The sequence below is a fragment of the Acanthochromis polyacanthus genome, chromosome 9 (assembly GCF_021347895.1).
Source record: "Acanthochromis polyacanthus isolate Apoly-LR-REF ecotype Palm Island chromosome 9, KAUST_Apoly_ChrSc, whole genome shotgun sequence".
Classification (NCBI taxonomy): domain Eukaryota; kingdom Metazoa; phylum Chordata; class Actinopteri; family Pomacentridae; genus Acanthochromis; species Acanthochromis polyacanthus.
In genome coordinates this window covers 20,602,424-20,662,987 of record NC_067121.1, presented here as the reverse complement: position 1 = coordinate 20,662,987, position 60,564 = coordinate 20,602,424, and the positions used below count along the sequence as shown (strand labels likewise).

Genomic DNA, 60,564 nt, shown 5'->3' with positions numbered 1-60,564 from the left:
ATGTCAATCAGTGCTGAGCCAGTGCTGCTGCTGACTGCACTTTATTCGTGAAAATGAGTGGAGAGAGAGGGAGAAGATTTCCCATTCCTCTCTGCCTGCCAGAGACTGATAACGACTGCCGTGTTAAAAGTTCAGTGAAAGCTGCTGGGCTTGAAATAGTTGTGTCAAGTGCAACTTTTTTTTTTTTTTTTTTTTTTTTAACTGTCTCCTCATTCTGAGAAGGCAAAATGTTCACTCAGAATTAATGTGATAACAAGGCAAGGGGCTAATGCAGGATGTATTTTATTTCTACTTTTGAATATTTTCTTCCGTGTAGTTTCTGCGGACGTATCATCACTGCACCGTTTACATTCTTTTACTATGACAAACCCTTTATGTAAGTGACATCTTGTGGAGCATTTTTAGCCTGACAGCCTCTCAGCAGCTCGTTCCATAGGCTTACTTGTTCTTCCTCCCGCAGCATAAAAAATGTCACGCCAAAGGTGGGCGCCCGGGAGACCCATGATGCCATCCGGCGGGCGTTTGACGTGTGGCAGGGTGTGACTCCCCTTCGCTTTGAGGCCGTTCCATACAGCGCCCTGGAGACTGGCAGGCGTGACGTGGACATCACCATCATCTTCGCTTCAGGTTTTCACGGTGACAGCTCACCCTTCGATGGGGAGGGAGGATTCCTCGCCCACGCCTATTTTCCGGGCCCAGGAATAGGAGGGGACACACACTTTGACTCGGATGAGCCTTGGACCCTGGGGAACCCCAACCATGATGGTAAGTGAAAGAGAAAGTCGGTGTAAACCTAAATTGTGAGCGACAGAAAGCATAAGGAGGAAGACAGGGTGACAAAGGACCATCAACATCGGAGCAAGCACGAGAAAAGTAAGGAGGGAAGAGATGAATGTTAGCAGGATGGTAGTGGGAAAAGGGTAGAGCGACAGAATGAAAAGAGCAGTCATCACGAGAGACAGATAAGGGCCGATGGAAAGCAAATCATGGAAATACAGATGACTGGGCAGGAGGGCAATGTGACAGAGATGGTATCACAGGGCAGGGAATGAGGGATGCTTAACCAAAGACAAAGAATGCAGAGATGTCTTTGATCCGGCTGTGCTCTGTAAAGACGCATCAACCCATCTGTCAGGATTTTGTTGTTTTTTTCTGAATAATAAGCTCTTCAGATGACAGGATAGAAAGCCCTGCTATTTTAAGACACTGGTTGCTGGCACATGATTACGGCTATTCAGTTCTTATTGAATCTGATGTAGCTCAGTGGTATGCTTCCAAAGAGGTCTTCTTAGAAGTATCAGATAAACTACATTTTCATGCCATTATAGAATTTAAAAATTATGTTATGCTATTTTACCCAGAGAGGAAAATAAGACGCTTTTCCTTGCCATGAAGCACACTTTAATTACCCTACCTACAGGGTGCCAGGCTTGTCAGTGCACCACCGGGCAGCTTCTAATGTCCACGCACCATACGCTTACACTCTATCCTCCCATTACTGGGGGAGGGAGGACGGATACAGCTCATATTGTGTTTGTTCTGGGAAAGTGCTGCCACCCATCAGCTCCTCTCTCCCTCTCTCTCTCCCTTTGTCTGTCTCTCTTTTGTTCTCCGAGTCTAATGGTAATTGTCTCAGACTCCTAAGTCAAATTCGCGTCCACCCTTGCGCAGTGTCCCATGGTTATCCATTTGGAGTGCTGAGGCCGATTTTTGAAAAGCTCCCGTCTCCGCCTATGTGTCTGGAAAGCCGTGCAGCCTTTAATGGGCTTTCACAGCGGTGTAATTGTAAATGTTGCATGTTGACATGTGCGCTAATGGTAGCTCCAGCTCGTCTCCTGGGAGTCCTTATGGGACATTTTTGGTCAGGTGGAAGAGGCTGGTTGTGTGAGATAAATGGGGGGAAGGGGAAGGGGGGGGGTTAACCTTTTAGCTGCTGGCTGAGGGTCAGTAACTGTTCTGTGCAGCGCTGCTGGCAGGAGTGGATATCATGTTGTAAAGGGCAGCAATCTCCTGGGGACAGCTTCAGTCACAAGCTGTACGTAAATTGTGTACTTCTTTCTAAATCAGGTTGACACTATGAGCTGAATGCTGACTGTATACACTGGCTGTGACATTTTGGGGTTCTTTTTTCCATTACTGCGTGTGTGTGTCTGTGTGTGTTATTGGATGTAATATGAATCAGAATCACAGTTTTTGCTCGGGCCAGGCCAACATTTGTGCGTGTTCAGGTGCAGTATGCGAATCTGTGTTTGTCTCCTCGCTGTTTTCTGATGCCCTGGGCAGCAACGTGAGTGTGTCCCTCTGCTCTCTGTGAGCTCTGGCTCACATGTGGCTTATCTTCTTTTATAGAGCAAAGGAGAAAAAAAATACTCCCGGTTGACAATTTACCTCCTGTAATCTCTACTTGCAAGATTTTGCACCGCAGTGGCTCCTTGGCTGTAACCTCTGCACCACAGGGCAGCAAGTAATGACTATTTTCACTGCTGATTAATTAAGTGGCTATTTGAAACTTTGGAATTTAATGGTTTCTCTTTAAAAGGCTATAAAATATTTTAAAATGCTTTACAGAATGCAAGTGCTATTAACTTACAAGGACAAATCAAAGAAAAAATGTGGATTCTCAAATGTGAGACCCTGAAAATCGTAAGAATTTGTCATTTTCTGCTTGACAAATGTTTACCTGATGATCAAAATTGCTACTGATTTGTTTTCTGATTGACTAATCAAGGAATCACTGCAAGACCTGAAATAAAGTTGATTTTAATTTGACTTGATATCCCCCACAGCTTCCTTCTCCATAACTTGGACTGTCACATATTTCAGCTTCAGCGGCACTGCAGTATGTCCTGTGAAGCCCTTTTGTGGAAAATACAGTAGTATAGCAATATAAAGGGGGCTATGCAGTAGCTTTAGAGATGCCTGATATTGATAAAAAATATACACTACCATTCTAGTTTGGACACACCTTCTCATTTAATGTTTTTTCCTTGTTTTCATGACAGTCTACATTGTAGATTTTCACTGAAGGTATGGAAACTATGAATGAACACATATGGAATTATGGAGTAAATAAAATAATGTGAAATAAGTCAAAACATGTTTTATATTTAGATTCTTTAAAGTAGCCATCCTGTGCTTTGATTACTACCTCGCAAACCCTTGGCCTTCTCTCACTAACCTTCATGAGGCAGTCACCTGAAATGTTTTTCACTTCACAGGTGTGCCTTGTCAAGGTTCATTTGTGGAATTTCTTGCCTTCTTAATGGGGTTGGGACCATCAATTTTGTTGTACAGAAGTTAGGGTAGTTCACAGTTGACAGCCCTATTTGACAATTGTTAGAATCCAAATTATGGTACGACCCAATCAGCTAAGTAAAGAGAAACAACAGTCAATCATTAATTCAGGAACTGAAGGTCAGTCAGTCCGGAAAATTGCAAAACTTTTGAGAGTATCCCTAAGTGCAGTTGCAGAAACCATCAAGTGCTACGACTAAACTGGCTCACATGAGGAAAAGAAGACCAAGAGTCACCTCTGCTGCTGAGGATAAGTTCATTCAGTCACCAACCTCAGAAATCGCAAGTTAACAGCACCTCAGATTAGAGAACAGATAAATATGTGTTCATTCATAGTTTAGATGCTTTCAGTGAGAATCTACAATACAAATAGTCATGAAAAAAAAACATTCAATGAGAAGGTGTGTCCAAACTTTTACCTGGTAGTCCACGTTTTAGTTTTTTTTTTTTTTAGTGTGGTTTTCTGGGTTTTCTGTGCTTTTCACTTTCTACTTCTTGATTTAATGACTGTTGCATCCATTCTTCTCCACCTCCTGTACATCCCATATGTGATGGAGCGTTCTCAGTGCAGTTTTCCTCCTCTTCTCTCCAGGTAATGACCTGTTCTTGGTTGCGGTTCATGAGCTGGGCCATGCCCTTGGTTTGGAGCACTCCAACGACCCCACTGCTATCATGGCTCCTTTCTACCAGTACATGGACACAGAGAACTTCAAACTACCTCATGATGACCTGCAGGGCATCCAGAAAATCTATGGTAACTTCCCACAAAAGAAACTCTCTTCAGATAATGAAGCATTTAGAAAGTCTACAGGAAGAGCACTTTTTCAAGAAAGAGTCCCTTTATCTTATAATGGCCCAATACTTTGTTGAAGAAGTCTGACAAAACAATATCAATACTGGGGCTCTGAAGAGACTTACTCACTGTCGCAAATGCCACTGCATCAGTCATATTGGGTTGAATGCCAGTAAGCAGCATTTGTCAGCTGTTAAAGAGGGCAGTCAATCAGTCTATTCAAAGCAATATGAGTCAACCAACAAGGCAGCAAAGAGGCTAAATAATCTGTGCAAAAATAAAAGGTGCATTGGACAAAAACTGTGAATTGATTTAAATTCTCAATCTCGTAAACAAAGAAAAAAAAGTATTGACAAAGAGGAGGAAGGAGGATGAAATAGTCTTCTTTTGTGCATTCAGGCCCTCCAGACAGAGCTCCACAACCTACCAGGCCCCCACCCACAGTCCCTCCTCCTCGCTTCCACCCTCCTTCAGACCCACGAAAGCACGATCGCCATGCCAGACCCCATCGGCCTCCACAGGGGGCCAAACCCTCCAACCCCAACTCCAAACCGAACATCTGCGACGGAGGCTTCAACACTCTGGCCATCCTCCGACAGGAGCTTTTTGTGTTTAAGGTAAAGTAGATTGTCAGTGTGAGTGAACATGGCTGCTGGTTTCAAAGCATATGATGAAACTGATGATGATCATTCTGTCTTGACCGGTTCTTTAGGACCAGTGGTTCTGGAGGGTACGAGACAACTCAGTGGTCCCTGGCTACCCCATGCAGATCAACTACTTCTGGAAAGGCTTGCCTCCCAAAATTGACGCTGTGTATGAAAATAGCGAAGGGAGGTTTGTCTTTTTCAAAGGTAATAGCAGAAACCGACTTTTTTCTGTATTTGGGTTATGTTTATGCTTGACAGCTGTAGCTGGAGGCACTGTGTTGTTTGTTGGTATGTATGTACTGTACAGCAGAAACATTCTCATGGATGAGATGTATCAGGAACATCTGTAGAGAATTTCATTGCATTTCAACATCGTCTTGGATTGGATGAGAATTTATTAGTCAAAGGTCAAAGCTCACTGTGATCTCTTTTTTTTGGCCGTAACTCAATAATTCATAAAAACATTCTGACAAACTTTAACACAAATGTCTGTTAGGATAAAAAGATGAAATGATGACATTTTATATTCAAAAGGTCAAAAGTCAGCCTCACTGTAACATCATAACGTTGTCCAAAAGCTATTCTCTGACCATTATCTTACACCATAACTTGGGAAGAGAAGAACAGATTGTGACCATCTTCTACAGTAGGTAGGATGTCGAATTAGTGGCGCTAATCTTGAGTGCTCATCTTTAGAGCATAGTGATTGTGCAGATCTTTTATTCATGTGGTAACATAATTGCACAAGGCTTTTCAAATCATCAATTAGCCTTCCAACACCATTAGCTAACACAATGTAGCATTAGAACACAGGAGTGATGGTTCCTGGAAATGTTCCTCTGTACCCCTATGGAGATATTCCATTAAAAATCAGCTGTTTCCATCTAGAATAGTCATTTAACATTAACAATGTCTAGACTGTATTTCTAATTCATTTAATATTATCTTCATTGAAAGAAAAACTGCTATTCTTTCGAAAGTAAAGACATTTCTGAGCGACCCCAAACTTTTGAACGGTAGTATCTATTTAAAATACACAGCAAATAAGAACAATTGATTGGTTGGTTTGTATTTACTCTCTGAAATTATAACCACAAGTTGTGCTATGGAGCAGTGGTTTTTATGAATGGATGACCTTTTTGTACCTCATGAAGGCCCAAATACACACACAAGATGTGATGCACATTTGTACCCCCAGTGTTCGCTGCTTGTCTAAATAATTGCTTGGTGGCATCATTGCACACATAAACTTAACAATATGCCAATAAGAAAAATAATTCTGGCTAGCAAACATGGATTTTAACAATTTGGGATTTAAAATATTTAAAATTGGTTTTGCGAGTGTTTTGTGAGCAAGAAAATGCATTCATTTTCCGACTATAGGCACACAGTGCTAAAAATGTGTAAAAATAAGTAAATAAAATAGACAAAAAATGTTTACAAGAATACTTTGCAGGTCATCTTGTATTTCTTTTTAACTGTTATCCAATTCAATGAAATACACAAAGTAAATTTAGATTATGCAAATATCGTTCACTGATAGACATGACTCGCACTCATGATATTTTCATGCTAAACTACAACATTAAACTGTCTTTTAAAAAATGAATGATGAAGTAATATTTTATTGCATACATGACTAAATGCATGTCAAAATGTGTGCTCTTCTATCACATAGTATTAGATCTGGTGGCTGTGAGGTTGTTTTGTGTTCTGTATGGTAGGAGAGCTGGTGTAGGTCCGGTAGAGCCATCCGTCCATCAGGCAGATTAACATGACATCTGTCACCCAGTGGGATCAGAGTGCCTCATGCTTTATTTATTCACTCAGGGGGACTTAACTGTGTGTGTATTTATGGGCGTATGCATGTGAGAGTCGAGCTACTTATTACAGGCACACCAGCACATGCAACTCTCCTCACTCTGCCTGAGGCACTTGTGATCAAACTGAATTAAATGCAACAATAGCTTCAATAAAACTCAAAACACCAAGTCTCAATGGACCTGCCTTCAGAGCACCATCTTTCTGTTTATTCTATTATAGATGACACTGCATAGTTTTTCTGCGTTCAAACATTCTTTAAACACGTGGAACTTTTGAAATCAAGTGGAGAGAAATAAATAGACTGACTCGCAAAACCTCATGAATGAGCTGAAACCCCCCCCAGTGTTTGGTCGAGTGTGATTTTTGAGGTCATATGTATGAAAATGTCTTTGTCCCAGAGCATTCCAACTTTGTCTGTGTATTTTAGGAAACCGTTTCTGGGTCTTCAAGGACACAACTCTCCAGCCTTCGTACCCTCAGGACATCTCGCTGTTCGGGAACGGCATGCCCACACAGAGCATCGAAACAGCTGTCTGGTGGGAGGATGTCGCCAAAACCTACTTCTTCAAAGGAGACAGGTCTGTTTGGACTATTAGTTCTGTTATGATGTAGAGCAGCTGGACAAAACTGAAATCTCTGAGTAAAAACAAGTTCTACTATGAGGACCATCGATGGCTGAAGCCTTGTTAAGATCATTTACTACTGAAACAACTTTATTACGGTAGTGAAATGGCAGCGTGTTACCAAATGATACAGTAATCACATATTTTAATTCATTATTCATTGAAGATTGGCCTATATAGACAATCTCTCTGGGAGATTAATATTTGTAAATGCCTATTTAATTTTGGCATAGATTAGTTGGGATCATTTTTAAGCTAGCACATGCCTACTGATATTCAACTCATTATGTTTCCATGTTAAAGCAACTTTGTAGTGGTTACTTCAGAAGTGTACATTTTTTTCTGTTAAAGAAACTGTATTTATTATCCAGTGTAAATGTATGGATTTACTGAATCCAGACTGGAGTACGTCACCTGTAGTTGAAACCAGGGAATCTTTCCAAAACAACCACATCAGAGAATCTGTTGTATATGTGCGTCGCGAGGGTCATATTATTTGAGAGTATGCCAGTGTGACTCACATGTTCAGCTGTCACGATAAATCATATCCTTCGAGGTCTTTGGACCCTGTGGTGGGAGCTGACAAAATGCTGACAAAATGCTTTGTCATGATACTGTCATCCTGAACCTCCTGATGTCTCGTCTTGACAAACGGGACATTCTGTCCATCGTCTCAAACGTGATTTCATTTCTCTCTCTCTGTGATGAGCTAGTGTTTGCTCTGATTCAAAGAAACGACACTGCGGAGCAAGATTTATGTGTGTGAGCAGCAGTGTATGAGAAAATCATCAATCACAACTACTTGTGAAGCAAACCTGCGTAGCAGATAAACACAGTATGAATGATTGATTGATTGCATCTTCTGGTCACGTGAAATCAGTCAGTTGATGATCACTAAATGGTCTGACTGAAAGTGACATTGGGCTGTAAGTTATAGATAGCAGACTGTCGCAGTAAAACACAGTCCACCATGTCCAACCCAAATAGAAAGCCCACATTAAGAGAACAAATAACTCAGCTGCTAGTTGTCCTACTGGAGGAGTAGTCTTTAAGTAAACGACACGTTGCAGCAGAGGACCTTCCTCAGCGTGTTATAAATAAATCAGTGTAGATGTTTTAGGTGCTGTCAATTTGTGTTTTCACATTTGTTCCTTTGCATTTTGAAAACTTAGTTGAGTGATGATGTGCATTTCAGGTTTCATCTCCACATACTGCACACATCGTTTATTTTCCTCTGTCTATTAGGGGGGTTAATGATTATCGGTCAGTTGATTATTTTCCATTATTATTTAATTGATTAAAAATATATTAACTGATAAGGCAGAAGACGAACAACAGTTGTAGTACCTGGTTGTGTAGCCTAGTACACTTTAACGCTGTAGTAACCTGAACAGGTGGTCACTTGGACTATGGGTAGTTTTCTGTTGGCAAGCAGAGAGTTTAGCTAGTAAAGGTCGCCATGAGAAAGTCTCTGGTCCTGCTTAATGCCTCCAAGCCAAGCTCTCATTTTATTGGTTTGATGAAGTGCACAGTGGTTGTGTCACTGTGGTACAGAGGCTGATTGTCTACGCCACGTCAGAGTTGTTGGACGGCTTTTGTTACATAGTTTAGTTCAAAGCAGTGTTACAGAAACCACAAGAAAAAGTTAATTTCTAGTTACTGATTGATTTATTATTGATTGGTAAGGCTGCTTCAGTGTCTGCGGCTTTAATTCCAACTACGTTGCTGTTGTCCACACTGCTGTCAGGATGACGGTGTCTGGCACTCCTCTCTCTACATCTGCTGCGATCCGTGAGTGGCAGAGAGGAGCTCAGAGAGGGACGATACTTATCCTGTTGTGACATCAAAACAGGACACGAATTTGGAGGGCTTGTTTGGAGACACACTTTCTAACTATTTGAGAAAAGAAAGAACTGAGGATGGTCCTTCGGCATATTTTGTAGTCCTCTAAACACAGTAGGGAAACGTATTTATGTTAAAAAAAAAACAGTGTTTTATGTAATTTGTCAACCTTAAAAAATGTAAACACAGTTCTCTTTAAACTAAATATTGAAATACTGTTGTCTCTCAGTATGATTTTGATGCCTGTAAATGCTAAAATGTCAAACACATGGTGTCAGATGTCATCTCTAAACGCCATATTGACTGTTGTGGCCTTTCTGCCCGTCCTGTTGTAGATACTGGAGGTACAATGAGGACATGAGGACCATGGACCCAGGTTACCCTAAACCCATCACCATCTGGAAGGGCATCCCTGATTCACCGCAGGGAGCTTTTGTGGATAAGGCCAATGGTACGTCTGCTTTAGTGACTACAAAACAGACATTTGTAAAAGATGGGAAAACAGAAAGCTGACTAAAGCTGAATAGTGTAAAGTCAAAGCTTCTTGTTGCTCACCAAGGTCAGTGGTTTGATCCCTCCATATGACCTCCACACCAAAGTTAGTGTGTGAGTATGTGTTTGAATGAGAAATGGCATAGTAAAGTGCTTTGCAACCCATGGCTAAAAAAGCACTTTAAAAGAGTGGCCCACGTAGCATTTTATCACAGCCTACACAGGGTGATTCTCAGCTTAGGATGTTTGTTGTATCTTTCTCTCCTTTAGTTTCCCATCAGTCTCTAAACTATTAACCTAAAAAAAAATTCAAAAAGCATGTTTGTGTTCCTCTATTCCCCCATCCAGGCTTTACCTACTTTTATAAAGGAAAGGAGTACTGGAAGTTCAACAACCAGCTGCTTCGTGTGGAGCCTGGCTACCCGAGATCCATTCTGAGGGACTTCATGGGCTGCGATGGCCTCCCCGCTGACCCCGACTGGGACTGGAGCCCCCCTGTGGCGGAGGAACGCCACTATGACAATGGTGACGTGGACGTTGTCATCAAACTGGACAGCGCAGGGGGTACAGAGAAAGCGGTGGCCATCGCCATCCCCTGTGTTCTGGCTCTGTGCATGATGGTCCTCCTCTACACCGTTTTCCAGTTCAGGAGGAAGAGCACGCAGCGCCACATACTGTACTGCAAGCGCTCCATGCAGGAGTGGGTCTGAGGACTGTTACTGCACTGTATAGAGAGGGGTGTGAAGCTCTGATAAAGGTCTAGTTATTGCTTGAAGCCCTTAGTACAGTAATTGGAAGCACTGTAAAGGGTCTGGTACATGAGGTTTGCTATGTTGGCAGATTTCAAAACTGCTCGAACTCATAACATGCAAGCTGCGAGGAAATGAACCGATCAGCAGAACTCCACTGAAGACAGTGACGGAGCCACATCTCCTATGTCCAACTAATATGTATGTATCTGCTTTGACTTTTTTCTCTATCTTGGAATGAACTCAATTAAGTGAGACAGAGTTAAGCTTCTGTAAGTGGGACCTTTGTCTATCCCCATCTCTGCACGCCGCTTAAAAAGCCCCTAGCACTAACTTCAGTGGACAAATTAGATATAGGCTTCTACTTTACTTTCATTTCTTAATTAAATTGCCCTGAGCTGTGCTTTTTTTTTTTCTTTTTTTTAAATTTCAAGTCCCTGTAAAAGATTATTCATTGTGTGGAGGACTGATACACAAACCAAATATGACCTTTTCTTCCAAAGAGGATTACTGCTCGATGTTGTTTTTGATGGGATATTTTTCCTCCATGGATCAAACATTGTGGATCATGCTCTGATTTTCTTTTGCCATTTCTATTCATATCCACCCGTCTGCTCTGTAATCTGTGGGGATAGGATGCAGCCGTTAGTAAGAGCTAGGAACTCAAGACTGTTGTGGCAGACAGTCTATCTCCAAAACAGGGGCCAAAAACCTCTCTGCAATATTTATGAGACTGCCTTAATCACAGATTGCTTAGATTACCTCCTCTTTCTCTCTCGATTCCTCTGGTCTGGAAGTGGAACACTGAGTGACACAGTCGGAACATAAACAGTGTATGAATGCATTGATTACTGCCCATAATGCAACTTTAAACCAATAGTTAAGGACAGTTTGATCCTCAACGAGTTCACTGTTCCTGAGAATGTGCTAAGCTGTACTAAATGCTCGATGGCAAGCAGGCTACCAGCTTTCATTTACTGCCTCACCGGAGGCTGTGAGAGAGAAAGTGAAGGTTAGTTGTGTGTGTGTGAAAGAGAGAATAATTACCAACATTATATATGTACTGTACTGTAGTGTCAGTTATTGAACAGCTAACATCCTGCTTCCCTTTTTTCCTGCCAAGTTTGGATACTAAAACTCCAAACGGTGTCAGCTGATACATTTTAAACAGCTTTACTATTCAAGTTTTTTCTTTTTTTGTCAATTTTTCTACAATGTTTGTAAGTTTACATAGTATTTCACATAGAAGGGGATGGGATGCAAAGATGGAAGGGAGAAAAGAGGGGAAAACTACATGCACCTGTTTTTTTTTGTTTTTTTTAAATACATATTTCCTGATTAAAGAAACTTTTGTCTGCATCTCTAGTTACAACAGGCACATCAGCCTTTTATCAGTGCTGTTGCCCAGATTGTTCCATCTTCTCAGTAAGTTCTTCAAATAATTTTCAATGGCTTGCATCGCTGTCATTAATAAAACATGTCTGAACAGTAACAGGATCGAATCAGTAGAAATAACAAAATGTTGTCTGAATTTTGGATGTTAGAAAAAAAACATGAAATCAGTTTTGCCTGTGTTCAATGATATAATGCCGCTGTTTTATGCACTATAAGTAACTCTAATTAACCATTATTCAAACACTATACAAATGTTACATTAACAAATTACTAACAAATTTATTGATCTACTCAAACATTTTTCAAATTAACAGGAGTATTGGAAAAACTAAATCAGCAAAAGTCAAGCCTATTGGCAAATATTTTACATATATTCTAATCTATGATGTTTCATATACACACATAGCATCATATATAAATCGTATCAGATATCTCAAACACTTTTATCAGCCACACATGGGAAACAAAACATACAAACGGAGACAGACTCTCTGTGAGGTGAGATGGAGCTAAACTGAGCAAGAGCTTTTTCTCTCGTCATGTATTGTGTTATAAATGCAATACACAGCCCGGATCCCAATGAAATATATTGTCTTGCAATTGCCTTTGGTCTGCCATACATGTAACAATGTGGTTGTGTGGTGTAGCATTTCTCAGAATTTGCCAGGTGATCTCTCTGTGAGCATTCATGATGTGATTTTTTTAATATTTGTGCTCCTTGTTTTTGTTAGTCTTTTACTTGAAATGATCATCATCAACTGTACAGGATATCGGACATACTCTTCCGTTGATATCGAGGCAATGCCATTTTATGACATATCAGAGAAGGAATTTGAGATTTCAAATGTTCTTGTCTTTCAATTAGCGATAGGAGGGTGAATTGAACTGTGACTGCTGGCTCGAACTTTTATTCATCTGTCACTTGTAAGAGATAAAAACTTAAAACTTGCATAAAGGCAATGCATGCCGTTGTTAAACTATGATGTCATTCTTTCATAGCTGTTAACCATGGATCACTCTTGTACCAGTCGTTCCCTTTAGGGTTAAATGAAGTGACCGATCAGCATTACAGGTTTCTACAGGATGCGTTGACAGATCAAAAGCTGTCGTGCTTTACAAACCATGTAAAATTACTAGCTTCCAGTCTGTCGTTGCTGTTCCAATCTTCACGTGATTGTCGAAATTATGAAAGAAAATGTAAAGAAAGGAGCATTGCTGCTTTCCTAAAGCAGTGCCGAATTGCCGTGCATATCAGTCCATGTTGATCCATGATCACTGTAATTTAAGGTGAAAGCAAAAAGCCTTTGGCTCAGTGTTGTGTGTGCTGTCTTATCAGTTTGTGTGTTTGTGATGAGGGTCTGATGGCTCCAGCAAGTGTGAATTAAACACGGCCAGCGAGGCAAGTCGGTACTGTATTTATTGCCGTATTTATTCCTGTGTGCTCAGCACCTCAAATCTTGCATTGCATTGTATTGAGGGCAAGAAGCTGTCAATAAAGTGGGTTTGAAATGCAGTTTTTTTTTCTAGTCTCACAGCTACCAAATAATCCTCCTCCTTCTGTTACTGCATCAACAACAAACAATTCATTCAGTGCAAATGTGTTTTCATCTTTGAGAGGTGAATCAAACTTTTAAGGTTACTCACACATACGGTTGTTTTCATGTGTAAATCACTTCAAATATCGGACTCTGTGAGAAGCCGGAGGTCTTGATGCTTTGTCATGCCGTGGTTGTCTTCAGACTGCTCAGTGCTTTTTATTTTTTTAAACCCTGCCTTGACACATGCTGCTAAGCATTAGGGCTAATTTGGAGTGTCATTAAAGGAAGTAGATGGAGCTGATTAGACAGCAGTCAATGCACCAGAGAGGCAAGGGTACAGAGGAGATGACGAGCATTTTCAAGCCACTGCAGTCAAGATGTTAGACACGGATACATGCATATATTCCGAGGCAAGTTGTTTGAGAAGAAAACATATTGCATAATATGTATATATATATGAGCCAGACTGTATACTGTCTGCTATGGACAATTTTGTTTTTAATCCATCCATTCCATGCATAAAGAAAGTGCTGTGTTGTAAATAAAACAAGTGCATACTGAGTGTGTCCTTATATCATGCTCTCACACAAACATTCAAATCCGACAGTGGTGAAGTTTTTCATTGCCATGAAAGAGCCTGAGAAGGCACAACAAGAAAGTTTAGATGCATTAAAGGACAATTTATTCAAAAAAGTGGAATGCATGTTTGTACAGTATTGGCATAAGACAAAGTAAACAACAATCGTGAAAATATTGTGTTAAAGGTAAATGTCCGAAGCAAAATTTCAATGAGCAGCAGTAAAGAAATCAGTAAGTTCAATATAATACTGTAGACTTTGAACTCAGAAAGACAGAAAACCACATCTTTATATAGTACAGAGAATCACTGATATTGAACGCAGCATGCAGGGCTTATTCTTTATTGTCTTATCAGCAATGTGCAGATCTCCCTGTAGCCTCTGGCGTGGCTCACTTCACTTTCTCTTTGAGTTACAATGGAAAAATGCAGAGAAAAGTGATCAGAAACACATCTCAGTTACTTTATTTCATTTAGATGTTCTGAAACACGACACACACAAAAATCCTAAACTCCCCATTAGAGAGTAGAGGAGGCAGTCGTCATTGGACATGCAGTATTCTGAGATATAGTAGAAACAGCCTGTACAAATTATAACACACTACGTTAAAGCAAACATACAGGAACATTCTAGCTTTTGCAAAATTAACCAAACTTTCCTAATGAAAGATGCTGCAGAAGAGTTGAACTGAGAGGTCAGCCAGTATGAAGTGTGTGTGTGCTGAATTCAAGTTATGTGGAGAACTAAAGGCAAAAACTAAACAACAACGACAAACACATGCGCACACACCTCGTTATTTTTGTGGGTCTTTTGTTCACAACAAAATTACCTTTCGCTTTTCTAAAGCTGCAAACACAGCTTATTTCAGAGATTGTATTCTAAGTTCTATGATTTGAAACTTTTCACAAAAAGACCGAGGACACTTAAACCTTTTAAGACACAAAAAGCAATATTGTAATATCAGTGAAAAGTGTATTATAATCACACTACAATACTTCACTGCTCATGTGGCAGGTTAGGAGCAGGTAAAATATCTTGAGAGGAAGAAGAAAATATATAACAAAGACGCTTTTGCACAGACAAACACTTCATAGCAAATAGCAAGTTTAAAAAAAATGTGATCCATAAATCTTTATGATGCAGTAGCATATTGTTCAGCATATTGATGGATCTGCATCGTAGGAGGCAGCCAGCACAAAGTCACACATCAATATGAACTCACAGATTAAACAATGCTACATCGTCTATTCAGTGTTCTGGTGTGTGAGTTTAAAATGGGAATAATTATTTTACGGCATAAAAAAAACAAAGGCAAACAAAGTTCTCACACAGTGCAATTATGAACTACTTTTTGAGTGACTAAATCTTTTCAGTTTAATCCTTCAGTTCATCTAAGAAAAAAAATCATGATAGATACACTACCAGTCAAAGGTTTGGACACTTCTCATTCAATGCTTTTTACACTCAACAAAAATATAAACGCAACACTTTTGTTTTTGCTCCCATTTTTTATGAGATGAACTCAAAGTTTTAAAACTTTTTCCACATACAGAATATCACCATTTCTCTCAAATATTGTTCACAAATCTGTGATAGTGAGCACTTCTCCTTTGCTGAGATAATCCATCCCACCTCACAGGTGTGCCATATCAAGATGCTGATTAGACACCATGATTAGTGCACAGGTGTGCCTTAGACTGCCCACAATCAAAGGCCATTATGAAATGTGCAGTTTTGTTTTATTGGGTGGGTCCACTCCTCTTCAATGGCTGTGCGAAGTTGCTGGATGTTGGCGGGAACTGGTACAAGCTGTCATATACGCCGATCCAGAGCATCCCAAACATGCTCAATGGGTGACATGTCCAGTGAGTATGCTGGCCATGCAAGAACTGGGATGTTTGCAGCTTCCAAGAAATGTGCACAGATGTGTACAGCGTATGTGGAAAAAGTTTTAGATCTTTGAGTTCATCTCATAAAAAATGGGAGCAAAAACAAAAGTGTTGCGTTTATATTTTTGTTGAGTGTATTTATGCAGATTTTTGTAGATTAATACTAAAGATTAACACCCATCTGTTTACAACATAACTCCAAATGTATTCTTTTCTAGTTTTGATGTCTTTAGTGTTAATCTACAATATAGAAAATAATAAAATAAAAACCACTGAATGAGAAGGTGTTTCCAAACTTTTGACTGGTAGTGTACACTGAAAAAAAACACTATGACCCCCTGCCTAATATTGTGTTGGTTTCCGTTTTGCGGCTAAAATTCCTCTGATCCATTGGGGCATGGACACAGGACCTCTGAAATGTTCTGTGACAGTGAATTCTGTGGGTTTCTGGGTGGGATCTACCTAGATCAGGCTCAAAAAGATTTGGATCTGTGGAATGTGGAACACCTTCGCTCTGTCGTGTTCCCTGGGCCACTCCTGAGCAGTTTTTGTGGTGTGTCGGGGTGCATTGACCTGCTGAGGGTGACAAGTGGCATCAAGGACTGCTGTTGCCATGAGTGGGTGGGGGGTTACCTGACTTGCAGTGTTTAGGTGGTGCTACATGTCAAACATCCACACGAATGTCAGGACTCGAGGTTTCCCAGCAGAACGTTGCATTATAACAAGATGATCGATGTTGTTCACTTCACCTGTCAGTGGTCATGATGTTGTCTGATCGGAGTATAAAGTGTTTTTGGACACTGATGATCTTCACAGACAAAATGCTGGACAGTCAGTACTGAACACAGGATTCAGGACAGGTATGATCCATTTACAATTCTCTGACCTGCAAAGAAGTGAAGTCCTCCTTACTCTGACATACCACCTCCAGCACAAAGTTAAAAAAAGGCCAGACATCTCATTTTGCACAGAGCAGACAGACTTTCTCCAAGTAACTCAGAGCTGCCGTGAGATGACCCTCTGCTGAACAGCCCAACACATCTGTGCTCACCTTTGGGCTCCTCTGTCAGAAGGATGCCCCAGTTTCCAGAAGACGCTCTGCACACTGCAAGCTGATTAATTAGCACTCCTCAATCTCTCTTAGTGGACTCAGGGACACTACAAGGACACACAAACGCCTCTAATGCAAAAAGACAGCTGCTGGAGCAAGTAAACATGTCAGGACCTAATGAAACTAGCACCCCTCAAGCCAATCAGCAAGACAGTGTCTCTGAAGGTTTTATTAATTTTGGGCCCGTCTTGTGTATCTCTTGCAAAGACGACAAACTAATACGTCCTGGTTTCATGTTTTGTGGTGTGTGGTGTATTTCTCTAAGGAGATGTGTGTGGTTTCTGTGCCCGTGGCTGGTAATATCTGTACTGTGTGAACTCATTCTAGTCCTTAATTTCATGGTAGGACAGCAGTGATTTGCAGATCAGAGGCGTTTTATTAGCTTTACATCTTGTGACTCAGCAGCCAGGACAGACACTTTTATGACTACAGCGTTCCAACAGTTTTGAGTGGTGGTTTTGAGCTTACCTCAGAGGAGAAGGAAATGATATTGCATATTTTAAAAACTGTGCAACAGATTCAAGCCTTCAGTCCTCTGATGAATGTCAGTACATGATAAGAACTGCTATTTCTTTCTTTTTTTTTTTTTTTTGCTAACTGCACTTGCATCGCTGGCCCTCAGGCTGAGAACAAACTGACAGCTACAGTGTGTCTGCATATATCATTGATGCACATTTTTAACAGTGAATGACACTGATAAAGCAATAAATGGAAAATACAGCCAAATACAGCAGCAATTTTTTTTAACTGTTACATCTGTAACTGTAGTTGTGCATTCAGAAAAGGAAGATGTTCTGTATGTATACTGTTACAAAGCTTTTTTATTATTATTGCTGGAACAGGGTGAAAGAAATCCTTTACAAAAAATCTATGTGTTTTTTCACTTTAAAGCTAAATCACTTCCACTTGCCTCACACTAACCTCAACAATAGCAACAAACGTGAATGAGGCACTACATTGCAACATTTATAACTGCAGGGCTAATAAGTAGGATCACCTGGAAGCCCAAAATTTTACAGTATTTAAACATTATGAGATTATATTTTACTGGTGAACTAAACTCCTACTGAGCTGCAGAGCTTGATGACGGGGATCCTGTGGAGTTTAGGAGCCACCATCACTTTTCTTTAACCCTTGTGTCATCTTGCGGGTCAAATTGACCAGCTTTAAAATTTGAAAATGTGGGAGAAAAAATATTTTCACAGTGAAACTTCTGATGTCTACGTTTTCAGCATTTTTGAGAAATCTTTCAACATTTTTTGGTGGAAAAAGGAAATATTGAAAATGTTTCTTTAAGAACATTCACATAAAAATCAATCAAAATCTAGTGAAGTATTACTGATATACATGTAATCACTTTAGAAATTTGTAGGATTTTTTTGGGAAGCTTTTTACTCATTTTTTGAAAACATTAACAGGAATTTTCTTGCCACGTTTGGGGGATTTTTTAAAAATAAAATCATTCAGGGAAACTTTCAAGGAATTATTGGAATTTTCTTTGTGAAGGTTTTGCAAATTTTTAAAAATCTGGGGAATTTTTTTTGCTGAATTTTTGGATTTTTTTCAGACTAGGAGATTATACTTTTTGGTGCCTGTAAATGAAGACAACAGGAGGCTTAATATAAACATGGATGCTGCTCAATGAGACAGTTTGAAAGCCTGGCGCTACTTAACTACTTACCAGACAGCTTTGCATTTTGTTCCTCTCTTTAGTAGCTTTATGGGTGTTAAAATCATCTTAATCTTCACTGTCTGACAGCATCAGCTTGTTCCAGCTCATCATTAAGCTGTGTAACTACACCGAGAAACGTTAGAAAGCAAGGTTTCTATGAAACTCCACCTGATTCTACTTTGATAGATGATTTCTTATGTCTGCACTTGAGTCTCATTTTCTTTGTCTGGAACACAACTGTCTTTTTAAATTCTAACTCAGGACACGGTGTAATTCATAAAACTGTCATCAAATGCAAATGTTGTACACGATCTTTTGAATCATTTCATATATATATTACAAAACAAAGCAAACAAACAAAAACACCAGCATCATTTATCTGAAAAACTTTGATAACTGCAAATTGATTTGTAGGTTTGAATTTTTTTTGGGCTGCACAACATAAGCTTCAGTGAACAAAAATAATATGAATAAAAACGAAACTAAAATAATAATAATAATTTCCACACTGATATCTACTGAAATACCAGCTAAGGGTTAACATTTCATTACGTTTTCTTTGTTTATAATATTGCCGACAGACATTTCTCACATATCTCCCATTAGCATTTCTTCACCCATTGCTTCCTCCTTTTCTTTTCCACAACACCCACTTCTTCTCCTTGGACTGCCGCAAAGAGCTGGTCGGAGCTGTTGATGTTCAAGAAATCTGACAGTTACAGAAATAATCATAACGACAGATAATTAAAACCATCACTTATTGTGGGGCTGATGTTGTTGCAGCATTTCAGCCACCACCTTTGTAAACTGCTAGAAGAGTTTAGATAGCGACACACAGTTGTGTCCATGTACATAATGATTTGCAATTTTTTTCACCTATGACTGAGCAATGTTTATTTAACTGAATAAATGATCGTCTTGTTATCCAGTTTATCTATGATAGAGCTCGTCAGTTGCACAATTATCAAAATTGTTGTTAACTGTGCAGCTAAAAAAAAAAATCCCCACAATAAAACACGCCAACACAAGATTTCAATAAAGAAAAAGAGGAATCAGGAATCGATCCCATTTTTTATGAGATGAACTCAAAGATCTAAAAATTTTTCCACATACACAATATCACCATTTCTCTCAAATATTGTTCACAAATCTGTCCAAATCTGTGATAGTGAGCACTTCTCCTTTGCTGAGATAATCCATCCCACCTCACAGGTGTGCCATATCAAGATGCTGATTAGACACCATGATTAGTGCACAGGTGCGCCTTAGACTGCCCACAATAAAAGGCCACTCTGATCTGCGTTTATATTTCTGTTGAGTGTACATGACATGAAAGTCTGACATGAAAAGTCTAAGAACCCAAACAAAGAGTTTAGCAATTTTTTAATAGTCTTGAAATATTTCATGTTTTCTGATAGAAGGAAACTCAAGAGAAGTCCCTGAACTTGATTCCTGGGCAGAAAGTTCAGGACTGTGCAGGACTTAAACTCCTTTGTCACATTTTGCAGTTTCCTTGGCGGGACACATGGCATTATTGCAGATCTCTTTGTAGCCCTCTGCCTCTGTCAGCCCACTTCCTGATTGTGTCAAACAAAAGTACAGAAAGAAGCACAAATGAGGAATAGGCACACACACTTTTGGAGTCTTTCTTAAACACTGCTGTGTGTAAAATGAATCTCACACCTTCAACTAGATTGTAGAGGAGGCAGAAGTCATTTGGACTGGTGGTATTTAGAGACGTGGTGGAGGCACGAGACTATGTAGATATAACAAACATGCTACTATATTAATATACCCAAACATGAGATACACATTAATACAGCATGCACTGTGACATAACGTTACCGTGCAGCACAAACAGTGACATTTGAGTGTCATAAAGGCAAATTTACCCTCATTCTGCAGAAGGACGGTGCTGCAGGAGGCGAGAAGTCGATGGTGAGTTCAGTGGTTTTGTAGGTGCTGGGTGACGTATGTTGGATTTCAAGGTGTGAAGGAGACTCGTTTATTAACTGAAACACAAAACGAACAGAATTTAACGTGACAAAAAGGTGCAGATAAAAGATAAAGAGGTTGTATTTTATAATTCTCCTCATCTGCACACCAATACAAAGATGCTCTAGCTACCTGATACATGCACTTTTCCTGGCCATCGAGACACTTCTTTGTGCTCCAAGCTTTCACCTCCTTCACCAGGACGTTGACAGGTTCAGAGCAGGGCAATTTAAAAATCCTTTGAAGAAGGAGAAGATGTATTACTTCTCTATGTTCTTGAGTGATGCTGAGCCATAAATATTTCACTCCGTGCCGACTGGTCTACAGCTGACGTGGCCGCAAGCAGGATCGGAATAAAGTTCACAAAATCTGATTTGCAGCACGTCAAATACCAACCGCCGGAGAATTTAACTCATAAATATGTTTGTAATACTTTACCATACTGCTCTGCATGTCGAAGGCTTGACAGCTGAGGACACAGCCAGGAGAAGCTGCAGGAAAAGAGCTGAGGCAGTCAGCAGAGCTCTGACACCCATCATGGTCTGGACTGGGGTGATGCTTTTCACACAGTAAACGCTACACTTACTGTGTTTTAGGATCCTCCCAGCAGCGGGCTCCTCACAGGACACCTTTAAATGAACAGAGAGAATTAACTGACCAAATACCAGAAAGAGACAACTAATGTCATGCATGAAATCTACTCATCTGTGGGTCAACCTGTGACCTGACAAGTCCTATTTTATCAAGAGAAGGGTCATGAAACATGGAGTTGATAAACTCTTTTTGACCACTCGTATTGTGATCATTTCTTACAGTTGCGGTTCTCTTTCCTCTGCCCACTTACAGTTTATCCCAAGTCAAAGTAGCACAGCCTGAACAAGCGCCTGCCCTCCTTTTCCAATAATCTGAAGGCTTGCTGAACCTCTTTGAAGCACACTGAAAGTCCTTCTTCAAAGCCTCCACAGATTCCTACTTTGCTTCCTCAGATTTTGGAGTCTTGTGGTTTTCTGATATCTGTTTGCTGATTCAGGAGTTCAGTTCAGGTTTCACGTCCTTGTGTGTGATTCTGCTCTTTATGTTTGTGGGTCTGTGTGTAAAACATGCAACAGATTCTGTCATTTGACCCCTTGTTAAATAAAAGGAAAATCTCCACATCTTTTTTTGGGTCTGTGAGTGACCATGACTGATTGTAACTGTTCTCCATGAAATCGATCAGAGTCTTGAGTTACGGTGTAGGATACACACTAGTCATTATAGTCATTCATGCATCAGAGTGCTGCTGTTAATTATACAGAATATGTATTGTTCTCAATGAATGCATGAACAACATAAGATGTGCATGAAAACAAGCGGTGTAAATCGGAAAGTGTAAAGACAAAGGGTTAGTTTGCTATTTCTGCATCTGTATTTTTGTACAACAAGAATGCAAATCAAAAATACCACTTGCAGTAAGACGGTGTGCAGATAGTTCTGCTGCAACTCTAAAACAATGAAGGTCAGTGGATCAAAAAAAATGTTTGGAGTGCAGTATGTAGCAGCCATCTGAGCAACCTATGCAGTTTAAGTCCATATTAAGTATTCATATTAAGTTAATATGATTTTGAATTAGAACTTGAATAATTTGCATTGTAAATAAGAGGATTTTGTTGTTTTCTGTGTTCCGATTAACAGACGCATAGGAACAATGATTACATGTGTCTGGTGGAACTAATATTCTTTTATTGCGGTAGCGTCAGGTTCATTTTAATTGAGGGACATTATGGTCGAAGCAGAAATGAATGACAGCATGGCCAGGTGTATGAATACTGAAGTTTCTTTTCTTTTAACTCCCTGTGGTCACTGCGGCCAATGAGGTATGTGTATATTTTTCATTTTATTTCTGTATTTGTAAGCGTACTCTGTGTAGCCTCAGTTTAATTTTTGTTTGTGTTTGTTTACTTCTTACGACATTATTTCATGGCATGAGAGGTGAAATTAAATGCCTGTACCATAAGAACGTCTTGTGTCGGTGATTGACTGAACGGGGGCTACATAGTAAGTGTATTGATTATTATTATTATTACTCCGCCAAGGAAATGACGGAGTAATGTGATGATCGGCATACATGAATCTGTGAATCTGTCTGTGTGAAACATTACGGAAAAACAGACCAACGGATTTGGATGAAATTTTCAGGGAAGGTCAGAAAGGAAACAAGAACCAAGTGATTACATTTTTGGCATTGATGCGGCTTATAATGTGGATTCACGGCTTTGTTAATTGCCAGATACAGCAGCCTGCATGTGAACACGGTGTCTGCTGCCTGCTGGCAATCACATGATTGCGATCCTCCTACAAATTGACTGTGATTCAGGGGTGAAAGTAAGCCGGAACGGTCCGGAACTGCGTACCGGCAAAAGATCTGGTGGCGGAACGCAGTTCCGGGAAAAGATCTGCTGGCGGTACGCCGCTCTTCCACCGGTATCTATGGGTATGCCGGTACGCCGCCCGGCCTGCCTGCTATCCATAGATATCGACCGGAGTTCACTCAGCAGTACGTGAGTGCGCATGCGTGTCTACTTCCGTAACACAGCGATTGTTATGGCCAGTAGCAGCCAGTAGCAAATAGGTGCGCTTGATTTATTGCACTGGGGCGAGCAATAAATTACACCTGAAATTCCACACGTTCTTGTGATTGGCTGAAAAACTTTCAACTGGATTTACAATGGTTAGCATCGACGGAATGGGGTGAAAGTAAGCCGGAACGGTCATAGTTCCGGAACTATTACTAATAGTTCCGGCAAGAATTTAAAACTACTTTCACCCCTGCTGTGATTCATCAGTTGGAAATCATACAAGGAAGAAACGATTAAACTGTAGGGTGTTTCTCATCAATTCCTGCCGACCACTACATATTTAGGTTACATGATGTCAAGGGCGTCAGTTTGTTTTTAAAAGTAGGGGGGACGGAGACCACAGCACTTTGAGAAAATGTCGAAGAACGGCGGCAAAATGCCACAAGCTGGGCTTAAACTCACAACCACCCCACCAAAGGCAGAGGTTCAAGCTGTTGAGCTATCAGTACATGCAGGTAGAGAGGTCTGTGGGCCGCTATAGAACTAATTCTCCCGGGCCGAAATTTTGCCCCTGCACGCCTCTGATCGGAGCTTCCACTTGGCACAGGCGCAAATTTAGCATCTGCGCGTTTTTTTTTTTTTTTTTTTTTTTAAACCTCACGAAGGTGTGCTGCGTGTCTGTGCAACTCTCGGCCGAGTGCGGATGGTGCGTTCATGAGCATCGGAATTTTCTATACTACTGAAAATAACTGGGTTTACAACGGCTTACATGTGAAGAATTTGAATGTGTTGGAGACAAAATGACCCCTGACAAAAAGTGTGTGTGTGTGTGTGTGTGTGGGGGGGGGGGGGGGGGGGGGGGGGGGGGGGGGGGGGGGGGGGGGGGGGGGGGGGACACGTCCCCACCGTCGCCCTTAAACTGACGCCTATGCATGATGTACCAAACCCCAGCCAGATGCCTTAAGTTACTGGTGACGCCAGCTGCGCTTTAAAATAGAGTGCGCGTTTGCAACGCTTCATAAGGTAAAGTGAGGAAGCCGCTTTGTGGGGCATTCAGGCACACGTCTTAAAGTAATTCAATTAATAATTAAAAGTCAAAAACAAAATGTTTTCTGCAAACTTTACCAGACTGTTGTTCTACATTTCCTCAACTACCCCTGTGGTGATTTTCAACTTGTTTCACTGTAGCATTTTGGAGTAATATGTTGTTGAAGTTACAGACCACATGCAGTATAGAACTTGCTTTCATGGGCAAGGTCAAATCTTTTTTTAAAAAAACATGTTCAAATTGTTTTCTACATACTCCACCAGATTATTGTTCTACATGTCCTCAATTACCTCTGTGTTTATTTTCAACTTGTTTCACTGTCACAATTTCTGAAAATCTGATGCTCTGATACTGATACTACTGCCAAGCAGATAAAAGACTGAACCAAACTGATTAGCACCAGAGCACTAGACAATGAGCATGCTGTAAAATAAGAACACAAACACACAATTGTTTAGCAAGGATGCTAAAGGTTTTCACCTGAATCTTCACTTGATTTACTGAATGAAATGACATTGTTGGAGCTTTAGCAACAGCAGAAGTGAGAAAGAAGTGCGACATATTGGCGACAGATCTCAAGATATTCTGGCTTTATGCTTTGCAAGTGTGACTTCCTAAACACTGATTATTTTTTGTTTTAAATCAATAATAGCAAACAACAACATTCCAACATACGTCTTATTTTAAATTGATAATTTAATTTGCCCATCAACTTGGGTTTTATACTGCATGCAGTGGACACATTCAGGAACAAATGACTCCAAAATGCTACAGTGAAATAAGTTGAAAACTACCACAGGGGTAGTTGAAGACATGTAGAACAATAATCTGGTTGAATTCATACAAAACAAATGTTTTTGATTTTCATTTAATATTTTAATTTGCCCATGAAAGCAAGTTCTATACTGCATGCGGTCTGTAACTTCAGCAGCAGATTAATCCAAAATGTTACAGTGAAACAAGTTGAAAATTACACCAGAGGTAGTTGAGGACGTGCAGAACAACAGTCTGGTAAAGTCTGCACAAAACATTTTGTTTTTGACTTTTTAATTATTAATTGAATTTGTCCAAAATACTTGAAGATAGATTCCTTAGTTTAAGTGAATGCCCCACGAAGCGGCTTCCTCGCTTTACCGTATGAAGCATTGTAAACACGCACTCTATTTTAAAACGCAGCTGGCGTCACCGCAGTCATTCAGTTCAGCCGTCAGCCTTATGTGAACACAGATTCACCTTTCTGTCCTTCCCTCATTTCTTCACCGTAACACCTTGCCTTAGCTAGGTGCTTCTAAGTTTAAACACATTCTTTACTAGACAGCAACACCGTGGAACCGTTTTCTGTCATCTTTATATGAATTTTCGGACTTCTTGGCAGCGTCTTCGTCATGTCAAGAAACCGCTTCTTAGACAACACTTCCTGTGCCGCAGGAATGGTTACAAAATAAAAGCCCGAAACATTAAAAATCCGCCTTCAAAATAGAAACAGAGGGAACTGTTATTTTAACACTCGTAAAACAAAGGCTTGCCAAAATTGATGAACTGATCAACACGCCTTCATAAGTGTAATTTGTACGCAGTTTGGTATTCATGTACATGTAACATGCACATGCATAACACATGCCTCAGCACAAGGTCATTTTTTATTAAACATTTCATCCATTTGAAATAATACATCAAGTGAGCAGTCTTGGCGGAGTACTGCACTCTCATAATGGTTTTCTAGTTCCTACATGGGACCTTGTTTACTTCATGAACCCTGAAACCTGCTGGTCGGTTTGAAAAACATGTTATGTTTAAACTAAAATAAAAAAAAGCTAAATTAAATAATTTGTCAGAGCTAGAAACTGTAAAAGACAATGTGAATCATTGGATTTTTGGCTTTCTGATGGTCCCTGAACTAACTGTGTGTGATGTACAGTTCTGAAACTCACATCTAAGACTAAAATTTTATATTTTATCAACATCTCTAGTCTGTGTGTTAAAAATGTCCAGATTCTGCCAAAAAACTAAATATGATGTGCTCCTGGACTCAACCATAAAGCCACTAAGCTGTGACCAGCAGTGAAATTACAAACAAGAAAAGCACTCAGAGTCATTGTATGGCTTCCGATGGATGAAATCTTTGAAAAATTTGTGGTCCGCAGCTGATATTTGTAGTAGGATCGTGATCATGATCGTCAGCAGGCAGCTGACGTAGTGTTCACTTGTTGTCATAGTTACAGTGACGCTGTGCCACTATCTCGCAATGATACAGAAATCTTTAACCAATCCGTAGATCCAGACAATAAGCCGCATCCCTCCTAAAATCTAATCACTTGGTCGTGGTGTCATTTCTGATCTTCCCTGAAATTTCATCCAAATCTGTTTGTCTGTTTTTGACTAATGTTGCTCACATACAGACAGACAGACCAACTCCGCCATGTTTCTTGGGAGTGTAGCAAAAAAGTCAAAGGACTATTCGGCTGAACTGCATGCTGTGTTTAATGGAATTTTTTAATTCCTTCTACTTCCAGACATGATTTTGCTGTTTCTGTAGACTTTATATTGCATGAAAAATGAGCTTGCATTGAGTAAAAATCTGAAAGGGGGGAAAAAATGACCAGAACCTGCTTAAAGGCATTATGGAGGATGTTTTTCTTGTTTAATTCATCTGATTCACATAAAATGAATATACTGACCTTTAGTGGACTTGTATGTATGGTTTCTAAAAGAATAATAAAAAAAAAAAAACTGTGGACATGACAGGACCTGAAAAACATCAGCCAATCAATGCGCTCGGACCGAGGCGTTTGGTTTGCTCCCTTTCCTGTCAATCAAAAATCTTCCGGCTCAGGCCTAGTTACGTAGATTACGTACGCCTTGGACTTACGTGTTTTGTGTATGTGTTGCTTTGGTATAGCTTCGTAGTTAGCTGGCGACTTGTTTTGCTCATCTTTTTTTACATAATGGCAGATAAAGATCCAGGGGGACCCAGCCGTAAAAGAAAGGCATTTTTTGAGGTCAGAGAAAATAAAAGACAACTGGATCGCGAGAATGCAAAAACAAAAGTGATTATTGGCGAGTCATTTGGGCGATGGCATCAGTTCAAGCAACAAATGGACCTAAAGACAGATGCCTTGGTTGCTAAATTCCTTCTGGACAGGTAAAATGTATTATTGTATTATACTGCGGCTGTAGGCAACTTTATGAGCCCTACGCAAGTTTCTGGAGGGGGGCGTTTCTTCGTAAATGTTAAGAGGGGGGAGGTTGGAGGGGGGTGAGGGAGAGGTTGTATGTGCGCACGCGCATGCTACGTTCAAAGTCGTAGGAAATTAAATCTCCTCTAATGCCTTTAAGGTTCAAGGATTTATTATACAATTAAACCTGTTTTGACAAAAAAAATTGCATTAACTCTGACATTTAGGGACCAGTTTTAAGTGTCAGTAAAGACTCTGTTCGTAATGAGGAAAGAGGCTCCATAACTGATCTGTTTTTTTTTTTTACCTGGACCCTTTTAGTTCCATCCACCTGTAGCAGCTGATACTTCCCAGACTTTTCCACTTCTCATAGACAATTCTAGACTGTCTCTGTATTACTGGTTTTGAGATGTGCTGAACTGATTGTGATGATAGAAAGAGATACATTACATATAATAAGTGCATTCACTCCTATCATATACAAAGGGCTCCTCACAGGACATGTGGCCTAAATAAGCACAGACAACTGACTGACATAACATACTGAACAGGCAAGTCATGTGAAAGCCGAGGGATTTCTTTTCTTTTAGTCAATCTCTGACTGGAAGACCATATTATAGGGTTACAAGGCAACTGTTTGTTCAGCCATTGGTGTGACAGATATTTATCCTTGTCATATTTTTCTCAGATTGGATCATTTGAGTATCACTTTTATCAATTGTTGTCTTTTGTTGCAGGCCATTTCTTTATTTGGTTGTGTTTTCTGTATTTGCAGGTTGATTCACAGCGAACAAAATAATATGTTTAAACGTAAATTCTGAGCTTCAATTAAAGAGTCTTTTAAGTTCAGTAGATATTTTTTTAGAAGCTGCTGAACAAAGTGGATCATGCCTGATTATTATTTAAAAAAAAGGATATGCAGTGTCTAAGTGTCATTATGTAACCAAATGCGTCATTGATCCAAAGAAGATGATTAAATAAGACAGGCTGTGGTTTTCACACTTTGTGTGTGACTGTGTCAGTGTTTCAGAGAAGACATCTGAGTGAATTTTTTTATGCAATACAAGATGGTGCAATTATATGAAACACTACACAATATTCATTCTTGTCAGTCACATGGTTTTTGCTATCCAAGTGCTTATGAATATCAAATGATGTACATGAAATTAATGAATTCTTTAATTGTTGAATTAATATCTGAGTGTCTGGCGGTCACTCACAGAGGCGTTTTTTCAGGACACAACAGACTGTTAACCTGGTCTGACTTGGATGAATGGAAAATATTAATTACAGTGAAGATCTACAAGAATATAAACAACAATTTGCCTTCTGTAAAATCAAGCCAGGCGTGTTGTTTCCTGCTGAGGTTTTGTGATATCTGTGTCTGCAATTTGTTGCTGCCCCTCAGGAACAAGAGCAACATAACGTGTTGTACTTATTCTAAGTCAGGGGTGTCAAACATATGGCTCACGGGCCAAAACTGGCCCACCAGAGGGTCCAATCCAGCCTGCAGGATCACTTTGCACAGCAGTTTAATGTTTTGTTTAAAAGTGTGTAAAAACTGCAGAAGTGAAAATGAATCCTTACTGTGAAAATATTTAAAGACACTGAACGTTGTGTAATATAATGTCAGTCAGCAGTTTCAGTACGACAGTCTGGTTTAGTGGAACCGTGTTGTTGATGCACTGCCATAACTTTTATGCATTTTTTATCTACACATTTTTGCAAGGCAGGAGGACAACTGAACCTTTTCCTTCATAATTTCCACTTTACTTAGTGCAGTGTGTCAGTTCAGGATTACTACACAGACATGGAAATGACTGTAAATTTAAAATGATTTCTGTATCTTGATAAGTTGCAAAATATTACATTGTTGAGTTCCAGATATCTGCAACTAAATGTTTTGTGCATAGGTACACTGTGATCGGTAAGTTGTAATGTGTAAATAACAAACTGAGGCCTAATATTGTTGAAATTGTTCCCATTTTTCTTTAAAAAAATTCAGGTTGTTCGTAATGTTTTGTAAAAATGATAATTCATTAAATGTGAACATTTTCAGAATGTACTTTTTGCGCTAAAACAAAGGAAAAAACTTGTAGCTGTCGTTATTTGTAGGTTATTATATGTTGATTTAACCAGTCTGACCACTTCAGATTAAATTGGGCTGAATGTGGCCCCTGAACTAAAATCAGTTTACATTTCTCATTCAAATGAATGAGAAGCTGTCTCAAAACTTTTGACAGGGGGTGTATATGGTCCAGCAAGCACTGAAATACTTCCTTGTTCAAGTGTCGATTTCTTTACTTCCCTGCATTTTTACTTCCCAGGCTCAGTCCACCTCTCAGGGGTTCACCACCCTTTTTGATAATGGTCTCAGTTACTGCAACCTCTACAACCTGTTGGCAGGTGAGTGAACAAACCAGAGTGTCTTTATTTTTCCATGAACTCTTTAATTTGGCATAAATGTGGAATGTCTGAGTTCTCTGAATGTTTTCATCCTAGCAAGTGGACTGACCTCGGAGCCCGGCTACATGGAGATAACCAATGAATGGGCTTGTCTGGGATACGGACAGGCCACCTGCAAAGACTAAGAAGCCTCACAGCCGGAATTACTGGATCAAATGATGACATGCATTTGTTAGATTTGAATTTGAAACAATTTTGAAGTAAGAGTGATTAAATTTCCACGTACTGACTGTGAAAATTACCAATAAACACTTGCAACTTCATCATACTCTCTGCATGAGGGCTTTTCTTTTTCCCTGCAGTAGACTGACACTGCCCTCTTCTGATCTTCCCAGCATGTACTATCACAGGTTTTCATTCCAGTCACAGTTGGGCCTGGTTTGACTTTGGCAAATTAAAGCATCCCTTTCAAATTTACTCTTGCGACAAGTTCAAGTAGTGGTGCTGACTGATGGTAACTGAGGTAGGAGGTGAATGTGTCACTGTGAGGCAGTGCAGAAGAGGAAGGAAGTCACAGTAATTGACACATTTGATTGTAAGAAAGTCACTGTTCAGATGACATGTTTTTATTAGCTGAGTGATTTACAGGACAGTGTTTTCCAGGTCAGTGACTGACCTTTCAACCAAACTGAATAAATGAGTGATTTTTTTTTTTTTTTTTTTTTTTTTTTTGCTGTGACGTAGGGCCCGAGTCATATTTCTACAAGACTAAAGGCTCACATTCTTGACTTGATCAGTATCAATCGACTGTGACAAACCATTTAGATCTGTGTTTTGCTTGGAAATGAGTCCAGTAGCTCAGTCACGGCTTCAGATTGTGCAGTGATAGGCTCGTGCTTTACTCTGACTACTTTCCTCATTGACGAAAACAGTTTCATTGCAGCGATGAGGGCTCTGCTGCTGGCCTCCGTTCTCTTAGTAGGACTGTTTGATCGTCCTTCCGCCAGCCCTGTTCCTGTTCCTACTCATGCTTTCTGCAGAACGCTCTGGTAAGACTCCCTCGTCTGACTGTAGGTCTCTTTGTGTCTTTGTATTGGACTTCAGAAAGATATTCTGTCACATAGAAATGGCAGACATTTAAAAAAAAAACATCTCAAGCAAAGCCAATAGCTGCTGTCATTTCCAGAATATTTTGTCCATGATAACTGCTCTCCATCCCCAGGCTGTTTGGACTGCCTTGTGCTGATATTGGTGCCAAACTGGTGCAGCAGATTCAAGCCTTCAGTCCTGTGAATATGTGCGAGAAGTGTCACTACGTCGTGACACATGCATTTTTTCTGTGTTGTTTTTTGAAAGTGTAGACACTAACTGATTACTAATCCACTCTTTTTAAATCTGTGAACTGTATAAAAACTCATTGTTTTGTGTTTCTCTACTAATTATGATAAAAGATGCAAGCTTGTGCCTGGATTTAATTGCCACATAATTATGTGTGTGTGCAAAGAGAATGATCACTCAAATATCCAGTGTGTCCTCTGTTCCAGCTTATTTCAGCCACTAACAAATCCATTCAGGCCCGTCACATGTCTCCAGACAACCTGCATGCCGAGAGCTTAGAGTTCAGTTTGCAAACCACCTTACTGACGGCCAGCTGCCGCGTGTCTGTAAGTCAATGTCCAGTCCTTTACATCGCTTCTTTACTTGAGAATTAACTCATGAGAACTGCATGTCAAACTTTGTGTGCTTGAAACAGGCTCAGTCTGTTTCTCTCACATTCACCACCTGTTTTGACAATGGCCTCAACTACTGCAACCTCTACAACCTGCTGACAGGTGAGCATCTTTTATGAAAGGGATGAATTCTGTGAACATGCATGCTACCAAAGTTAGCATATGGTTGTACATTATTTTAATGAGCATATTTATTTTCTATTTAGAGATACACAGTGCATGTAAATGAAAATAACATATAGTTCTGATGAATCATTTCCATTATTCTGTGTGTGTGAATGGATGCTTTGATTTTAGCGAGTGGCCTCAACTTAGCACCAAACTTCATGGAGATGACCAGTGAATGGGCTTGCCTTGGCTTTGGATCCACCACCTGCCTACTACATATAGTTTAATGTTTCATTCATTTTAACCTTGTTAAAGCAAATAAGCGAGCCAGCCTTGTGCATAACGTTTAACCTCCTTTCATGTACTTCTTCATAGTGTTGCTGTTGACAGATGATGTCATCTTCCTCTCCACCATTACTTAATAAACACACAAAAGTTGACTGAAGCTTTACTCTGTGCTTTTCGATTTAGAAAAATGACTTCGTTCTTAATTCATGATTCAAAATGCTCATTTACAAGTCACATGACTTGTTGTTTTCTAGCCGGCTGGACACACTTTAAATCAAAGTGGAACATTAGAAAATCAGGAGGCTTTACAGTCAGTTTTATCTAATCTATTGCTGTGGAAGACAGCAGATAATGTCTTTTAATACACTACTGTTTGGGGTTCACCCAGACAATTACGTTTTCCATGAAAACTCACACTTTTATTCATGTGTTTACATAATGGCTCAAGGGTTTTCTCATCATCAGTTATCCTACACAATGTAGCATTAGAACACAGGAGTGATGGTTGCTTGAAATGTTCCTCTGTACTCCTATGGAGATATTCCATTAAAATCAACCGTTTCCAGCTAGAACAGTCATTTATCACATTAACAATGTCTGGAATGTATTTCTGATTCATTTCACGTTATCATCATTGGAAAAAAAAAAAAGCTTTTCTTTTTAAAACAAGGACATTACAAGTGACCCCAAACTTTTGAGCAATAGTATCTATATAAAATCCACAGCAAAGGAGAACATCTGATTTTGGTTCCCTTAAACCACAGAAGAACAAAAGAAACACAGACTAGCAAGTACCGCTCCATCTGGTTCATAGTTGGGCGTAGTGTTAGCGTCTGGCCTGAAATCTTGATTTACATGTTGTTCAGCTTGTGTTTGTGCCAGTAGTGCCCATCAGATCCATTAAACTCAACTGAATATAACTTTAATACGTTTAATTTCTGCTATCTAGTGTGAATCATGGCTAGACAGGACTGTTTTCAAACCGAGCATACATTGTCAGATAATGGAATAAGCCTGGGTGACTAAACAAGCAGAGCATTCAGCTTCAGGCAGGTTAATTCTATGCAAAGTGACAGCTAGTAACCATGATTTTTACTTTTAAAAAATTGCTAACCAATTTATTTTGTGGAGCTGGAGGAGCCAAAAACACGCATTTGTATTTGGAGGTTACTCCAGCCGTGATAACACAAACATTACATGGATCAGCTTCCTTTAGATTTTCAAACGATCAGCTGGCTGAAGAAGCCCTGAAGACATCAGTGGCTCTTTTGATAAAGAAATAAAAAGAAAAGGGACATGAAAATTTGTTTTAGTGTGCAGGAATCTTGTGGCCAGCATGACAAAAGCATTGTACTGTCACACATCAATATGAATAATCACTTCTGAGTCACTGTCACAGTGACCCTTTGTTTAATCCTGTTTCGCAGTCTCATTTCAAAACAACATTGAGAAAATCAGACATCAAGGAACCCACAGGTTGGTCCAACCATGAGAGAGCCAATCGAGTTTTCGCAAATTAATCTGGATTCATGTTTTTAAATATAACACCATTCTGTGTAAAGTTCACAAAATTTCCCGAAGAACAACTGTGTTAGATATATCATCAGGGGGCAACATTTCCATTCAACATTAAACTACAGTGGAGAGAGCTGAGCTGAAGGTTTTTAAAGATAATCGTCGCTGTTTTCGTGGATGTCACCAACAAGTGTACTAAAGCTCATATGTCCCAAAAGCAAACTGAGGATTCAAAGATGTTCCTGTGCTAAACTAAAAGCAAATGATCTACAAATGTTCATCACAAGCATAGCTTTTATTTAGGAAATCCACACATTTTATAGTATTCACAGGACAAAACAAGGTAAGATTTCACCACATTTGTAGATTTGAGAGACTTTGAAGTGTGAGGAAAAAATCTCCTCACAAACATGGCTTTTTTGAGTAAAATCATTCTCTATGTTGTATGACAGAGTATAAAATGTAACTATGACTAAACACACATCTCAGATTTCACATTCATTTGCAGGCAGAAAGTCCAAATCCAAGGCAGAGCCACTCGTTGGTGAACTCAATGAAGCCAGGAGCTTTGGTAAGTCCACTTCCTGTACAGACAGGAAACACAGAGGGAAAGATGAAACCAGTGATGAAGCTTAGTTTGTAACTTTCAGGACTGGATTCCGATTTCAAGGTTTCCTTTACTTGTAAGAATAGTTTCACATTTGCTTAAAATGTAGTTTTGAGCTATTTAAATTGAAGTGTGTAAAACTTACCTTGTATGACATTGTGGAGGTTGCAGTAGTTGGACTGAGCCAAAATGGATCTGCAGACACAGAGGAACCCTGAACGCACCACATAAAACATGTTTGTTACATTTTGTGCCATTTATAAAACGCATTCTGTTCGCATTTCCTAATTAAATATTTCAATGATGGTGGTTAATTGGAAGCAGAAATATGTTTCCTACCTCGATGTGGCAGCCCAGGCTCATAGATATGGGCATCATGGTGAAATTAACACCCTCAATCTGACCGTCTGCAGAGGTGTGGTTGGCCTGAATCAGTGTCGGAGTCACTGGACCGAGCTGGAATGGAAAAGCAGAAAAAGCATTGTGTAAATAAATATTAATGACTAATATGCCATTTCCATTAGTAAAATAAATATAAGTCAATATAAAATTCCTCTTTGACAACTATTTTTTACCTTGTATGAGCCCATGGCTTTTATCTGGCTCACGAGAGCCACGTTCGCTTGCTCACACGGGACTCCAACTAACCTGGGAACACAAGGAATGACATCATTCTGTCTACATAAATTATAAAATTAAAGATAAGTGAACTCTTACCAGACAATCCTGCAGTAGGCGTGTGTTGTTTCAGCTGGTTTTCCACTCGTGATAATGCACATTCTCAAAAAGAGAGCGCTAGCTACAACCAAAGTCCTCAAACTCAAAGCCATGATGAGGTTTGTGTCTTTGTTTCTTGTTCCAGAGGCAGGACTGTAAGGTCTTTTCTACACTTCAGGTTTATATAGAACTCTACATGAGAAGCAGCAGCTGGACGGCCGTTGACTGGTCATGTGGGGCTGTGGAGAAGTGATTTGCATGACACTTGGCATGAAATACATGGTGTCTTTCACAGCACTCGGGTCAGACTGGAATTCAGTAGAGGCCTCTGGGATTTAAGATGAAAATATATATCTACTTAGAATTAATTAATTGATCTCCAAACTCATTTTAATTATCACGTTTCTCCTACTGGACTTAATGTTAAATGTTTCAGGCCTTTTAAGCATATTCTGATTATCATTGTTGCTTTTTCTACTATAATTTCAGTTAAAACAATCCAAAAAGTACCACTGTTGTTACTTTCGTCTGACAAACTGTTGTTTTTATTATTGATTAACCCGGTGATTATTTTTCTCCATTATTCAATAAGAATTTTCACATTTTAACTAGTCCGAGGAAACATAATCAAAAACTGGCCCTTGGTCTCATTCAGAGGCTCTTATGTATGCAGGAACTATTTTGCTTTAGACATTTTAGTCATTTTAGTCAGTAAATGCTTTACATGATGCATTAATATCTAAGATCTAGTTTCATTCTGCACAGCTTTTGCTTCCCTGTATTTAAAAAGTAAAGCTGATATGTATGTATGTAAACTACCGTTCAAAAGTTTGGAGTCACTTAGAAATGTCCTTATTTTTGAAAGAAAAGCAGTTTTTTTTTCAATGAAGATAATATTAAGTGAATCAGAAATACAGTCTAGAGATTTTTTATGTGGTAAATGACTATTCTAGATGGAAAAGGCTTGATTTTAATGGAATATCTACATAGGGGTACAGAGGAACATTTCCAGCAACCATCACTCCTGTGTTCTAATGCTACATTGTGTTAGCTAATGGTGTTGAAAGGCTAACTGATGATTAGAAAACCCTTGTGCCATTATGTTAGCGCATGAATAAAAGTGTGAGTTCTCATGGAAAACATGAAATTGTCTGGATGACCCCAAACTTTTGAGCGGTAATGTAGATGTTGCAAAACTGCAAACACTCCTGTCCACATGTACACAGCATGGTTTGACAGAATGTGAGCCTCATCAGGGAAACATCAGACTGACCATGTTGAGTTTCTTGTGGCTAAATAGGAGTAAATCCCTTCAACATCAAGAAGAAGTGGAAATTGGCATGGCAACTTAATAGTCACATTTAAATGTTAATTTGCTCTGAGTGTTATTTCTACAAAAGTTCACATCATTAAGCTTTACTGGGAGGTAAAACTTTTTGTTTTTTCAAAAGCAGAGCTTAAAGAGTGGAGCATACAGAGGAAGTTAAAGCAGAGTCACTTTTAGTTGCTCCTATCATCTGACTGCATAAAACTGATGTGAAGCCTGGTGTTAATCACATTCCCTTGTCAGTGAGTCATCATGAAACATGTGCCTCTGCTTAACGCTGTAGGTCTTTTAGGGTGCGATTTGCAATTAACCACGGTTCATTGTTCCAATAATTCATTATCTCACTGTTATTTCTTGAAACTTCCCGATCGATTCACAGTGCTTGAGGCTCCAAACCTAACCAGCCTGAAAATGTGATAAAGACCACAAACAAGCAGAACACCACAGCAAACCACCAGTTTTTATTGTCATTTGTGCCTCTCAAGCTGACTGAAACCACTCCAGCCCCCCCTCAGGCAGGAGTAGTATTATGTGTACATTCAGATACTCCATCATACCGATGCACAGCAGTGTATTCATAACACCAGATCTTCTGTCGGCATTAGGCTAGAATGAATGTGCCTCGTCTGTCTGTAGAGGGCACCAGAATACAAGAAGATATCTTCTTGGAAAACCAAATTGCAGTGCTACTGAGACAGTTTTTTTTTGCTGGTGAAACTAAGGCCAGATGTTTGTAACGAACAAGCAACATCTGGCTTAATAGTAATCTTTGAAATTAAAGAATTATTGTTGCCATAAATTAATTAAAAGAAGAAAACCTATATATCTTTGCCACTAAACCCAAAATGCTATAGCTGACCCCTAATATTGATTAGGGGTCAGCTATAGCACTTTCTCATTCAATGCCTTTTATTTATGTGTTATTTTCTTCATTGTAGGTTAATACTGAAGATTAACAAATTTTTGTTTACTGCATAATTCCATATGTATTCTTTTATAGTTTTGATGTCTTCAGTATTAATCTTTCTTTTGTTCATCAAAATCCAGATGTTATCAAATGTTAAAGAGATGTTTTGAATTAATGGAACAGGATTAAGTTGAATGTGAGCACATATCTAAATGAGAGGAACTGAAGACAGCACAAGATCCCCTCCAAGTCAGACAATAATCACGAGACACACAAGCCACTCAGATCAATTTCAAGCACATTTTCTAGGCCTGTTGACGAGCCTGATATTTATTATAAATTGGCCTGCAGTCCCCTCAGCACTCATCCACTCAGCAGCATCTGTGAACTACAGGAGGAAGAAACCTGCTTCAGTTCACCATGAAGACTCTGCTGCTGGCCTCTGCTCTCTTTGCAGGACTGTTTGTCTCCTTATCTGCTGCTCCTGCTCCTTACCACGCCTTCTGCAGAGCACTGTGGTGAGGATTACTTCCATTCTGTTTGAATGTGACTTCAGGATTGTATTCTAAGTCCTGAATACTAACTCAATTAAACTTGCTTTGTCTCTTTTTTAAGCATGCATAAGTTCAGATTGTCTTCTACTCTCTCCCTTTAGGCTCTTTGCATCACCTTGATTATTTTGACTGATACATTTGTTTCCTTTTTCCACATCTACTTGAGTCTAAATTATGTTTTACTCGCCTTTTTAGGCTCTTTGCAGCACCTTGTGCTGAGATCAGCACCAAAGTGGTGCAACAGATTCAAGCCTACAGCCTTCTGTCCGGCCAGTTTAGGGTAAAAACAATCTTTTTAAAAATTTAAATCCTAATAAAATCTAACAAAAATTAATCTGATAGCAGTGGAAAATGAATAAATACGTTTATTGTAATGTGCTTGTCTGTTTTCCAGCTTGTGTCAGCCAATCCTCTGTCCATCGCAGCCAACCACACCTCACTGGATGGAGTCCACTCTGAGAACATCACCTTCACATTCACCCCCACCGTCCTGACCGGTGGCTGCCGTGTGTCTGTAAGTATTTATCGTGCATTTTTTTAAACTGTGACTTCCAGTGTTCATATACTATTTGGAAGTCGATTGCTAATTAATGCTGTACAAACTTTATTTTTTCAAAAGTCTAATAAAGGATCAATAATAAGATAGGCAGTAATCTTCTTCTTCATCTTCTAAAAGAACTGTTCGAGAATAAAGTTTATATATAGCACAATAAGCAAATAAGAGCTTCAGTTCACTGAGTGCTTATTTCGTTGTTAATCTACTTGCTTCTATACGTCCTCATTTACCTACCAGGCTCAGTCCACCTCTCTGGGATTCACCAGCCTTCTTGATAATGGTCTCAGTTACTGCAACCTCTACAACCTGCTGTCAGGTGATTAATAAATCAGGATAACACGACTATTTCAGTCTGAGCCATGCATGTGGGATGACCTGATTTTTTTTTTTCTCCAATGTTTTACTTCTAGCGAGTGGACTCACATCAGCACCAGGTTTCATGGAGATGACCAATGAATGGGCCTGTCTGGGATATGGACTGGCCACTTGTAAAGCTTGACAAGCCCCAGAGCTGGAGTTAAGAAATTAAAATGATGGCAGGCATTCGATGTATTTGAATTCATATTTTTCCCTGATAGAATGCATAGTATTGGACACACATAAAAAAAAAAAGACCAATAAAAATTGTGACGATCTGCATGTGTGGATCTTTTTTTACTCATTTGGACAGTCATTGTTTTTACACCACTGCTCTGCTGTGATATTTGATTACTGCCTCCGTTTGACCTGATCTGACTTGATACAAACAAACATCTGACTCATTTTTTTGAAGTTACGGCATGCTCAAAAGGAAAGCTTTTATTAGATATAGTTACATGTTATTAATTCCCAACCACACTTTATATAACAAAAAATCTGAAAAAAAGATTACTCACATTGCCAGATAAAGTTTGCATTTGCGCGTCATTAACAATGCCCCATCATGCTAGTTCATGTCATTGCTGTTGATAATAAAAAACAACTTCAGTTCCATCATAAGAAAATAACAGCAAATAGGTCACCTGATTATATATTCTGTAAAATCATCACATTCTTGATTAAAATGGCAGAAAGCATGATGGTCACGAGCACGTCAGATTCAGATTTAGGTATCTGTAAATTAATCTGCACCTCCTTATATCATTTGCACATCCATGCACATTTTCATTTGCACATCCATGCACATTTTCATTTGCACATTTCTACATCACTCTTGTGTATTCTGTTGTTTTTTCTATGTTATATTTACTATATTTTTTATTTTATTTTACCTTCACTTTATGCCTTTATATTCCATGCTGTCTTGTTTTTTTTTTGTTTTTTTACACCTTTCTTGAATATCCATGCTGCTGTAACAACTTAGTTTCCCTCCGGTCTAAATCCAAGTCTAAGAATATATGTGGAACATCAGTGAATCGAAATGTCTACACAGACACAGAGACACACAGTGAATAAAACCTGTGATTTTTATTATCCAGTGACTGCGTCCATCCCCTTAGAGCACACTGCGGCTAGTAACTCAAATCTCTGCATCAAGACAACGACACCTTCAAAATCCTAATTTATCATCCAAGTCTTTCAACCTTATGTGAATATAAATGTATGAAATCTAAATGACAACTTTATTTTGTTCACCAACAAATGCACTGCCTCTACATTTAATCATGTCCACAACTGTAGCTGAGAGTGGGGGAGATTTACACGTTCATGTGTCCTAAAAAGTAAACTGATCATTAAAAAGTAGCACTACAAGCGCTGAATATTAACTCAGATCACAGACGTTCAAGTGCAAAAGAAATGTCATCACAAACATAGCTTTATTGACTAAATCCATTCTCTATGTTGTAAGACAGGATAGACATTGCAACTATGAAATCACACATCTCAGATTTCACATTCATTTGCAGGCAGAAAGTCCAAATCCAAGGCAGAGCCACTCGTTGGTGAACTCAATGAAGCCCAGGGATTTGGTAAGTCCACTTCCTGTACAGACAGGAAACACAGAGGGAAAGATGAAACCAGTGATGAAGCTTAGTTTGTAACTTTCAGGATTCTGATTCTGATTTCAAGATTTCCTTTACGTGTAAGAATTTTTTCTCACATCTTAGGATGTTTTAAATGGAGTGTGTAAAACTTACCTTGTATGACATTGTGGAGGTTGCAGTAGTTGGTGCCATTATCAAACAGACTGAACCAAAACTCAGACACAGAACAACCCTGAACACAACATGTACATTTTAGTTTAGGTTTTCATAATGCTTCTTGTTTGCATTAGCCCTAAAATGAACATTTCAATGATGATGATTGCAATTAGTTGTATGCATAAATAGATTTCTTACCTGTATAAGACAGCCCAGGCTGATGGATGTGGACATCATGGTGAAGTCTGACCGACTGCAGAGGTGTGGTTGGCCTGAATCAGTGTCGGAGTCACTGGGCCGAGCTGGAACAGAAATGCAGAGAAAATCGTTTTTAAAAATCGACATTAGCTACATGATGGTCATTGTAGTAACTAAAACATATGTTACTTCAGTTCAGTTACGTTCAGTTAATTCAGTTACTTTTATTTTTCTTACCTTGTATGAGCCCATGGCTTTAATCTGGGTCACAATGGCCATGTTGACTTGATCACACGGGACTCCAACTAACCTGGGAACAGAAAGACTCGATCATATCTGTCTATTTCTGTATAAGTAGAACATTTTAAATCGTAATCACAGATGCATTAACTCTTACCAGGCGATTTTGCAGAAGGCGTGTGTTACTTCAGTTGGTTTTCCATTTGTGATGATAAGCATTCCCAAAAACAAAGTACATGCCACAACAGCAAACCTCCTGAAAGTCATGATGATGTTTCTTCTTGCTCCACAGGCAGGACTGAGAAGACGGTTTCACAGTTGGAGATTATACAGATCACTGCTGGTCATGTGGAGACATGGAAAACTGATTTGCATGACACTTCCCATGAAATGTCTGGCATCTTTTACACAACCAGACTGGGATTCCAGAGGAAAAACACTGTATTCCTGTAAAACTGGCCCATAAACATGTCTGTAAAACTGGCCCATAAACATGTCTTTTTAAAAAAAAAAAATTTGCTTAGTGCAATTTTTGCTTAAAAAAACTGATTGATTAATTGATTAATACACAACATGTTTAACCTCTTGTCTGTTTTGAATTTAAAAGAGTAATAACTCAAATCTAGGATCTTCATTTTATTGACATTTGAAGAACAGCTTAATTGTAATAAAATGTAAGATCCGACTCACATCTGTCTTCCAGGTCGTGTTATAAGTCTCTTTGATTAGAAACCCCTTACGCAATTATGTTAGCACATGAATGAAAGTGTTTTCATGGGAAACACAAAATCTTTTGGGTGACCCCAAACATTTGAACGGTAGTGTATATTAGTTTATTTTGGTTCTTTGAAAAGATTGTCTTCATTTATAGATAGCTTTCCTTCAGTCATTTCATTTATTCTTTATTTTTTATGATGACCTGGCAGGAGGCCCCAGCGGAAAGAAAGATAACAAATAAGCAATACGTGTACAAAAAAGGACACACAACTGTTTAAACAGAGATTAAAAACACCCTAAATTATTGCTAGCAATTCAGTGAAAACAGTCAGCATGTGCAGTGGTCAGCTCGGGTCTGCTGCAGGTTCTGCTTAAAGATGTAAGGTGATGGAAGCCATGATAGTTTCAGAGATTTTCGGAGGGAATTCCAGTCGAAAGCGAAAGGAATTCTGGCCAAACAAAATGCTACATGTTACTTTGTTTATTAGTAAAGATGGGTTTCCTTTTATTAATCGACCACAAGTACCAACAGCTTGCTGAGTCCAAAACAACCACAAACCCCCTCCCAAAATGTGGCTCTTCATCAAGACATCTTTGATTTAGGATACATAAAACTTACACTGAAGCTCAGTTTTAATCATGTTTTGTTTTCTGTGGAGCGGCACGAGACGTGCTTTAATCTAAACACTGTAGTTTAACACATTTCATTGTTCTCATCAGTGTTTCTTCAAACAAACTTCCTTATTGATTCTGAGTGCTTGAGGCTCTGCACCTAACTCGCCTCAAAATGTGATAAGACCAGAAACAAGAACTGCAAACCGCTGCCTTTTATCATCATTCCTGTCCTTTAAATTGACTGAAAGCACTCAATTCACCCCTCAGGCAAAAGCGGTACTATGCATATAATTAGACCTTTAATCACACTAGTGAGCAAGAGTGTACAACTTAAAAAAAAACTTATATTTTATTTCCAGATCTTCTGTCCATGTAGGACTGTACAATGTGTGCCTCCATCTGTCTGCAGAGGGCACCAGACCACAACACCTGACAGATTTCTTCCTCTACATGCTGCTCGAAATCCAAATCTGAAATCCTGAAGGACTTTTAGGAGTCACAGAAAAGCTCTGATTACTTTCCTTTTACTGACTAAAAATTCTGGCTTCATTGAGATGTGAACAACAGTGAAACAATATAGGAAGGACAACATACAGAGAAGATCATATGTAAGTTTAGGGCATTTAGGCCATATTTTCAATGTGTTTCCCTTTCAGATCTGATTGTTCAGAGCTGAACCGTTGACTTGGCAGCAAATTATTGCCACAAAATCGAACCATCTATGAAATTCAAATTCTTCCACGTCTCAGGAGGTCTGTTTCAGTTGGACAGATAGCTTTAGTCATCCCTCTCCCTGAGAATCTCCCTGTGGTTGTGTCCGTCTGAAACATGTCAGCCGTACAGATAAATGGGAGGTGACATCTTCTCTTGTCTCTAATGAGGAACCCTGGAGTGGCACAGTACTCTGGGCTTATGAGTAACAGTACTCCAAACGCTCAGGATCATGCTTGAGTCAATGCATCCATTTTGCATCTTGTTATAATGCCTCACTATTGACTTTTAACCTTTTTCATGTTATTATTATCAGTTGTGTTGCTTGATTGTATTCAGCGTACTGAAAAATCAATCTGTGGCTCCACCTGACCCCTCTAAATCTGCTCATTTTGATCTACTGTAGCTTCCATGTGTTTAATGAAGTTATACAAAATTTTACCGTTATACTAAATACTTTCCAAGGTACAAGCCCGTGTAGTACAGTTTGTATGACTTTTTTCAGCAGTTTGAGCCCTAATCACTGCATTTGCAAATAAGGAAGCCACGTGAAATTTTCAGGGCTGAAAAAAACCACACACACGTGATCTCTGTTAAAAACTGCGACCAAATGTATTTTACGTCCACTCCAGGTGTCTTAACCTAAAGCCAAAATCTCATTTTTTGTTCAGCATGATTTTGATTAATATGGGATATATTGTATTGTAGTTTCAACAGCAAAATGGCAGCTTAGCGTCTATGACATAGAACAACTGAAAGAAGCATTGGTGTACTAGATGCATCACAATTTCATCGCCACATTGGAAACGATGATGTGTTGATCCTGAACATTTGTGGGCATGCAGGAAAATGATTGTGCAGAAATGATCACAGTGCTAACTCTTTAATTAAATAAGAAATTACATCAATATATGACTGTAGTTAAAAAAAAAAAGACCTTCACACAGAATGAATCCAGGCTGGATGATGCGTCTGGTATCATAGTGCAGGTAGACTGAGACCTTTCATTTGTTATAATTTCTTTTCACCAACCACTTATCCTCCTCAGTGGCTTGTTGATACGATCCTTAAACATTTACCTACTGATTGTTGCTATGACGCTACGTTGAAAACGTTAAACTGCTGCAATTTTTACAGGTGAAAGTTTGTGCCAGAAAAAAATCATGCTGAACAACAACAATACTTTGTCTGTAGACTGTGATACCTGGAGTAGATGTAATATTTATTTGGTTTCAACAGAGGTCAAATGCACTCCTATATACCTATAAAGTTATGAGGAAAAAAAATAATGTGAAAAACACCTCAGGCTTCCTGTAACTCTGAAAATATTCAGACTATGTTGCAGTATTAAATATCACCATATACTAAAGGTTTTGCACAAAAAACAGTTGAATCTGTGAGGTCATATGGAAACTTTTTTTAGATTTGTTTGATTTTTTATGGAGTGACACATTAGTGATGCTTTCCTTTCAGATATCTGTTGAGATTTCTAATTATGTGGTGTCATTATGAGGGCTCCTGTACCAAAACACAGATTTGGCTGTTGTATATTTCAGCTTTGTTCTTCATTTCTTTGTATAAAATCTCTACAGTATATTCCTGCATTTGTTTCTGTTAATTGAAATTACAACAAATTAATAACCAGACCTCACATCAAATTAAGCAACATCCATTTAGCACCTTTGTAGATCAGATGCCGTAAATAACATACAGGAGCGGGACATTGAAGACGCGCGCAGTGTAAGATAATGATGCCAAGCTAAATAGAGATTGAGGTTCCTTTCGAATGTCTAGAGGAAGACAACTCCAAAAATATCTTTCACTCCAAAAGCTTTTCAGCAGCGTTTTGAACAGCCTGTAAACAATCCTGAAATGTCATGTCATGTTATCTAATTAGTGAAACAGGAGCTGCAGCAATCTAGAGCAACTGGAATTACAGTGCAAAGGATGATCCACACCTTTGAGACACACTGAGTCTGAGTGGAGGTGGCGTCAGACAACAGAGACAGCAACATTTATCCATTTTGAACATGAAGACCGAACTCAGCCCCACGTGTTTATTGTTCTGATTTATAACGCTGTCATCGTGCTGACAAATGGATGGGAGAGGCCCTGCAGTACTGTGGATTAGCTCAGCCATGTGCAGGGATGGCCGGTGCTATGGTGAGTGTTCACAGGGCAGTTCCCTGCACCGGCAGACCAAATGCTGCTGTGGAGACCATCTGCTGAGTGAAGAGCAAGCAGAGAGAGCCACAGTCTGTCTCCCAAAGCTGCATCATCTTCACATGTTCTCCATCTTCTTGTGGTGAATAAGTCTATTAATTATTTATATTTTTAGGTTAAATGATTTTGAACCGCTTTCTAAAACCTACCTTTGTAAGGGGTTTATAAACTGTAAAAACTAATTGCTTTATGAATTGTTGCAAAAATAATTCAGTGGGATCATTCCAGAATTGGAGGACATTTGGGCTTCAAAATTTCTCTTTTACAATTTTCTGCTCCATATTCATCAATAATAGGTAATAAACTATCAAAAGGCTTGATTAGCTCAGCTTACACATCAATGGCAGCATTTTTATTCCATGTTTTATTTGTTGTTTGCTAACCCTACTCTAATCACAGTAACAGGGTTAGTAATCAATGCTAATGTTAGCTTTTTCTCAGCAGTAGATGTTTATCTAGCTCTTACTGCTTACCAAGAGGACAAACTTACTGTTGGAAAAAAGTAACAAAAAAAGTTTAAAAAAAAGCATTGGTCTTATCCTGATAATATGAATAATGGGGTAGCATGAGGTAGAGTGAGACATTCAATCAAGGCTGACAATGTTATAAAAATATGGAAAATAGAAGAGAGGACATGGCTTTTTCTCTACCCATATTTTTTTGAAAACTGTGTGATGATATCAATCCCACCGTATCATGCTATCTTCTTCTTCTACCCGGTAAACATGTTATGCTAACTTGTTGTAGGGTCAAGTTCCATGCACAATAATTATCAAATCAAAATGTTATGTTGATTTAAAAATTTGTTCCCACAATTACAAGAGACATGAATGGAAAAAATACCAAAAAAGGAGATTTAAAATTCCTTTTATTTGTTTTGTTTGAGATTCAATTTGGTCACCAGAGGGTAGGACAAAGGAAAAATTGCATTTTAGGGGAAATTCCAAACTTACTTGGTATTTTAAAAAACATTTTCAAGTATTCTTTTCTTCTAATTTTTTTTTGGTCTCAGGACAAGTACATTTACACAACAACTACACGTTTTAGTATTTTACAGATTACTTGAAATTTGATGGTGGGATGTAAAATGTCCTCCAATTCTGGTATGACCCAGAAATATTTTAGATCTTTTGTGCCATTAATCAGAGCACTTTTAATAAAGATGAGTGTTTAGGGGTTAAATCAAAGTTGTCATATAAGTGACATTTTGCTGTTGAATTATTAAAAAGCCAAAAACATATGGAGCCCTTTACTAATGCTTACACTTAAGTCAGGGGCGATTCTAGGATCAGAGGTTTAGGGGTGCTGAGCACCCAGAGGTGCCCAGCCAGGCAAGATAAATTTCTTCATTGTTTTGTACGTTTTAATGCAGTTTCACTCCCACATTTGTGAAAGAAAAGCATAACACTTTTTGAAAAGGTCTGTGACTAAACCATCCAATCTGATAAAGTTTATTTAAATGCGGAATCACCGCAAAGGAGGAATGCACTGGAATCTTAAAAGAAACATATCGTAGTCCTAATTTCTGGGAAAAGACAACTCATTTAGATACAGCAGCTCCTCAACATACACATAAATAGCATGTATGTTTCTGGAGTAAACCAGCCCCCTATACCAAGCACCAAAAAAACAAAAAACAAAAATGGACCTAGGACTTATTTTTTGACTTTTATTTGAAATGTGATGCACAGCGTCTCTTTCCCTGGTCTGCACGCTCTCATCTCCCAGAGTCTCTCCTTGTTCTCTTCCTTTCATAGAGAAATTAAACAAATAGAAAAACAAATAGATAATTAGGAAAATGTAATGATGTTCTGTTTAGAATGAAGTCCACTGATATCTGTTAAGTGTGCTTCTGGAAAGCATTTAATGTGGGGAGAACACATAACCTCCATGACATATATGTAAAATTATATTGTGAAAGGATGTTTTTCTTTGTCATCTTAACAGTTTGTGTGCCACTATTCTCTGTTTGTTTTCTTACCTGGTTCTTCCTGACCTTGCACTCTCTCCTCTCCTTCCCCTTTTTCGTCTCTCCCTCTTTGGACTGACAATCATACACAAATAGATTGTATTCAGTTAGAGGAAAAATTATATAAATATGAAAAAATACCAATAAGAATACAAATAAATAATGTCCTCTCTCTCTCTTTGTAATGTCAATCTAAAGGTAAATAACCAAACACTGTGTTTTATATCTGATAACAGATATAAACACTGATACATTGATCCAACTTACAACATTACTCGATAGATTAACCATTTGATCTTACACTCTTACCTGAACCTGGCTCTTTTCTTTGAAAAAACAATCTTATGTCCATGATGAGGCTGTCTGTCTGCACACACACACAATAGGAGTTATAATGTTAATGGGCATGCGGTCAGTTAGCTAGTCAGTAGCACCTTGGCTTTAATATTAATTCATGCACTGACACAACAGCGAGCTTCTCTCAGTCCAATTCAGACACTGACCACCTGTAATGTTTGCTAGCTAGAAAAAACGTAAGCTAACTCCTACCTAACAACATAAACAGTAACCTTTGATTAAATGTAGCAAAAATGAGGACTGGTAATGATAATGTGTTGGTATTGAGTGGTAGAAGTTCAAACCAGGTACTCACACCACTACAGCACATTGCCTTCTGTGGGGCAGCGCTTAGCTCTGCAGGTAGCGGCTCAGAGCCCGAGTTGGGAAAGTTGAGCAGGATCAAACCATTTTGAGGCAAGATGGGGGGAGGGGGTGCTGTATTTTTGTTGTTAAAACATTACGTATCAACCAAGTACTGTATGGTTTTTTACACTTTTCTGGTTTGTTAAAAAAAGGACATGCGATACAAAAAATAAAAATCTTTTAAATTTTAGGGGTGCTGGGATTCAATTTGGGAGTGCTGAAGCACCCCCAAAAATGGGCTAGAAACGCCTATGACTTAAGGAATGTCTTAAATTTAATGTATGAAGCATCTTTGTTCACTAATAAAACAATGATGCAACTTTAAAACATAACTTCTTCACACCTTCTTAACATTTCTTAAAGTAAGCTGTATCCGTTTTCTCTTTCCTTTTATAATTTTTTTGTTGTTGAGATAAACGCTCATAGATTTATTGTAATAAACCAAAGGGAAAATGTACAACTGATATCACAGAATCAGCTATTTAGTTAGGTCATTATTTATTTGATACTAAAATTATCATTAAAGTTAACCGTTATAGTGAATTTTGATTATTGTAACCTTTAGACAAGTCATGTCAGCAAAAATGACACTAATAAATGCCCGCATAATTTAAGAGGACCAAAACTGCTTTGTCCTGTGTTTTTGGGAAGAAAACTCCTGATTTCTCGACTGCAGCAACGTCTGCTGCATAGACTGTATAAGAAATAATAAAATCACCTACCCTAAGTGTAAAGTGACGACAGGCCTTTCTGTCTTTCAGTGCTTGCAAAACTATTTATGAAATAATTTATCTTTTCTTGGCCACTTTAAAATGAACCTCTGCTGTTGATGCTGATGCTGTGACGTCTGTCTTCATCTCAGGTCTCTTGTGTTCACTGTGAGGATCTTCTGAGTGAAGCCAGCAGAAGGAAAACCTCATCTGGTTGTGAAGAAGGAGACTGAATGGACGACATCCTCAGTGAACCACTTCCTGTTTAACTTTCACTTACAGGACAGACCAACTCTTTCAGCTGTTTGTTATTCTCTGTTCTTAGTATTCACAGGTTGCATTTATCACTTTTAACTTCATCTCTGCTGTTGTTGCATAAATACAACACAGAGTACATGTTACTATCATTTATAGCAGATATGCAGCATTAAAACATCAACACATTCAGGGAAGGTTCTTCATTATTATCTTTATTGCACATTTAAAAACTATATTATTTAACAATTCTGAGCTGTAAAGATGTGTAAACACATGAAATAAATGGATGACATAACTAATGTGTTGCTGACAGTGAAGTGTAAAAACTAAACAGTCACAAGACAAGTTGTATTCTGAAGAGAGGAGCTGAATCTGCAGCATTATTATTACTGGAAGCATGAAGAGGACATCTGTGCTGCTTTTCCTCACAGTGATGAAGGAGAGAAGACTCTTCAAACAACCACAGCTGGATGTTCATGTTCTCTGTAGTTCTCAGTCCATCAGACTAGATGTTCCCAATGATCCAGACCAAGGCTGGAAGGAAAAGACACGAACAGTGAGGAAAAGATCTCCAAGGTTCTTTCATTCCAACTGATGGAACATTAAATATTACAGTGAATGCATCAGGATATGAATGGAACACAAGAGAGTGTTGTGTTTTGTTCTATTTTTTAATCTTATGGAAATATTTGTTTTCTTAAAAGAACATTTTACTGCCATAGATGGACGATAAAGTTTATTCTTAATATTCTAATGTATCATTAGCATTAACATGAGCTCCACACACTGTTGTAGAGGAAAAAAGCTGCTGTTCTGTTTTACATTAAATGGCAGCAGAAAGTATCACTTTGTGGATCAGTGTGATGGTGGATCGCCTTCTGTTACTGTTTCTGAAAGAATTATTTCAACAGAAGATTTTTCTCAGTGAAATGAACAGAAATGGAGATATTAACTCGGAACTTCTTCATTCATTGAACTGAGAGACAAACATTCATCTGTAACAGAGTTCTGTGGAAGAACATTAATATAAGATCTGCTGATCATTAATGAACAGCGAGAGATCATCTGTGACCAACAGGAAACTTAGCTATAGCTAACAGTTCACTAATATGGGAAGCTGACTAACCTTGTTAAGCACCACTGTTAACAGTAAGTTAGGAAACATGACCTGAGATTTACAGGACAATTCTAAAACATGATGTTCGAAAATGTTTATTATCAGAGGTTCCAGACTGATGTTAACTGACAGTAACTTCAGCTGCAGTAATGTAGGTCACTGCTTTATATGTGATATTGTCCAGATGTGGAGAAGAAAACAAGTTACTAAGATGACTTTAACACTTACCTGTAGAGTTTAGCTCCACTATGATGTTAATGTTGCTAAAAGCAGCATCTCTAAACCATAGACTGTGTAATAAATAATACATTTATCATACAGTCTATGCTCTAAACACAGCAGAAGCCAGTATATGTGGGCGGGACCCTCAGTCATACTGACCAATCACAGCTCTCCGTCAAAGGGTGGACTGTCGTCTCGTGATTTCTCGCGTTGACTGGGACTCATCTGGACATGCTCTTGAACTAATCTGTAGGAAGCTCAGCTGTCTGTGCTCGGCTGGTGGTGGAAGTGTACCGAAAAAAGAAACAAGGTCAGCAAACCGTGTTTCAGCAGTTTACACACATTTCAGGAGTTAATTTGCTAAAACTCTGAGTCCTCCTATATTTACTGCTGCAGCTACATACTTATTGCACGGTGCTTTCAGCTGATTTGAGCGAGTTTTATTTTGCCTCCACAGTTAGAACTTCAAGATTACCAGGCTGCAGGCGGTTACTGACTGCTTCTTATTTTTTTAAAAAAGCAAGGGCAAGTAGCAAAGAAGTGATAAAGACAGTGTAGCTGTTGTACTTGCACACTTTTAATAAGGAGTCTGTGCCGTCCAAAGGTCCTTCTCGTTCCTGTACTATCAAAGCAGCTGGTCAATGAGTTGCCAGACTTATTTTAGAACATACTGTGTGATCTGTGCACGTGTTGTACGAGATTACAGATGGTATCCCTGCTCTGACATGTCTTTTGCTTACTGAGTATCTCACTATTTTATGTCCTGATCAGATAATCATGTCAGCGCTGAGTGGGAAGGTCCAGACCGTCCTGGGTCTGCTGGATCCAGACCAGCTGGGCCGGACCATGACCCATGAGCACCTGAGCATGAGCTTCGAGTGCTGCTACTTCCCCCCTCCACCAGGGGATGAGGCCGTGGCAGAGAACCCATTCCAGATACAGCACATGCACTGGCTGAGACAGAACCAGTACAGCAGCCACGAGAACCTGCTGCTGCATCAGGAGGCCAGCGCCGTGCGGGACGAGCTGCTGGCCTACAGGAAGGCCGGCGGGGGCACCATAGTGGAGAACACCACAACTGGCATCGAAAGGGATCTGCCCACCCTGCGACAGCTGGCCAAGGACACCGGGGTCCACATCATCGCAGGAGCTGGCTACTATGTGGACTGCACACACACTGAGGCCACCAAGAAGATGAGTGTGGAGAAGGTGTGGTTCAGTCTGTGGTCCTGTGCAGAAGTTTAGTCATAAAGTTTTCAGTAGTTTATTCTGTAAACTACTTTAGTGTGTCTGGAACTGGCAACTGGTGCTTTATTGCTCAGTCATACGATTGGAAAAATGTAGCACATCTATTTGTTTTGCAGACAGCTTGATCTATCACCCATTCTCTCTACTCCTGCAGTGTTGATGTGCAAGGATCTCTTTTGTATCTTTTGATAGATTTGAATGGATTTCTGCCTGCTCAGTGTCGTTCCTCAGCAGTGACGCACTCAGAATGCTTGTTTACTCTTCATGGATATTTTGATATTATCACTCAGATCGAACAAGTGTTTAAGTTTTCTTTAAGGGAGGAGACAAATCACACAATGCTGTTTTGATACACTGATGTCTCAGTCAGTAGTTTATTAAGAGTGACGTCCTTCTCCAACTCCTCATTTCTGCTCTGTCAGCTCACAGACATCATCGTCAGCGAGGTGCTCCACGGCGCTGATGGCACAGACATCCGATGTGGCGTGATCGGTGAAATCGGCACCAGCTGGCCCATCACAGAGAGCGAGGCCAAGGTGCTGAGGGCCACAGCTCAGGCTCAGGCTCAGCTGGGCTGTCCAGTTATCATCCATCCTGGCAGGGACGCTGCAGCTCCAGCTGAAGTCGTTCGGATTCTCCAGGAGGCCGGCGGTGACATCAGCAAAACTGTCATGTCTCACCTGGACAGGTGAGAAGTCCCTGACAAGTCTGTTAGATACGGTCAGAATTAGAGCAACTTTTCTTCCAGGCCTCACTACCTCCTATCCGACATTTATTCTTCCTCTTACTAAAAATAGATGCGTAATAAGGATTCTCCATTCATTTCAGTATCTCTGTAGCTCTGCTTGCAAAGGAAGAACAACAACAACCGTCTCTGTTTGGTCAGATAAGTGTGAAACACAGTGAAGAGGCTGAAGATTCTCCTCACAGATGATGTTATTTACTGTAAGCATTGTAAGGTTTTCCAGTTGTTGTCTTGTATGTTAAAATATCCCTAAAGACACACTAATATTTCAAACTAGATTGGCATTTTCTGTATTTTTTGATAATAAAATTAGATTTTTTGGGGTTGCTGCACCAAATTTTTATGCTCTCTTTCCACTATCACTATTAAATGTAGGTGGAAATGCCAAAATACAATCTTTAAAAATACACATTAAATGATTTTATATGGATGTAATTGGAGTAAAACCTTAAACTCTTGCTTTTAATTAGAAAAATTCTGCTGCTTATAGAGATACTGCTATGCCACCATTCTTCCCATTTTTTTCCTCCACTTTCTGATACAAAAGCTTTGTGAACTATCATACAAACACTCTTTACCACAAGGAGGGGAGGGCTGTCTCTTCCTTGCCCTAATGTACTGAGACACATCTCTTTTCATTCGAGGTCAAAAGAAGTACCTCCGAACATAACCGTACATCTTACCAGCCCCTAGATGTCCACACCGATCATAAGACGTCCTCAGTACCTCTCCCCGGAATGTTGTAGGCACAACAACCTGAAAAACAGGACCACCAGTGAAACCTTTCTGACTCGGCTCCCATTTCCGGACTAACAGGTTGTTGTTTACCAGATAACCTGATGCAGAGCTCTCCCCATCCAAGAGCACGGAATCAACCAAAGCACTGAGGGAAGGATCAGCTCGTCGTTCTGCTACCAAGTCACCGTGAGAAACTGACAAAAGAGATTCAGGGCCTGACTCTGCCTGTCCATCCGGGTAGCTGTACACCCACCAGAAAACCTGTCATAGTTTACTGCAGATTCCCCCTTCAATCTGCGAGAACGAACAATGGAAGCATTCAGTGCAACAGGGTCCACCGTGCCACCTTTAGAATAATTTCTTAGAGGACATTCAGCCTTCCAGCGTCCCCTGCCTCTACAGTAGCGACAGTATTTTGTCCGATCATTCTGTGCCTCACCCCAACCAGACCTGTCCGTTCCATTCTTAACTGCTGCGTGATGTTTACCAGCAACCTGAGCTCTGAAGTCATAGCCACCACGATGTGTTAGCACATAGTCATTGGCCAGAGTCGCTGCCTCCTCTGCTGTCTTCACCTTGTGTTCACCTATGTAGATGGCAATGTGTGGAAGAACTGAGCCTTTGAACTGTTCCAGGATAACCAACTCACACAGAGCATCAAATGCGTGAACGTTCAGGGAAGAACACCATCGATGGAAAGGAGTAGTCAGCTCTCTGGTAAACTCCATGTGCGTCTGGTGACCAGACTTCTCCCATGATCTAAATCTCTGGCACTAACTCATATGTTTTAAGATCAGCAGCTTTGACCAAAGCATAGATTTTACTGTCTGCTATACTGAGTGCATTTACAACAGATTCTCTATTAGAACCTGACAGAGGAGAACACCAGTTAAAGTAATGAGAACTTCAAACAATTCACAACTATATTCTCATCACAAAAAACAATTCAAAATTCAGTCAATCAATTTAAAGTTGTTCGGACGAGCCCCTATTTTGTCACAACCTGGGTCAAAGGAAGGACAAATGATGGAGAAGACCCATGGCAAATTAAAGTTGAATGCCATTTATTAACAAAGCTGAGGTAAATGTGCAATCAGTTCATCAGTCATGTGTGTAGCGAATGGATGTGTGATCGTGTGTGAGAAAACAAAATAGCTTCACCAAACCATACCCCTGGAAACCCGAGAGAAAATAGAGGATGAGCCCCATTGCCAGCTAAAACACCAGTTTATATTGGAGCCAACCCAGGTGTCAGCCATCATGGCCAATGAGCCACTCTCCCAGCTCCTAGCTACCAGCTGAACAGGAACAGGTCCTGAGGCCTAGGAGCTGTCACAATTTGAAACATTCGGGATCAGTCTACACTTCTTAGAGAACTTTTTTAGGAATGTTAAAAACATACATTTATGAAGAAGCACTTGAAAAGTTTGTCATATACATGTAATTTGAGAATGAAAACCACATTATTTCACAGTATTTTCTTCACCGCTTTAAAACTTTTACTGACAAGCTGCAAAGAAAGTTGGAATAAAGGGTTTAATTTTTTAAATCTGCTTTTTGAAAAAAATCTAGTTTTCCCTTTGTTCAGATGTTCCTCTTTTCAGGTCTTACCCTCCATGGAGTAAAAAGCAAAACATCTGAGCACACTGACTGCATTTGCTTTCTGTTGCTGACTTGCAGGACTTTATTCGAAGACGGGGAGCTGCTTGAGTTTGCTAAGCTGGGAAGTTACCTGGAGTATGATCTGTTTGGAGTGGAGATGCTGATCTACCCGTATAAGCTGGACGTAGACATGCCCAGCGACTGCCAGAGAGTGAAGGCGTAAGTAACACTTGTCGCGATTTAAATAGTGTTTTGCGTGTTTCTTGTGAGGAGGCACTGAACTAAAGTGTGACTATACTGACGCGTACAGTTTTAAATCTTAACTGTAACATTTGTGCTCAAATCCATCTTTCTTATTCTTGGAGAGAATCCATTCATTTAATCCATCCTGATCTCCCGCCACAGTAAATGGACCTGCGTTGCACGGTCTGTTTTGATCACAAAATATATTGAGCCACATATGAAAGGAGCCTGCTCACTTCATTGTCATTTACGCCAACATGCAAAAGTTTGGGGTCACTTAGAAATGTCCTTATTTTTGAAAGAAAAGCAGTTTTTCTCAATAAAGATAACATTAAATTAATCAGAAATTCAGTCTAAATATTGTTAATTTGGTAAATGACTATTCTAGCTGGAAACAGCTGGTTTTAATGGAATATCTCCACAGGGGTACAGAGGAACATTTCCATCAACCATCACTCCTGTGTTCTAATGCTACATTGTGTTAGCTAATAGCGTTGAAAGGCTAATCGATGATTAGAAAACCCTTGTGCCGTTATGTTAGCAAATGAATGAAAGTGTGAGTTTTCATGGAAAACATGAAATTGTCTGGATGACCCCAAACTTTTGAATGGTAGTGCACCTAACATTCAAAGCTGCTCGTCTCTCACTCGTTTCTTTGCTCGTGTTCAGCTTGGCGTTGCTGGTGAAGGAGGGCTACGAGGACAAGATTGTGATCGCACACGACATCCACACCAAAAACCGTCTGACCAAGTACGGCGGCCACGGCTACTCTCACATCCTGAAGAACATCGTGCCGAAGATGCTGATGAGGGGCATCTCACAGCACCAGGTGGATAAGATCCTTATCGACAACCCTAAACGCTGGTTGACCTTCAAATAAATCCAAAAACAAAAGATGTTACACAAGGAATGTAGCCAATACGTTATCTTCAGATCATGGCTCCATACCCAACAATGAACACTAGAAGATCTTTGCAATAACCACAATTTAAATTCATTTATTAATGTGCTTTAGAACCTTTATACCAACAAGTTCAGAGTTAGTCTGTAATTAGTCTTTAATTTCAGTCTTCTTAAATTTTTCAGCGGAGCTGATGTTTCATGACTTCATCTTTTGAAAGGAAAAGGATCACAGGCTGTAGTTTCTTCCAGCTGAAAGCGTTTTTATAGATATTCTTATTGATTAAAACCTAATTTTATATTTGTAATTATACATTATTAACTTTGTACGCAAATGATATGAAGGAGCCTTGCAGGATCACAGTGCCTCTCATTAAGCCGCCTTGTTTTAGCCCCATTTATGCCACGGAAAAAATCGTTTGTTTGCAGAATGTGATTACAGTCGAGGATAAATATTTCCAATCTCCACAGGTTCTCTGCAGCGGTGCTCACAACTGTGGTGCTAATTGATTTTTTAATTTCAATGTCAATGTCATAGCCACTTTATTTGTGTTTGTAAGTGACATTTCTGCAAACACGTTGTATGGGAGGGGAAATAATGAGCATGTCGGTAATCAGTATGCTACTCTGCTCTTGACACAATGCGGCTGTGTTAGATGAGTTGTCCTGTTGCCCCTCACTGGGTGTCTGTGTGTCTATGGGAGGCTGAGTGTCTGGCAGGCCCAAATGAAGGACATGTTCTCCTCTCATCTGGGAACAGGTGGCCTCACAGGGTGACTTCACCACATGATCAATGGCACGATCGCCACAGCTGACTGTGCGAGCCGCAAACAGCTATACAACTTTGATTAATTTTCAGAGAGGATTACAAAGCGAGGCGCAGGATTTAATTTGGCATTACATTTTAAGCGGCGGTCCTCTTTGGAGGGGCGTAATAATCAGCGAGCAGATTGATGAATGTTGTCGAGCTGGAGGAAACATATCTGTTAGCGTGGCCGGCCAGTTTTGTGATGGTGACTAACCACCAGACCACCCTGTCGCCCCAACCAGATGTCATGTTGACACACACAAGAAAAATGATCCATTTTGTGATAGCGAGCATCAGAAGGGCCCTTTACAGAATGTTTGTTTCTCTTTAAAGTCTCTTTATGCTGCACAGTGTTAAAATATCAACTTTTATAGACATGCATAACTACAGCTTTGAACACTTTCACCCAGAATGCAACAACTATGACATATTTTTGGAAAATAAAGCACACAAGGGGACGAACAACACTGTCAACAGAGTATGTGAGTACAATATCAGCATCTATAATTGATCGCTAAGGGTCAATACATTGAACTCTCAATCTAAAGTCACTCAGCTTATGTTACCACAGCAGCTACAGTTTGTTTGACATATGAGCAAACTTAATTTGCAAAGCCTAACAGTTCATTCAGGGTGCACAAGCGACACTAATCAACCTGACATGAGTACAACTCAGTGCGGTACAAAATAAAATTCATTATTGTTTTCCTGTAGTTACATTGTCAGCTTGTCATATTGCAAGGTGCTGTTTTCTTTTTTGCATGACTTCCTCCACATCTCCCTTGATTCTTTTGAAATACAGAAACGGTGAGCTCTGTCTCTAATAATCCGGCTGACATTGAACTGAGCACGAGCAGTGAAGCAAACTAAATGTAGAGCAGCTCTTTCTCCCCTCAGCTGAGCCCCTCCGTGTTTCAATCAGCGTACAACATGAAGCCGGAGAAGGTGCTGTACTTGTTGTTGTTGCCCCCATGCGCCTTCCCGCCGTCCAGCTTTATATAAATCTCGTCCCCGGGCTCCAGATGAAGAACAACACTGTTGCTGGCGTAGTCGTAGTTCTGGTCGGCGTCCTGTGCGATGGCGCTGGCTCTCACCTGGAAAGGAAATTTGGCATTTCTGATTATTTTGAAATCAGCACCGCGGAGAGCTCCATCAGTGATTTTGATTCATGCTTTGAACAACCCTCACACAACTTCACTAGAGCCTTCTTTATGGGTCTTTGTCGCTACAACTTGTGCGTAAAAACGCAAAAAAAGTAATTATATGGCAACTAAATTCTGTCTTTTTAACTGTATGTTGCAAACAAAGACTACAGAATAAAGTGAAAGCAAATTAAAAGATTGTTTCGTAATGAAACTGAGTCCTACCTGGTTGTTTTTACAGAGGTCAGCCCACATGCTTGTTCCATCCCCGCCTCGCATCAGCACATGGTAAACAAAGAAGTAAATCCCCGGTATCGAACAGGTGAATTTTCCGCTGGAGGGATCATAGTGATTGCCGAGATTTGTGACAACGTCGTCGAACTTCAGCACTTCATAGCCCTCATGCTGCTTCTTCAGTCCTGCGTAAAACGCAATCTTTGGAATAGTGTTGTAAGTGGCTGCGCTAATGGCTCCATTTGGCCCATTTGCTCCAGGCGCACCTGGTGAACCTGGAGGGCCAGGTACCCCTCTTTCCCCGGGTGGGCCAGCAGGTCCGGGCGGCCCGGGTTCACCAACCGGACCCCTGGGTCCCACCCTCCCGACCCGCCCCGGCTCTCCCTGAGGACCCTGGATGAACGTGGGAAGCGACTGAACCAGACGGTTGTCTTTGATCGGGTTGGTTGCCTTGGCTGTGGCCGTGGCCGCGGTCCCGTGGGAGTCACACACCATTTGGCAGGATCCGAGCATCTCGTAGCGGGCTGGAGGTCCGGCGGAGTTCACCACGACCGGAATCAGAACCACCAACACCAGCACCAGCGCGACGCCACAAACACCAGTTGCGATCATCTGCGCTCTGCGGATTCGCGGTGTTCTCCCAAGTGGATGGTCTTCCAGCCTGATTGTGGGTGATATTTTCGCAGAGGGAAGAATCTGACCCGCTCTGGTTTCGTGCTGCAACTTTTGGAGATAAAATAGTCCTTTAAATGTTTACGCGCAAAAGTAACCATCCACAACTTTTAAGCGTTGCAGAATCCGAGCGGCAGGTTCATGTCCACGTTTTCAGCGCAAGATAAAAATCACAAGAGAAGGTTTTCTGGGTGGGAAAAACTACAGTCTACGGCTCAAAGTCGGTCGTACAAGTTTCTGCCTCCACGGAGCCACAGGAGAGAATGGGCTCGAAATTAACCGATGCTCGTTTGTGGGTTTGGAGAGTGAGGGGAGGGCTGAAGGTGATGGATGGGATAGAATCCATGCATTTCTTCAATCAAAGGAGAGAAAGTGAACAACATACAAACACTGATGCAACTTGGAAGCGTTGAAGCGTGACTATTTCATTCTTTTGCCTATTTGTTTTTGAGTCAGGGAGCTACTTTGTTAAAAATTCAACGGAGGTTTTATGCACTATGTATTACTTTTCCTATTGATTTTTGCAACGTTCCATCCCACAACATGTTATTAGCGCTTATCCAAACAGCTCTAAAGGTCTTGAGCATAATTAGGCTCATTTAAGACAAAAAGCTATACTCCTTTGGCACCTGGTCACACCTCAGTGGCTCCCCGTGTCCAATTTATCACTTGGAGAAAATCTATAGAGCCAGTGAAAGGAAGAGGGGAGTCACTAGGAGCTGGCAGTGAAGGATGACTTCACACAGATATACTGATGAAATGAATGCTGAGGCATTTAGAAGGAAAATGGGGTGAAATCACATAATTAATTACCAGTGTTGAATTCACCATCAGCAGATGCTAATTTAAAAAAAAAAAAAAAAACCTTGTGGTAATAGTGTCATATTAGCCTTACTGAAATGACCTGAGCAGTCAGTGTGTTAAATTTGGGCACTCAGGCTTTAGTGAGGTTTGAGTGATGAAGGGCTAATTTGTGGTGAGGAGGGCAGATGATGATGTGCTCATGAATGCAGAGGATGTCACTTTGTCGATGGCACCTTACTGCCAGGTGGACAGGAAGAAAAACTGCACACAGCGCTGTTGTATTCAGGAGGAGGGGCGCTTTGATTGCAGCCCCAAATGAAATTCTGTCAAAGCTGCACATGCAAAACGTGTTTGTGGACGCATCATTTCAACATGGCCATACAAAAGCAGCAAATGTAGTTAAAAGCTGTAAAAAAAATCACAATAATTCTTCATAATGGCTTCTTCTGTCACATGCAAAGCTGTTGAAAGACAATCTGATGTGTTTCTGCACTATTTGCTTGAAGTAGACACTCAATTTGAAGGTTTTATTCTAATTTTACTATGCTGTCTCTAGCTTTATGGATCTCATCTGGCTTCTCATGTATGCACCAGGTTTTGTTGCTGATCTTTTCATACCCTTATTCTATTTGAAAAAGGATACCACAGCAATATAAGAGAGAGTGAGAGAGAAATACAGCTGCACAATTGCAGAGTAAGGAGTGTATAGGTCTAAACAGTTTCTCTGCTTGTACATGCCAAGGCCACTCACAGACATACACAAACGTGACAATATTCTGCAAAAAGTTTACAGATTAAAAGAAGAAAAATGATAACTAAAGCAAAACCAGCATGCAAACACAAAAGGAAGAAAACCGCATGTGCTGTAAAGTACGTTTTTGGCACTTGAGACGGCAAGAGGTTAAGATGTCTGATGCATTAAGGTATTCACAGCCAGGGTGACAATAAAAAGGAAAAAAGGGAAACCGGGTTGGATTAAGTGACTGATGTAAAGTAAATCACAGCTTCACAGTTTGTAGACACATCATGGCTTCTTTGATTCCACTGTGTGAGAGAGGAGGGTTAATCATTAGACTAACAGTGATGTACACTTCTGTTTTAAAGTTTGGGGTCATCCAGGGAATTTCATGTTTTCCGTGAAAACTCACACTTTTATTCATGTGCTAACATAGTTCCACAAGGGTTTTCTAATCATCAATTAGCCTTTCAATACCATTAGCTAACACAATGTAGCATTAGAACACAGGAGTGATGGTTGCTGGAAATGTTCCTCTTTACCCCTATGTAAATATTCTATTAAAAATCAGCCGTTTTTAGCTAGAACAGTCATTTACCACGTTAACAATATCTAGACTGTATGTCTGATTCATTTATTGTTAACTTCATTGAAAAAAAATACTTTTCTTTCAAAAAATAAAGACATTTCTAAGTGACCCCAAACTTTGAATGGTAGTGAATCTGAATTACACCGGCTTAATACTGGTATCAGTACGGACATGAATGGATTGGGATCAAAGCTTAGCTGTTGATAAAAAAACCCCTCTGTGAACTGTTTGGAATTACCAGGTGTTCTGTATTTAACAGGTTAAATTAGCCATATAAAGCACTTCACACACACAAACACTAACTACATCCTGTGATTCCCTGCAGCTCTTATGTTTTGTTTTTTATTTTACTATTTTTAAGTCAC

At 39.7% G+C, this 60,564-nt stretch overlaps 3 protein-coding genes and 1 long non-coding RNA gene across 5 annotated transcripts in view; 2 read left to right on the top strand and 2 right to left on the bottom strand.

Moving 5' to 3' along the window:
- Positions 1-13,758, top strand: part of mmp16b (matrix metallopeptidase 16b (membrane-inserted)) — a 17,774-nt gene extending 4,016 nt beyond the window's left edge. For both annotated transcript variants that reach the window (XM_022191144.2, XM_022191145.2), the window contains 7 exons: positions 461-765; positions 3,887-4,048; positions 4,487-4,704; positions 4,800-4,938; positions 6,986-7,136; positions 9,359-9,474; positions 9,864-13,758. In XM_022191144.2, the coding sequence (XP_022046836.1) occupies positions 461-765; positions 3,887-4,048; positions 4,487-4,704; positions 4,800-4,938; positions 6,986-7,136; positions 9,359-9,474; positions 9,864-10,225 (1,453 nt within the window). In that variant the 3' untranslated portion in view covers positions 10,226-13,758. The remainder of the gene's footprint in view (positions 1-460; positions 766-3,886; positions 4,049-4,486; positions 4,705-4,799; positions 4,939-6,985; positions 7,137-9,358; positions 9,475-9,863) is intronic.
- Positions 13,759-48,584: 34,826 nt separating this feature from the next.
- LOC127535405 (uncharacterized) lies at positions 48,585-49,866 on the bottom strand. The gene is made up of 2 exons (XR_007944254.1): positions 49,745-49,866; positions 48,585-48,933 (listed from the first exon to the last, which is right to left on the bottom strand). It is a non-coding gene; the product is annotated as an uncharacterized LOC127535405 (long non-coding RNA).
- A 75-nt stretch (positions 49,867-49,941) lies between these two features.
- pter (phosphotriesterase related) lies at positions 49,942-56,998 on the top strand. The gene is made up of 5 exons (XM_022191146.2): positions 49,942-50,048; positions 50,510-50,947; positions 51,409-51,674; positions 54,150-54,290; positions 54,984-56,998. Exons 2-5 carry the CDS (start codon positions 50,516-50,518, stop codon positions 55,192-55,194), a joined length of 1,050 nt encoding a protein of 349 aa, XP_022046838.1. The 5' UTR covers positions 49,942-50,048; positions 50,510-50,515; the 3' UTR covers positions 55,195-56,998.
- On the bottom strand, positions 55,297-58,400 carry LOC110949235 (complement C1q-like protein 3). The gene is made up of 2 exons (XM_022191147.2): positions 57,390-58,400; positions 55,297-57,116 (listed from the first exon to the last, which is right to left on the bottom strand). The coding sequence occupies exons 1-2, from the start codon at positions 58,008-58,010 to the stop codon at positions 56,937-56,939; spliced, it is 801 nt and encodes a 266-aa protein (XP_022046839.1). The 5' UTR covers positions 58,011-58,400; the 3' UTR covers positions 55,297-56,936.
- Positions 58,401-60,564: the final 2,164 nt, after the last annotated feature.

Coding starts and splice junctions, on each gene's coding strand:
- pter (XM_022191146.2), top strand. CDS start 50,516: ATGTCAGCGCTGAGTGGGAAGGTCCAGACCGTCCTGGGTCTGCTGGAT. Junction 51,675..54,149: donor GTCATGTCTCACCTGGACAG/GTGAGAAGTCCC, acceptor GCTGACTTGCAG/GACTTTATTCGAAGACGGGG. Junction 54,291..54,983: donor GACTGCCAGAGAGTGAAGGC/GTAAGTAACACT, acceptor GCTCGTGTTCAG/CTTGGCGTTGCTGGTGAAGG.
- LOC110949235 (XM_022191147.2), bottom strand. CDS start 58,010: ATGATCGCAACTGGTGTTTGTGGCGTCGCGCTGGTGCTGGTGTTGGTG. Junction 57,117..57,389: donor ACCTCTGTAAAAACAACCAG/GTAGGACTCAGT, acceptor TTTCCTTTCCAG/GTGAGAGCCAGCGCCATCGC.